The sequence below is a fragment of the Molothrus ater genome, chromosome 2 (genome assembly GCF_012460135.2).
Source record: "Molothrus ater isolate BHLD 08-10-18 breed brown headed cowbird chromosome 2, BPBGC_Mater_1.1, whole genome shotgun sequence".
NCBI lineage: Eukaryota > Metazoa > Chordata > Aves > Passeriformes > Icteridae > Molothrus > Molothrus ater.
Genome location: NC_050479.2, coordinates 115483154 through 115544101, shown reverse-complemented (window position 1 = coordinate 115544101; position 60948 = coordinate 115483154). Strand labels below are relative to the sequence as shown.

Below are 60948 nucleotides of genomic sequence, written 5' to 3'. Positions count from 1 at the left end.
TCCCGGCACAGGGATGCGCTGGGATGCCGGGGGAGCAGCGGGCTGTCCGGTTCATTCCCGGCACGGGGATGCGCTGGGATGTGGGGAAGCAGCGGGGCTGTGCAAATCCCGGCTCTGCACCGCGGCCGCTACCGCCGCCTGCGAGCGGATTGAATTACGGCAAATTCGAACTGAGCTGGCCCTGCCTCCCTCCCTGCCTCCATCCCTCCCTCCCTCCATCCCTCCGCCCCCTGGCCGCTGCCGGAGCGGGGAGGAGGCTCGGGAGGGGCGGCAGCGCGGCCACCCTCGGCTCGCCCCGCCGCAGGAACTTCGCTGAGCGCCCCGGGGACAGCGAGGCGGGCCGGGCCGAGCCGGGCCGGGCAGGGCAGGGCCGGGCATGCCGGCGGCGGCGGGCGATGGGCTCCTGGGCGAGGCGGCGGGCGCGGAGGCGCGGCGGGCGGCGGCGGACGGCGGGTCCTTGCTGGCAGCCTGGCTCGGAGCCGCCGCGCCCCGGGAGCGCCTCCGAGACTTCCAGCACACCAAGAGGGTCGGCAACTACCTGATCGGCAGGAAGCTGGGAGAGGGATCCTTCGCCAAGGTCCGCGAGGGGCTGCATGTGGTCACCGGAGAGAAGGTACCGCCGCACCGCGGGGTGAAACGGGGCAAAACGGGGGAGAACGGCGGGAGAACGGGGCTGGCCGGGGAGCGGGCTGTGCTCGGTCCCTGCCGGCCGGGAGGGTGAGTCCCCGGGAGAATGGAGAGGCTCCTCCGGCTGGATGAAGGAGCCCCTGGGGAGGATCGTGGAGCTCCTCCGGCAGGATGGAGGAGCCCCCCATGAGATGGAAAGAGTTCCCTCCGAGATGGAGGAGCCCCCCTGAGATGGGGGAGCCCCCGGGGAGGATGGAATAGCCCCCCGGAGGATGGAGGAGCCCCCGGCGAGGATCGTGGAGCTCCTCCGGCAGGATGGAGGAGCCCCCCGGCAGGATGGAAGAGTTCCCTGTGAGATGGAGGAGCCCCCGGGAGGATGGAGTAGCTCCCCGGGAGAAAGGAGTAGCTCCCCGGGAGGATGGAGGAGCTCCTCCGGCAGGATGGAGTAGCCCCCGGGAGGATAGAGTAGGCGCAGGGGAGGACGGAGTAGCCCCCGGAGAATGGAGGAGCCCCCGGGAAGGATCGTGGAGCTCCTCCGGCAGGAGGGAGTCGCCGCCCGGGAAGATGGAGCAGCCCCCGGGAGGACGGAGCAGCCCCCGGGAGGACGGAGGAGCCCCCTAGGAGGATAAAGGAGCCCCCGGGAGGACGGAGCAGCCCCCGGGAGGACGGAGCAGCCCCCGGGAGGACGGAGCAGCCCCCGGGAGGACGGAGGATCCCCCCCGGCTCCAGCCGTGCCCGCCTTCCCGCGGCTCCGCCGGGCTCCCGCGGGGCAGTCCTGCCTTCCTCCCGCACTACTTCGGCTGCCGTGACCTCTCTTTTGTCCCCCTTTCATTTTAACATCTTCCCCCGGGTTTGTTCGCTCGCTTTTCCTGGCGAGAAAAGCGGGGTGTTTGGTGACACTTTGTGTCGCTGCGGAGCCGTCCTGTCGCGACATGTGGCATGCGGGCACGCACAGGTGCTTGTCGCGCACCTGGCCCTGGGAGGGGGCACAGTCTCGAGTTGTTGGCGGAGCACACGGCGGATGCGATGTGTTCGATGGTGGAGATGCAGCCCGGATGGTTCTTCCCCAGGGTGCTGTTTTTTGGCAAAGTCCGTGCAGGGGCTCTGCTATTTTTGGTTTTTATCCGGAGCCCTTCGGCAGAGGCTCTTACCCATCAGTAGAACGGGTGACGGCGTTATCAGGGGCCGGGCAGGGCAGTGAGCGCAGCAAGGACGAGCCCCCGGAGCCCCCAGCAGAGAGTTGTGCTGCTCTTGTTGATCCACACAACTTCTGAGTGCTGGGAGGAGAGAGAGCCCGGGGGAGCTGGGAAGGGGCTGGAGCCCCAGGAGAGGCTGAGGGAGCTGGGCAGGGGCTCAGCCTGGAGAAAAGGAGGCTCAGGGGGGACCTTGTGGCTCTGCACAGCTCCTGACAGGAGGGGACAGCCGGGGAGGGAACGGGGACAGGAGGAGAGGGAACGGCCTCAGGTTGGACATCAGCAGGAATTTCCTCGTGGAAAAGGGTTTTAAACACTGTCAGGGGCTGCCCAGGGAGGTTTGGAGTCTCCATCCCTGGAGGTGTCCGAGGAAGGACTGGGGGTGACATTCAGCACTCTGGGCTGGGGACAAGGAATGGGAATGGGGCACAGCCTGGACTGGCTGATCTCAGACGGCTTTTCCAGCCTCAGTGACTCTGGGATTCTGCGAGCTCTGGGATTCTGCCTCTCGTGCGACCCTCACAGAGGGTTCCCTGCCAGAGCAGGGTGCTGGGGCTGTGTTGGTGTCATTCCCTCCTTTTGGTGTCATTCCCTCCTTTTGGTGTCATTCCCTCCTGCTCCAGCAGCCCCGGGAAGGTGCCGCTGGGGGTGATGGCATTCCTGCACTCCCGGGCAGTGATTTCCTCATTCCGGTAAATTTGTCACGGAGAGAAACTTAATACGGGGCTCTGAGAGTCTCATCGTGTGAAAAAATGATAAGGTTTGTGAATATTATCATGTAGGAATGCATAAAAAAATAAAATAAATAAATGTTGCTCTGCTCTGTTACCAAGCGTGTGCTTCTCCTTGGTAACAGAAACATCCAATGATCCTGCAGTCGATAAAAGGCACATGCACACACACGTCCTCCCCACCTCCACGTTTTGGGCTTGCTACATTTATCTCAGTCTGTTAAGAGGGGAAAAAAATAAAAAAGAGCCACCACACCCACCTCTGTCTCAGCTCCCAGGTCTGCTGCTTGATTCGGGGTTTTCTTCTCCCTCGGTGTCTCAAATAACACACACTGTGACAAAGTGACAAGCAGAAACTCCAGAGTCACCCTTCCTTCCTTCCTTCCTTCCTGTCCATCCCTGGGACAGGCAGGGTGACATCCCGGCTCCGTCTGTCCTGATCCTGCACTCTGGCACTGGCTCAGGACCAGTCACACGCTTCCAAACTGAGTGACTCAATGTTCACCTTCCCAAGTCCAGCTAACTGTGGATAAACTCAAGTGAATGGGTGGGAGAGAAGAGTTATTAATTGTTTGCTTCACCCTCTGAGCGAGGTTCCTCCCTCTCAGCCCAGGGGTGGGTGCTTCCCATCCCACTGAGGATTTCACCCTGGTGGAGCCTCAGCTCTCCTGGGCACATTGTCTGGTGTGGCCCCTGCTCAGAGGAGCTGAGATGTGCCCAAATTGGCTCTGCCCACCATCTGCTCACCTGAGCTCCTTCCTTGCCTGGCAGGGGTGTGCGTGGTGGGACCATGGGCACAGGGATGGCCTGTGGGCAGCTGCTCCTGGGAGGAGGCTCTGTGGGGACAGAGCTCTGCTCCTGGCTCTGCAGATCAGCCACTCCTCGAGCACCTCCACCAGAGCATCCTCCAGTGACCTGCAGCATCCCTGCCCTCCGCCAGGCTCTTCTGTTCCTGCTCCCATTCCCACCTTGCTCCTCCTCAGAGGGGAAGGTCACTCCTTAGGGGCTTGGTGCTGTCCCCACTTCCATGGCCTGGCGTAGATTTTTGTCTGTAAAACCACTGTTGAGCTGAGGGCATTGCCTAAATCCAGTAGGATTGCCCTAAAATGAGTGTAAAGCAGAGTCTGGCTTGTGCTGAGCTGAGGGCATTGCCTAAATTCTGTAGGATTGCCCTAAAGCAGAGTCTGGCTTGTGCTGAGCCTAAATTCTATAGGATTGCCCTAAAGCAGAGTCTTGCTCGTGCTGAGCCTAAATCCTGTAGGATTGCCCTAAAGCAGAGTCTTGGCCCTGCTGTCTGGAGCTGTTCTGGCAGAGCCTGAGCCCTTAGGGTCACTGAAATGTCACACTTCATTCGGGGGGGCCCCAACAGGTTTGGATTTGCAGCAGACTTTAGCAACTCTGGAGGAGTTAATGTCTCAGAAAATGGAGTGTTTGGGGATGAAATCCCTGGATTAATGAGCCCCCAGGCAGGCTGGGATCCCTGGCCCTGACTGAAGGCATTGTACAGGCTGGAGGCAGTGCCAGAAATCTGCCATTACCTCAGCCTGGCATTTCTGGGAGCTGCCAAGGTCCCCAGGAGGATGGGATGGCACATTCTGGGGGCCAGGCTCCTTCAGCAGGGCAGCTGGAGGTGGTGCCCTGGGGCTGACCTGTGTGGGATGGGGCTCAGCAGCTCCTGCCAGATGGGCAGGGTGAGCTGAGGTGAGGCTTTAAACCTTCCCTTGCCAGGTTTTTATTGCTGGGCTCCAACCCACTCCTCTCACCGTGCTGCCACAATGTTATTTTTATTTTTTTTTAATTTTAATTTTTTTTTTGCATGTTGTTGTTTTCTGGGCTTGGAAAAGCCCTTGGTGCAATTAGAGCAGGAGGATGTTGGGCAGGTTATTCCTGCCGTGGCTTTGGGATGAAGCATCGCAGCTGTACCCTGACATTTTGGGGTAAAGGGTTTGATTTGTCAGCTCAGCTCAGGCAGTCTGTAGTGCTAATCCTGAGCAAACACAGCTCCTCTGTCAAGAGCAAGCCAGTTTGGCTTTCAGCTGTGAGTGAGCTGTGTCTGGGTGACTTTGGGAGCCTGTGCACAGCACACCCTTGGATTGTTCCAAGTCGTTCTCTGGGTGATGGGGATCAGGCAAAGCAGAGATCTCTCCTTTATAAAGACAGATATCTTTATAAAAAGAGGTGTATTTAATAAAAATTCACTTATTTTTATGTATTTAATAAAAATTCACTTATTTTTTTGCATTCTTAGGGAGCTGAGAGTGCGTGGCCATCACTGTGGTGGGGTGATGTGAGGCTCTGTTATCACACTCTGTGTTATCTGTCCTGTTATCAGCTGCAGACCCCAATAACTCTGTACAGCACTGTGGAGTGACAGCACACTGACAATCCATTGTTCCTGCAAACAAACCTGATCCAAGATTTTATTTAACTGCTTCTCAGTGTAATCTTTGGCACTACCCAAAAAAAAAAAAAAGAAAAAAGAAAAAAAAAAGTCACAGAGGCAAATTGACTCATTTGCTTTCTCATCCAGGGAAAACTTTGTTTATAATTTCCCTCAGTGCTATTGTTGAGCTGGAACAAGGTACGTTTTTAGTTACACTTAGTCAAGAGCCTTTCAGCAACAGTGGGAAGCAGTGGCTAAAAATACAATTTACCAGTTTTGCTATGGAGGCAAAGCAATTAATATTAAAAGTGGCCTTTTCACAGAAGAGTTCACGTTCAGAATGCATTTCTTTATTAAAGAGGCAGAGAAAAAACACAAAAAAAAGGCATGTTTGAGCCTCCTCCCCATGAGGTGCAGGGGTGGGTCCCTGCAGAGACCTGGAAATGCCCCTTTGTGCCAGAGTTAATTTTGCCAGGAGTAAATTCACCCCTTTCCCTGCCTGTTTCACCACAGGTTGCAGGGAATGGAGGCTTGGTGGCTTTTGGGTACATCCCCATGCACAGCTCTAGGATCTTTACCCTTCCTGAGTTTTGGGGGCCTTGTGGTGTCACTTTCAAACCACCCTGCCAACCACATCAGGGCCAGCAGGCTGCCTCGCTGCAGACAAAAGTTGATTTTCTAGGCTGTTTGCAGGTCTTTCAGCCCAGCCTTTTCCTTGTTCCTCCCTCCCAGGCATTGTGAGCTTGCTGGTAGAGCTGTGAGACCTTCACTGCTGTCAGGGCATCAGAGGGTAAAGCTGCAGGATTGTGGTTTGAAATTTGATCTGCTATTTATTTTCTTCTTCCTCCTCCAGTGATACTTGCATATCAGTTTCCTGGATGGGTTTGCTCTCTCACATTTAGTTAGTCATTTTATCTTTACCTGTTCCTCAACATATTTTCAGATTTTATCTCCATCCAATTTTTTTTTTTTTTTAAAGCTTATTTTGAAAAGCCCTGACTGTGAATCTTTTTCCAGGATCTGCTCCCCTTCATTAACCAGCTGCCAACTGTTGCACCTGGCTGGATGTGCCACTCTTAATTACATGCACCGAGGAAACAAAACCAGGCTGTTTCTGCAGCCTGCATTTTTGACATTTTCTTCCTTCTAGGTGTTTGCTTTCACAGCTTTTCTTTTTTTGGTGTCACAATTTGTGCTGAAGCTGCTCCGTGCACACTTCTGTTAGCGTGCAGCCCTCCAGGAAACATTTTGGAGAGCAGAATTGTGCTTGCTGGGAGCAGGACCAGGCTGATGTGTCACTGTGCTGTTCCCTCCAAGGTGTTATGGAGCTTGCGGGAGCTGCAGCAGAAAGCAGAGTGAAGCCGATGTCTGAAATCTGGAAAACAACCAGGTGAAAACTGGGTGTAAAGCCACACTCCTCCCTCTGTCCCTGTCCTGTGTGAGCAGGAATGAGCTGGGTTCATTCCTGCAGTTCAGTCTGACTTGCAGGAAGATTCACTTCATGTTTCCCATTAGGCAGCTCGTGTTCTGCAGCCAGCTGAATGGGTGCACTGAATGTGGCAGTTCCTTATCCTCTTGAGATAATCTGCTCTCAGGTTTGCATTCAGCACTTCTGAGGATGCCTCCTGTCAGCAATGTGCTGCCTTTTTTTTGTTATCCTGGCAGGATGGGGCGGTTTGGGTTGAGCTGACCCCGGGTGATGCTCACATCTGGATCCCCGTGTTTGCTCCTGCAAGGTTTGTGGTTTTCTCCTCTGACCTGCTGCAGCTCCTTGCATCCAGGAGCTGGGAAAGGGGAGGTTATGGATGAGCAGCACAAGCATGCAACCCTTGTTTCTGGATATTTCAAATGCCACGAGGATCTGCAGGAGTTCCTTCACCAGTATAATGCACTACGAAAAGAGTGAACAGTAGAAGAAATAATGAAGGAGCTTGCATTCCTTTCAGTGCTGACAGTGATGAATTAAAAAAAGCAAACTGAAACCTAGAAAAGGTTTCAGGTGAATTGGGGCATGGCAGAGCTGCTGCTCACCTGGCGCTGTGGGGTACAGGTGCTGCTGCTTTGGACATGCAGAACCAAGGAGAAATGTGTTTTATGGAGGTTTCCTTTCAGAGTGGCTGGGCAGGGGCACTGACACACTGGGCATCTCCTGCTGGTCCCTGAGCTCTGATCTGGGCTCTGGCAGCGCTGGCAGAGAGCAAGATCAAGCCTCACCCTCATGGAAAGGAGCCACCACATTCCCCCAGGGAAACCACCTGGGAAAGATGAACAAAATCTGAGCAAAATCTCCTTTTCTGTCAGTGTTTGCTCTGGGCTCAGCACCTTTGGTGCTACACCCGTGGTGCTTCTCGTTTGCCATGTGAGATCAGAGGCACAGTGAGGAAAACCACTGCAACAAAGAGAACTAAAAAAAGCCAAGTTATATAAAATAAAGTTCCTTTGCTCTCTGTCTGTTGTGGAAGATTGTCATGGAAACATTTTCTTTCGGAGAATAAATTCGTTTTCTGTGAATAATGTCCACAGAGCTGAGGGAGAGAGTGTATTATTTATCTAGAACATCTTTACTGGAGACACTTTTTTCCTGGCTCCTGACAGTTGTAAATGTTTTATCTGCTGTGTTTTAAATCACTACAAAGGAGGGTTTTACCTGGGCCTCTAGAGCAGTGGCTCACAGGGATGGGCTGGTTGGGCTTTTCTCTTCCCTAAAGCCAAAGAGCTGAACTGGCACTAAATCAGGCCTTCTTTAACTCCAGTTCTAAAATGTGAAACAGGGGCTGTTTAATGGGAAACACATCTCACAAGAAGATGGGAGATGGGAAGATGCTGGCTGCTGGAGTCAGGAGGGTGATTTATGGCTCATTTTCCCTGAGGAAAGTTTTCCCTGATAGCTGCTCCCACTGGGGTTTAGAGCTTTCCTCCAGGGTTTTGCCATGTCAGGAGTGGGGGGTCAAAAAGTCCTTTTCTGAGAAACCAGGGAGATTTTGGACAGCAGTGCTCAATTTTAGCAAGGCAGAGCCATCTGTGGCAGGCACTCAGAGACAAGACTGCTCCTTGCAGGAAATGTCCCCGGCCCGGGGGCTGCTTTTGACAGGGATCTGCAAGGATTTCTCTGGGAACCTCTGAGTGCATCCTCGTGGATGCCTGTGCCTGGCTTTCTGCCACCAGCACTTCCATCAGCCTCTGCATAATCTCTCCTGACTTGTGCAGATATCCTGAGAGGCCAGGGAGGTAAAATTGTGCAGCTCTCCCTCACATTAAGTGGCTGCCCCATTGCTTAGCTGACCCAGGGAGCACTGAGAGGTTGCTGGGAGTGATTTCTTTCTGCCAAAGGCCAGACAGATCCCCTCTGTGACCCCCCTCAAGGTAAACCATAAATCAGGTTCCTTCCCATGGATGGGGGCTGTGCTGTGCTCCTGCTCCCCAGGCAGCGTCTGGCATCTGTGCCTGCTGCAAATGCTGCTGCTTTGGGCATGCAGAACCAAGGAGAAATGTGCTTTGGGCATGTAGAACCAGGAGAAATGTGCTTTGGACATGAAGAACCAAGGAGAAATGTGCTTTGGGCATGTAGAACCAAGGAGAAATGTGCTTTGGGCATGTAGAACCAAGGAGAAATGTGTTTTATGGAGGTTTCTTTTCAGAGTGGCTGGGTAGGGGCATGGTGTCAGCCCGCTTGCCTCCAAACCATCTCCTGCTGGTCCCTGAGGTGTGAAAGCCTGGCTGTTCCAGGTGCCAGGGATGCTGAGAGGTCAGGATGTGTCTGTCTGTCTGTCCCTGTTTGAACAATGAGATGGGAGGGAAAGGGCAGCTGGCTCTATGGAAACGGCAGAGCAGAGCTCCAGGGAAGGATAATCACAGTTGCCTGTGGAGCATGGCACAAAGCTCCCCATAAATATGATGTAACAGACATGTTGAAGAGGAGTAGCCTGAGTTTGCCCAATTTACCTCTTGGGGTGTTAATTTTCATTTTATTCCAGAGCTTTCTCTTATCAGAAATCTTTCCCCCATGCAGGTGCTTGCAGGAAACCATGGAGTCAGTGCTCAGCATTCTCTTAATGAAATGTTTTATCATGTCAGTTAATACAACAAACAGTTCTTGGACCTCACACTGCTCTGAAGCTCTTCTCAGAACTCTTTCCAAAACTTCAGCGTATTTTTTTAATTACTGGATAGAGCAATCTAAGAATAGTCCCCAGTGCCCTGGACAGGTGTAATTAATACCTTTTCTTACTCACCAAATACATCCTGCTTATGCTTTTGGGGATTATGTTTAAGTTGGCTGTGCCACCAAGAGGCTTTAGGTTCATTTGCTTATCTAAAGTCCTCCTGAGTCCCTCTCTAGCCCTTTCTGTCGTGTTTGGGCTGTAGGGAATTGGTGGGATGCTGTTTTTACCCCCTGGCAATCAGATCCTTTCCCTCCAGGCTAGCAGGAACCCCAAGTACATGAGCGAATGTGCTCCAAGTACATGAGTGAATGTACTCTGAGCTCCTCTCGTGTCTGGAGGAGTTTCTGTCTCTTCAGGGGCTGATTTCCAGCTTTCCTGGCTGCCTCTGGCCCGAGGCAGAGCCAGTGGCCTCCTGCCTGCTCAGACATTTATCCTGGGGTTGTGCATGGCTACACCCCAAACTCTTGGCTTTGTCGGGAAAAAAGGAAACATCCCAGTGACTCCTCCCCACCTTTTCTGATTGCTGATTTTACTACAATTAGAGCAAATGCTGGAAGACCCTTTTCTGTAGCGCTTTATTTCCCAAGATCCTGAAACTTGCTGTATAAAAACCCACATTCCTTTACTGAGCTGTAAAATTTGCCAATCGGTAACAGTTAGAGAGAAGAATAAACTCTACCCAGAGAATGAAATTGGCATTTTCTAGTCCTTGGAGTTGGTTGTGATGAACAACTTGTTCTGTGCCTGGCTGGGTGATTGCCCAAAATGAGATGTCCTTGCAGGGGTTGGTTTTGGGACTGTGCTGGCAATTGTGCAGGATTCAGAGTCGGGGCTGTTTAATGTGATTTGAATTGGCCACCCAAAACCACCAGCTGCTTTTGAAAAGGGAGCTCAGATTTTTGTGGTGAGAACAGTGGTAAGTACAAAGCAAGCTGCAAGTGAAGCCAGACAGCTATGGCTGGGAACAAGGGAGGAAAGAAACTGAATTTATTGCTGCCTTGGGCACAGCAAAAAGAAAGAAAAGCTGGAGATGGACTTGCAGTACTGATGGCTGCAGAATATCTCCGTGGTCTGGCTCTTTGTCTCATTCTCCTGGCTGAGGTCAAAGTGGACAGTAAAGGTTTGGGATTTGGGTGCAGGAGTCCAAGTTCTCAAAAAAAAAAAAAGGAAAAAAAAAAGAGGAAAAAGGCAAGGGGTTGTTCCTCCAACAGTGAAACAGTCCCTCTGATAGTTGAAGTTGCTTCTCCTGTGCTCTGTTGGTCTCCTGGCCAAATCCCACAGTTCTTGCTGGATTCTTTTTCCTCCCAATTCAGCTGAGCTCCCTTTGGCAGCAGCCAGCAGGAGCTGCCTCCTTCTTGGGCTGAGAACTCACAGAAGGCAACAACCCAAGAGGCTGGGGAAGTGGGGAAAGCTCTTCAAGAGCCCTCAAAATGTCACACCCTGATTTTGCAAGGCCATCCCCTGCTCTCTGCAGGGTTGAACATGTCAGAACATTATTTGCCAATAATGGTCAATGCAGTGGAGGTGCTGCTGCAGTTGTTTTTGCAGGCATTGCTCAGCAGCTGATGATTTTGGCTCCTTGAGGACTGAGGGGAGCAGCTCTGCTGCAGAGCATCCAGGCCATGAGCTGAACTGGCCCCGGGCAGGCAAATCCCTGCAGGAGCTCAGCTTCCTCAGCTGGGCTTTTCCCAAGGGTTGCCTGCAGGGGATGGGGATGGCTTGGACTCCTGAGCACCTGGAGGTTCCTCCTGCCCCAGCAGCAGCTCTGGGGAGCTTCCCAACAGGAGCTGCTGCCTCCTCTGGGTGGCCACAGGGATGGGGGGAGCCCCAGGGTGAGTGTGACCCCTTCCCTGCCTCGTGGCCATCCCATACCTGCTGACAAAGGGCGTGCAACAAGTGTCACCTCTGGCGGCAGCAGCTGGCTCCAGATTCCTCCAGGCAGCGTTTGGTCCCTGAAGCTGCTTCTTCTCAGGTTTATTTTCACCCTGGGGGCCTTGCTGTGAGTGTTCCTGTGCAGTTTGGTGGCAGCCCCCGCTGTCCCTGGCTGAGGCTGGGGAGCCCTCCCCGAGCAGGAGCTGGCAGTGTCCCCATCCCTGTCCCGTGCTGCTCTCTGCCTGGGGACACGTGTCCCCCTCCAGAGCCCTGCATCCTCTCCTCCTGGCCCTTCCTTCACCTGCTCTCCCGTGTGCTGCAGCCCGGCCTGGAGGGGTTTTGGAGAGCAGCAGCAGCAGTTGCTCATAGGATGTGTCACAGCAGAACCTTCAGGAAAAGTAATCCATTCCAACAGTGTGATTCTAGGACTCAGGAACCAAAAATATGGGCTATTACTCATCTTTGTATCTCATAACACAGAATAACCCAAAGCATTTATCTATTTACACAGCACAGCTTTAGCCAAAAAGCAGAATGTCAAGAGCCACTGTTGCTACATATTGAGAGTAATTACTTGTTTTATCATTTATTTTTTTATTTCTGTGCCAGTGTTGGCCAGGAACTCGAGTCAGGAGACTTGAGCTGGTCATGATGCAGGGACCAAGAGCCCCTCCTTGAAGCCTGGGAGAGCAGGGCCTGAGTAACTGGCATGTCTTGAGTGGGCTGTGAAAGCTCCAGTGTGTTTGTTTGATGATTACCCAACATCCACAGGATTTTCTCCACCAAATGCTTTCCCCCTTCTGCATGAATGAAATCTCCAGGTGCGTGCACACACATCCACCCTGCACAGGAGGCTCTGTGTGTTAGGTGTGTCTGGGCACATTTGACCCTTGCTCTGCCTCTGGATGAACTCAGAATCAGGGATATTTGGCTAAGTCAGCCCTGGGGTAACTCTGTGCAGAGTTTGATCCCTAGAACAGGGTATTTCTGGAGCACATCTGCTGCTCCCACCTTGGTCAGCTGTGCAGGGGGATCTTTTGGACCTGAGGGAAGGGGGAAAGGTGGCTCAGGGCTGGGGTGAATCCCAACACTGCCTTGCTCGTGTGCTGGCATTGCTGGGGTGCCTGCCAAGGTGCCTGTCAAAATTAGGGGAAGAGTTTGTCCTTAAGGCACAGAAAGCTCATTCTTGGTGGTGGTGGAGGAGCCCTCCAGGATTCCCATGGCTGGCTCTGTGTTGTGTGTTCAGGGGGTTGCTGCACCTCCACAGCTGAGCTCAGGTGGGCAGCACGTGTGGACATTCACGATGTGATTTTTGTATAAATGTGATTTTTGTATAAATGTGATTTTTGTATAATGTGATTTTTGTACAATGTGCTTTTTGTACAATGTGCTTTTTGTACAATGTGCTTTTTTGTCTCAGTGAATTAGAGGTGCCCTACCAACATCAATAATAGATGGCTGCTCCATACTGCTACCACTCCCATGCTTTGTACCTTGCAGCTGTGATAAAGGCCAGCTTTTAATTTATTTTTTATTTAACTTTTGCAGAGGCTGTGTTGTTCTGCCAGCGTACAGTGTGGTATCTCCTGTTTGTGTGACCTGTGAATCCGTTTGTCCTCACCAGAGTAGCTCCTGTGGTTTGCTGTCTAAACACTCCTCTGTGCTCAGTTCCATCTCATCAGCTGAAAGAATGCACTAATTTCAGTCTGTTTCCTTGGTGAATCACCTGGGTCTTTCAGAAGGGGTGGAACCCAGCTCTGATTTACCTGCTGTTTTATCTGATGGCTAAAGGATGTCTCTTTGGTGTCAGTAGTCAGGAATGCCAGGTGTTTGTGGTCCTGAGCTCACCCAGGCAGCTCTGGAGCGTGGTGCTCACCTCACCTCTTTGTCAGGAGGATTTTGCCATGGCAGGAACACACTCAGCCAACAGCACGCTCAGCACTGTTGGCTCCTGGCTCTCAGCCCACACTAGGAAACCCAAATTCCTGCAGTTTTACCCTTCCATCCCAAGGCATTCGTGTCACAGGGGAGGTGCAGATGACCCTGAACATTTCCAGGGATGGAGCAGCCACATCTCTGAGCATCCTGTGCCATGGCCTCAGCACCCTCACAGCCAGGAATTCCTTCCCAATATCCCACATAACCCTGCCCTCTGGCAGTTTGAAGCCATTTCCCTTGCCCTGTTCCTCCAAGCCCCTCTCCAGCCCCCAGGAGAGAGAAAAGGAAGAAAAAAAGAAATGTGCCAGGAGAGCGGTACCTCAATGGTTTTGCTTTCCATAGGATGTTTTGATGCAAATCACGCAAAGCCAACGCTTGACTGTAGTTTAAGGAAATTGTAATGAAAGCATATCGTCTCCAGTCGTGTACTGGAAGCCAGGAAAAGCCAAAACCAGTGCCTTAAAAGTTGTAAACACCAGCCTGGAGGCTTTCTGAGCGAGCAGCCACCATAAATGCCCAGCCTGAGGCGTGTCAAGCGTTTGTGGGTGGTTAGTGGGATTGTCCCTTCTCCTGTGTTCCTGATTTCCTTGCAGTGGTTTTGGAGAGTCATTGTACGAGGAAATAAAGGGTGGAAGAGCAGCTCTTCTTCCTCTGACCTGTGCAGCTGTGCCTGAGGTGCTGCAGAGCTGAGAGGGGACATCCTTGCGACCTCTGGTCGTTTGTGCAGCCTTGGAGCAGCAAACCACAGCTGTGCCAGCTAACAAGCCCCCGTCCTGCTCCCTCTTTAGGTGGCAGTGAAGGTGATTGACAAGAAGAGGGCCAAGAAGGACACGTATGTCACCAAGAACCTGCGGCGCGAGGGGCAGATCCAGCAGATGATCCGCCACCCCAACATTGCCCAGCTGCTGGACATCCTGGAGACTGAGAACAGCTACTACCTGGTCATGGAGCTGTGCCCTGGCGGCAACCTCATGCACAAGATCTACGAGAAGAAGAGGCTGGAGGAGCACGAGGCGCGCAAGTACATCCGGCAGCTGATCCTGGCCGTGGAGCACCTGCACAGGGCTGGCGTGGTGCACAGGTGAGCTGGGAGAGCCCCTCGAGGGGGGCTCAGCTCCCCTCAGGGTGTTTGTGTGTGCTGGGAGATCTGCTTGTGCTCCTGAGGGCTCTGTGGGTGCCTGCTGCTGGTGGTGTTTGGGCGCTCTTCCCTTGGGCTGCACCAGCAGCTCCTCAGCCAGGAGCTGGACTCCATGGCCCTCATGGATCCCTCCAGCCCAGCACTGTCACCCTGATTTTTAAAGATTTTCTAAGCCTTCTGATGTTGACATTCTTGTAGTGGACTTTCTCACACACTTTGTCTAAATAACTCACTGTGGTGCATTCTTTTATGGAGGAGGAGAAAGTTGATGGGCTGTGGGTCTGTCCAGTGTCATTGGAGAGGTGGCACTGTCACCCTCCAATCCACTGTCACTCTTGGAAATCTATAACTATTAGAGTTAAATATAAAATATATATAAATATATAAAAATAAAAAAATAAAAATAAAAACCTTTTACCTTAGAAAGAACAGCATTGTGTTGTTTCATGTCCCGTAGTGACACAAATATCCTATAGGATATTCTGTGGTTCTGTGCCACTAAAGAGAAGGTACAGTCCCAAAGCAGGGCCCTTTCACTCCCCAAAGCTCTGCCCCAAGAGGAGAGCAGGAGGAAATAATGAATTATTTCAGTATTTCTTGGAGAAGGTGGTTGTGCAAGCCCTTGTGCCACTGGTGGAAGTGCAGCAGGGTGGGGGCTGAGCTGGTTTGCCCAAAGCCTGGCAGTGCTTAAAGTTAAATAAAAAATCCCCAGCAGTCCCTGGCTCCTGCTTCCCTGCTCTTTGCACTTTTCCATCACCTCAGCAGGGCCTCACAGGATGGAGAGAGCCAGAGCATCCTGGTGCAGCATCACCTCCTTTCCCTAGCACCTTCATCCACAGAATCACAGGACGTGCTGGGTTGGAAGGACCCCCAGGGATCATCCTGGCCCTGCTCTGGACACCCCAAAAATCCCACCCCGTGCCTGGCAGAGTTTTCCAGTGTTCTGGGCTGAGCTGGGTGATGCCACACGATCCAGTTTGCCCAGAGTGCCACAGGATTCTCCATTTGGTGCCTGCTGTTTGGCATGTTGGCTTTGGTAACTTCCAGCCTATTAATTCTGAGCCTTTTCCAGCCTCTCCTTGAGCTCTGTGCATGAGCAGGACGTGCATCTCCTGGCAGGGGGATGCTGTGCAGTTCACCCGGGCCCCAGGGGGAACGGGAGAAGCTCAGCAGGGAGGAAGATGATGCATAAAGGGTGGCTGGGAGGGTGCAGGTGGAGATGTCACCTGTGGCTGCCTGTCCCTTTCTCCTCTCTGCTGCCATGGAGACAGCAGGGTGGTGGGCAGGCTGGACCTTTGGAGCCAGCACCTCTCCTCTCCCGTTCCTGGGTGTATTTATAGGGAGCTGTGCTAAGAAGGAGGCTCTGCTTGCTAAATTTGGCCCAGCTGGTGTTAAGTCTGGCCTCCCACACAGTTCCCATCTGATGCTGAGCAAGTTGTGTGGGCCCCCATCCATCCTCCTGGCTCCTGTGGGCAGGCTGCAGGAGCCAGACATCTGAAAATGCTGCTCAGGAGCTGCCTCTGGTAGCTGCCCACAGCCAGCCCCTCCAGCTGTGCCCAGCTGTGCGCTGAGCTGCCCACCCACCCCTGTGCAGTGTGGGTGCAGCTCCACATGCTCTGAAATCTGCTTTTTCCCTTGCCTTGGGGCTCCGTGTGCTCCCTGGGATCCATCAGGGATATCTGCCTCTGGTCCCACCTCCAGCTGCGTTCCAGGTGCCCCTGTCACAGGAATATTTGAGCAGGCACCAGGCTCTCTGTCAGCCTCAACACTGCTGATCTCTTTCAATTATTAAGGCCACAGCTTGAGGCAGGGACAAGGAAGAGGTTTTACAGCTTTCAGGGATCAGCTGATACCCAGTATTTAGACAGAAGGAGAGATAAAGGAAATAAATCTGTTAAAATCTGTAAATCAAGTTTCTGAGATGGGCAGAGGAAAAGCAGGCAGGAACAGACGAACATGTTCAGGTTTTAGGGGCGGGATTGGGTCAGCAGCAGCAATTCCTCTCCCTGCAAAATTCACCTTCTGCACAGGGGCCAAGGCACTCACAGGGGGCTGGCAGGCTTGGCTCTGGTCCTGTTCTCCTGCAGAGAGGACTCAAACCCACATTTTGTGCAAAAACAGCTTGTTCCCTCAGCACAGGCTGGAATCAACAGGCTGCTGTGGTGAGAGGGAGGCAAGGCTTTGGGGCCAGGGAGAGCCTGAGTTCCCCTGTGGATGCTGAGTTCCTGTGTAGATGCTGAGTTCCTGTGTAGATGTTGAGTTTCTGGGTGGATCCTGAGTTCCCCTGTGGATGCTGAGTTCCCTGAGTGGATGCTGAGTTCCCCTGTGCATGCTGAGTTCCCCTGTGCATGCTAATCCCTGCCCCACAGGCAGCCTCCTGCATCCACCCTGTTTCTCAGATCACTCCTTGGGAGGCCTCCATACAGTGAATGAGCAGGTCTAATTCTGCCCAAAGTGATAAAACCTGACAGAATCATGTCTGCCAGCATATCTGGCTTAACCCATTCAATGAGTTGTCTTATCCTGCAAGCAAAGAGTGGGGAGCCTGCAGGAAAAGCCCTGGTGGTGTGATCTGGGTTTATTCTCCCTGAGCAAGCGAGGGAGGAAAATTAACAATTACCTCAGGAGCTGTCCTTCAGCATCTCGGGCCTCTGACTGTGGCAGCTCTAAAAACAGGCTGCTCAATCAGCTACTGAGAGAGGGAGGGGAAAAAATAGTGCAGGAGTCTGATTCATTCCCTGCCTGGCTGCAGTGGCACTGTTCTCTCGTTGTTGTTGTTGTTGTTGTTGTTATTTTTACAGCAGGTAAAAATACCAGCCCTGCCATGTGAGTGGTGATGAGGGGGTGTTGGATTTGGCCACGTGTGGAGCAAACTGCAGCATCCCCAGCCAGGAAAGGGCTGCTGGTTGTCCCTCCAAAATGCTTCCCATGGAAAGGGGCAGGGCCCTGGGAAGATTTTTGGTGGCACTTTTTGCTCCATTGCAAACAAACAAAAAACCCAAAATCTCAGGTTTTGTCTGTGTTATTTGGGGAGTGGCGTGGATGGTCTAGCCTGTCCCACTTGGGGTGAAAAACTCCAGATGGAATGAAAGTGGCATGAAACTGGCCTGTGTTTCTCAGAGAGCTGCATGGATTCCAGTCAGAGAAGGGAAGCACTCAGATCACTGCTCCTTGGACAAGAGCAGGCACCCAGAATTCGGGGAAATGCTTTTGTTAGGAGGCACTGATGTGTGAGCAGCCTGAAATTAAAGAACTCCAAGAAGCCTCATTTTTATTTAGAGGTGTAAAAATACCCCCAAACTCATTTTTGGCTGTGTGGATGTATTTTGAAGTTCTAAATAAGTCATGTGCTGAGGTGGGTGAAGCCTGCAAGTTCCAGGGTGCAGGAGCTGCTGCATCTTTGCTGAGGGGTGCCCAGGGTTCAGAGCTCCTGGGCTGCTCACTGAAAGCAAAATGCCACTATTCTATTTATATTCCCATGCTATCATTTGGGTTGCTTTCCCTCTATCAGGAGAGCTGCTAAAAATACGCTTGCCACAAGCTCAGCTGTGAATCAGGTAGGAATATTTATCTTTTCCTCCCCCTGAGAGGGGAAAACAGAACCAAATGGCAGGCTCTGGTGGAGCTTTCTCCTGGCAGAGGGTGTTTACACAGGTCCTGGTGCTGTCAGCAAGCAGCATGAGCAATGAGCCCTCTGGGAGCACCAAGACAGCGGGGAAAATGAAGTGGAAGCCTTGGTGCCTGCCACTGCATCCCACAGGAAATTCTCAGCCACCCTTTTAAAGGCACTGTAGCAGAGCTCAGGCCCATGCAGGGCAGTTACTGTCAAAGGGAAGCGCTGAGTGCTGTGTTGGTAGCAAAGGTGTTTCCCTGCATTGCCCTTTTCCTGCCCCCCTGGCAGCAGATTCCTGCCTCCCACTGCCCTGTGCTGATGAGAAGCAGGTCAGGAGCTGAAGGAGATGAAAACCCTGGAGTTCTGGGCAGAGTTAGGGGGTGCCACACGCTGCAGTTTGCTCAGAGTGCCACAGGATCCCTCCTTTGGTACCTGCTGCTTGACATCTTGCCTTTGGTAACTCCCAGCCTGTGAATTTTAAGTGCCAGCAGTCTGGCTGCTGATGCAACATTCATGACAGACCCTGCTCTGCAGAACAAACTCTCCTTTTCGGAGCCTGGGGCTCTGCTTTATTTCAGATCTCAGAATCACCTTTGGCCATTCTCCCTTGGAGTGCTCTGGTACAAGCAAACTAAACATCATTTCAGTGAGGATAATGGGCCAGATTCCTCTTTTACAGAGGCAGCCACACAGAATCCAGTGGCAGAAGAGTTGGGCTCAATGATATTCTGATATCAAAGCCTTTGAAATGTGTGTTGGTACATAAATATGGTGATGAACCCGAATCTCTGCAACCTCCCCAGCTCTTGCACAAGGCTTGGCCTTGAGATTTGATGGTTAAGAAGTGATTTTCTGTGATTAAAACCAAGATTCAGGAGAGAGCAGCCAGCCACTGCTGCTGTGCAGCTGCTTGCTGGTGAAGCCTTCCCTCTCATCCTGCCTCCCCCAGACAAGAAACAAAGTGTGAAATGCAAAACTTCCCTTTTGCAGCCTGCCATGCCATGGGATAAAGTGCTCTGGGAGCAGCCCATGGGGTCACTTGCTCCAGGGATCCACTTGTGATCCTCTCTGGAGGCCCTTGGGGTCTCCAGGGTGGTACAAAGAGAGAAAGCAGCCCCAAGGACAGCAGGACAAACTCCCCAAGGAGCTCAGCCCGTGGAGATGGAGTATTTTAAATGCAGGGAATGCCAACTGTGTGCTGCCAGCTCCAGAGCTGAGGAGACAGAAATATCTGCTGTGGGAACGCAGCCTGGCCTTCCTTGCCTTCATTTTCCCTAGATTTAACTAATTTCTCCCAGAGTTAGACACTCCCAGCATCTGGGAACTGATCCCTTAGGCAGAGGTGGCACTTCTTGTTCCTTTTGCATTTAATGCCTGAGAGCATTTTTAAGTATTTCAGCAATGAATGATCAGAATTGGCTTATGGGGGGGAAACCCATAAATAATCCTTCAAAAATCCTTGTGGTTTTTTGGGGTTTTTGTTTTGTTTGGTTGGTTTTTTGGGGTTTTTTTGGGTTTGTTTTTTTTTGGTTGGTTGGTTGGTTGGTTGGTTTTTTGGTTTTGTTTGGTTTGGTTTGGTTTTTTTGTTTCTTTTGTTTGCTTTGATTTGGGTTATTTTTGTTTTGTTTGTTTGGTTAGGTTTTTTGTTTGGTTGGGGTTTTTTTTGTTTTGTTTTGTTTTGTTGTTTGTTTTTTGTTTTTTTTTTTTTTGAGGAGCTGTGTCAGTAAAGGAACCAGATCAAATTGACTTCAGGGAGGGAAACTGAAAGTGTCCAGAGTTCCTGCTTTGTTGCAATGGAAAAAGAAACACACAAAGGAGACCTGCATCTCATGCCCTGTGTGATAAAGGGTTTGGGACATTGAAAACAGAACCATTAAAACTCAGTGAAAGGTGGTTCAGGGTTTGGAGCACAAGTCTGAGGGGCAGCTCAGGGGAGCCTCCTTCGGTGAAAGACAATTTGAGTTTGTATTGGACAGAAGGGGCTCAACGAAGCATTTAGGGTGCTCAGGGAGATGGGTCCTGAAGCAGGGCTGCACCTGGCCTGTAGCAGCACACAGGGAAATGTGGCAAAGCTCCTGTTGTGCTGGTGCTGCTCTAAAAACCAGAGCTGTGCAGCTGGGGTGGACAGAAACCGGTGCAGATGGGCCATGGGATCAGTTACCACTCTCTGCAGATCTCCTGGGAGCAGACAGATGGGTAAACAGCTTTAACCAGCCCTGACTGCACCCTGTGCTGAGGCAATATTTACCTTTCTATCTTCTTCCTCTGATGGCTTTCAGATGCCCTCTAATATTTACCTTTTGTTCCTTTACCTTGGATCCTTTAACAGACCTTTTCTGGTGTTTGTGGTTATCCCCCCTGTCACTCCTTTGTTTTTCTGATTGCCTGGGTGGCTTTTCTCCTTCACTTACAGCTGCTTTTTTCCCCTTTCCTTGCCTTTAAAGGCTTGCTTCTTCTTAGCTAATATTTCATCTACTCAGAGCTTCCAAATGCTCTTTCTCTTTGCTTTGAGGTGCTGTCCTGAGCATTGCAGTGCTTCTGTTGGTTCCAGTTTCATGTGGGGTTTTAGAGGTGGTGGGGAGGGGTTGTTTTGTACTTTTGTGTCTTTCCCAGACCGGGTTTTTTTCGGAAGTCTCTGCTTTAAGTTCCCAGCCCTGATGTTTTCCTGGAGCCCAATCCCACAGTTTGTGAGAGCCTCCCCCTGCAAGCAGTGAAGATGGGACAGGGGAAGGCCTGAGCCCTTCTCTGGCAGCAGGAGGGGTTGATCCCAATCCTTCTGCCAGGGCAGGCTGTCCCTGCAGTGAGCCCTTTTCCAGCAGCCCTGCTTGCCCTGCCAGGGAAATGCCTTGGGGAGGATGTGCAGGAACCCCTGGGACATTGCCAGAGGAGGGGATGGAATCACAGAGGGGTTGGAATGGAATCTTGGAGGGGTTTGGCTTGGGAGGGACCTTAAATCCCATCCAGTGCCATGTCCAGGGACACCTCCCGCTGTCCCAGGGTGCTGCCAGCCCTGTCCAGCCTGGCCTTGGGCACTGCCAGGGATCCAGGGGCAGCCACAGCTGCTCTGGGCACCCTGTGCCAGGGCTTCATCACACTCCCAGGGAGGAATTCCTGCCCAGAATTCCTTCTGCTTTTAAGTTATTTTTGAATTAAATCCCTCCTGTGTAGGTAGGTCCTTGTGGTCCCTCTGATGAAGTGAGGGTCATCCTTCATCCTGCCCACTCCTCTGCCTCTGTTGGTTTGAAACTCAGCATGGGCATGAAATGAAACAAAGAGGAACATTTTGGAAAAGGCTCTGAGTCTTTCCTTCACAGTTCCCTCCTTGTGGAAGTGCTTGGCTTGCTCTGCTTGGGTTCCTTGTCTTGTTTTCTTAAGCCTGGGATCTCCATCTGTGAAGAAGGTGTCTTCCATCCCTTACAAAGGCAAAACAAACAGCATGGACGTCACTGACTCCCCATGATTACACTGATGACTTTATTATCCAGATTTTTCCCTTTTTTTTTTTCTGCTGGGAGAAGCATGACTGTGGATATCCCAGCGTGCTGATTATTCCAAATATTTCCTGTCTGGATGGGGGTAAAAAATCAGTGTGGTGAAGACTTAGCCAAGTGTTAGAAGTCATGGATGAGCTGTGGAGCAACCAAAATTATATTTTTCACATTGTGCTTCGTGCTCAGGCTGCACAGCTTGGGCTTTTGGGGTGATCTTCTGGGGTTTGGCATTGGACAAACCATTTCCACCCCTCAGCCTTGGATTTTAGCTGTGCAGTGTGGGAACAGCTGTGGTGAGTTCTGCAAGGAGTTTGGGTGCTCACAGCAGGCTGATTCTGCTCTCTCCCATTTGGCTCCTCCAAACTCAGGTTTATCCTTTGGCTGTGAGGAGAAAGGAGAAAATGACCTCCAGTTCCCAAAACATGCTTAAAATGTTTCCAGTTTGTAAGTTTTCTGTAAACTTCCAGTACTTAGGGAACTCTTAGAGCCTGGTTAATTACAGGATGTACTGACAAGTGCTTGTAATGTCATTTTGTGCCTGAAGAATAGGTGGGAAGCAGAGTGTGAAAGCACTGTTAATTTTGGGCAGGATGCATGGGGCTCTCTGCTTTCACTGTGGAACTGTGTGTGCTGCTTTCATTGTACATTTGATTATAGACAAGCCTTGCACATACACTGATAAGAGTCAGGCAAAGCTGCTTCATTATTTTGGAGACTGACTCAAAATATTTTCTTTCTTTCAGAGACTTGAAGATAGAAAATCTGTTGCTAGATGAAGACAACAATATCAAGCTTATTGGTATGGAACCAGTTTGGCAATTCCAGTAATTAAAATTGTTAGTTTTATAAAGAGAGGTTTTTGAGGCTTCATAATCCCCCATGTGACAACTGCTAATGTTGCTGCAGAGAGGAGCTGAGAGAGTATAGATAGCAATCAAGCTGTTCCTGACAGCATTTTGTGAAAAAAACCCATCCAAATAATTCAGATTTAACTGGGGATGGGAATAATCCTACATCTCAAACCCACATCTTTCATACTCAAATGGGGAGCTCGGTAAGGAATTTAAGAATTGACACCACAGGAGTGCTTTATTTTATTATCATGATCATTTCTTATTTGCCAGGGGCTGCATTCTGCCCCCGTGAACATATGCTTCCACTGAAGTCAGTGGGAGTTGCTCACATTTTTAGCAGCTGGCAAAATGTGGCCCTATATTTATATTTGTTACATTTGCTTCCAGCACCCAGGACAGAATTGGTTGAGAGGGCTGGTAAGGAATAAAAAAGATCAACGGTGGAGCCTCGATTGTGTTTAGGTCTCAGTTGTGTGTGGAGCTTGATTCATTCAAGCTGTGCAGGCATTTCAGATTAATCCTTGCTGGGGATCGTCTCTCACTGCCTTGCAGAGCTCCCATTAATGTTAATGTGGGCATTGAAAAGAAAATATTCCTCTCGTGAAAGAAGTGCCAAACATCTGTTTGTGTTTCTGCCCGTGCCTGCATTCAGTGTCTGTGGCTGCAGCCTTAAAAACTCAACTTCCAAAACTTCCATGGGCTGAGGAAACTACTTGGCATTGAAACAGCCAGGTCAAATGGACACTCACTGTCAGGTTTACAGTAGCAGCAAATGGGGAGGATGATGAGGGAAGTCTGAAACGCACAGCTTCTACCTTGGGAATTCGGGGTTGGGAATGCCACCCCGACTGCCAGGGACCCTGTGGGAGGTGGCAGCAGAGAGAACTGTGTGCTGCCTCAGCTGAGGGCCAGGAGGGCACTGAGAGGTGGCCGTGAGTCATTCCCCAGGGCTGATGGAGAGCCCCCATCGCCCTGATTCAGCAGGTGGTCTGCACCAACAGCCGGTGGATTTAAGGAACTCGCATCGCTGCCCTGTTCCTGGGGGTCTGATTGGAGCTTGGCAGCCAAACCAAGCCCTTCCCAGATGAAGCACGTGCAGGTAAAGCTCACGAGCCAAAATGAGGACTCCAGCCCTGTGTCTGCAGTTTGCTTTGGCTGCGTGGAGGGGTCTCCTCACAGTGGGTGGTGGGGGAAGGATAAAGAGAAGAGAAGTTTGGTCTTCCACAGCCTCAATGAATTGTCCTCAGCTCTGCAGCCTGATGTTCAGGCAGGGCAGGCAGTGTGTGTGCTAAAACAAAGCAATCAAATCTCACCACCCAAGTGATTCCCGTGATTAGAGCTGATGGCTTTGTTAGGGTGTTGCAGCAAAAGAAAGGCTGCAATATTTTGTGCAGCCTGCCTTACTAGAAGTGATCACATCACACAGTCCTCCCAGGAAGGTTCCTCAGGAGGGAAGAACATGTTTGGAGGGATTAAAGTGCTGCTTCTCATGCCTGGGAGAAGAGACTGAGCTACAAAGCCATCTCACGTTACCTGCTGTGGTGTCCATCATTTGTACAGCAGCAGACACAGGAGCAGCTCTTGAAAATAAAAACGTTGCTCTTGTAAGAGCTGTGCAAGGAAGAACAGAAGGTGAAATGAAGATTGAAGGTGGGATATTGAAGTCCCTGCTTGTTCATGCATTTCAGGGAGACCTGGATGCCTTCACCCCTCAGCTGCTCCGAGGACACCTTGGGTTTGTTCCTCCTTTTGCCTTCGTGACAAGGTGGTTTAGAACCTGCTCTCAGATATTCTTCCTGGAAGAATTCCCTCTGAGAGGACTCTTGGCAGTCTGTAAATCAGCTTGAAGCACACCAGGACTGGAGCTGTCGGAGGGAACCATTCCCTGTTATCTCCCAGCCCGCGTGGTCGGTGCCAGAGCACGCAGGGTTCCTGGAGTCCTGCTGGCACACCCAGCCCTGCTGAGCCCTGTGGAGCTCTGCTGGTCCAGGAGCTGCTGTTTCCCAGCTCCTGCCCTGCGCTGGCTGGCAGAGCTGCAGGGCTGGCCCTGCACCCCCAGCCTGGTGTGGATTCCCTGGGGTGCCGAGGAGGAGCAGAGCGATGCCACGATGATTCCCTGGCACGGCAGTGGGGCTGCTGCAGCTCCCGTGGGAAAATAGTTGCTTTGGGAAAGCCAAGTGTGGCCTTTGATCTGAATTCTGGCCTTTGCTGGACTCCTAGAAAGGGAGAGGCAGGCAAGGTTATCAGTGCTGGTGGTCTCACTGCTCTCATGGAGATCAGCAGTGCATCCTTAATAAGAACAATAAAAACCACACTGTGACCACCATGTGCTGACACAGTGCTGATAGCAATATCCTCATTTCCATGGCCTTGGAACCCCTGTCCCCAGCATGCTTCCATTTGCACACATTCTGCATTTCAGCAGGGGGAAAAAAAAAAGGCATAGGAGCTGAAATGAATGAGCTGAACGAGTGAATAAGGGGTTGACAATTGAAGCAAATAAGAGAATGAAAAGCTCTGGTAGAGCACCCCTCCTCTGATACTGGTGAAGGGCTGCTGATTGACATCAGCACAGAGCACAGCCCTTGTACCCTGGGATTGTCAAACATCGCACTTGGAGCTGGCCTGACACAGCAGGCTAAGGACCAGCAACAGTGCTGTGTGCAGATGTTATTTCCAGGAGTTTCTAAAAGTATTTCGCAGCTGACAGAACTCAGCTCAGGCCACAGCTAATGAGCACCTTAATTAAGGTAATGGATCCTCTGCAGTATTTGTGGAAGCCCCAGGGATGATTAAGCAGTGCCCAGAGATAATTGTTTTTCCATCAGAGGCAAATTCTCCCTTCAGCTGTGACAGTGTTCTCCAGGAAAACCCCTCTTCAGCTGTGAAAGATGGGATTCCTGTCCCCCTGTGCCTGCCTGGCCCTCGGGGATGCAGGGATCCAGATGCAGGGATGCAGTTGCCACCATTTAGCCACTTCCAGTCCCTGTGATAATTGCATTTTTTTGGTAGCAATTTTTGTATCTTTGCCTGGTTTAGTGGGGGAATGAGGCTTATGTGTCTACCCTGCTTCTAACCCCTTGAGGAACTCCTCAAATTTCACCCAAATTTGATTTTCAGCAGGGTGGAAGCTAAAGGACAGGCCAGCACTGCAAGTCCAGTGCAAATAAGTGTGCAGGTAAGGACAAAAAGCCACAAATTAATGCCTGAGAGAGGATATTGAGGAGCTAATCAGAGGTCAGTGGTGGTTTTCAGACATTCACAGAATATTCTGAGTTGGAGAGGACCGCAAGGACCCACGAATCCAACTCTTAATAAATGGGATTTGTTGTTCCCTGAGCCCACCTGAGCCTGCAGCCACAGCAGGGCTGCAGCAGAAAATTTGGGAGCACCCTTGGGAAGCTGCAGCCCCTGCTGCTGAGAGGCTCCCTCTGCTCTCCAGTGCCAGCCTTAGCCAGCCCCTCCTTTTTACTGCCACAAAAGAGTGTCAGGTACACCCAGGCACCAGAAATTCAAGGCAGAATTCAGGGAGAGAGCAGCTAAATCGAGAAACTTCCCCCTCCTGCTCCGAGACCTCCGTGTGCTATTCCAGAGCTGGACCCTGTGTTTGTGCATCACCACAGCAGCCCCAGAGTTTCCCACCTGAGGGCTCATTTATACTCAGATTTTGAAGAAATTCCCCTTGACCTTGTCCCTGCCCAGCATCCTGCAGCAGTGGGGCAGCCTGAGGTGGCTCAGGGGCTGGGACAAGCTCAGCTCTGGTTGTTGCCATCCAGCTGCCAGGGAAATGGAGCTGCTCCGTGTGTGAAATGGAAAATTTGGCACGTTCTAAGGCTCCTCTTATTGTTTGTTGGTTATTTAGCACCTCGTGGAAGCAAATTGCATCAAATTTTTGCGTGCGGATGAGTTGGGTTTTTTTTTTTTCTCCTCAGGGAGTTCATTGCTTTTGGAAAAAAAGGAAAAAAAAAAGTTCTTTCTTTTTAACTTGTGCTCTAGCCCAGTTTGACTGTGTCTCTCTTTCATAACTGTGTCTCTGTGCCTTTCACAGACTTTGGATTGAGCAACTGTGCAGGAATTTTGGGTTATTCTGATCCCTTCAGCACCCAGTGTGGGAGCCCAGCATATGCAGCCCCTGAACTTCTGGCAAGGAAGAAATACGGGCCCAAAATAGACGTTTGGTCCATGTGAGTTCCTCCTTGAGTTTATAATTGTTACTGCAAAGAGTGGGGGCATCTCCAGCTGGATCAGGGGGCTCAGGGCCCCATCCAGCCTGACCTGAGATGCTCTCAGAGATGGGGCATCAACCCTGTAATGGCTGTCAGGCATTAAAGATGAAGTGCAGTCTCCAAAACATCAATTTTCCCTGGTTTCTTTTCCTGCCTGTTTTCTTTCAGTGGGGTGAACATGTATGCCATGCTGACTGGAACACTGCCCTTTACTGTGGAGCCATTCAGCCTGAGAGCCTTATACCAAAAAATGGTGGACAAAGAGATGAACCCCTTTCCCACCCAGCTCTCCTCAGGTAAGGCTCTTCCACGGCATTGTGGCTCCTCAGTCATGCTGCTCACCTGTTGTGCTAATTGGGAAAAGCTCCTTGGTTTTTTTTTTTTTTTCCATTTTGGCCTCTGCAAGACCTGCAGGAGTTGATGTAGCAGAATTCCTTTTGCTTTGGCTCCTGGGGAAGCACCAAGTTGTGCTGAATATGAGAGGAGGAGCAAATCTGAAATTCTGTGGGGCTGCCTTTGCAGAGGAGTTGGTCACTTTTGCACATCCAGAATATTCTAGCATGGGGTAAGGGTGGATGAAGAGATTATTTTGGAATCCCAGATTCCTGGGCATTGTCATGACTGGGGTTGGGTGACAAATAACCTCAAATAACCTGCCTCAAATAACCTCACATTTATTACGTGAGGAATAATGACATGCACTCAGAAAGTTATTTTGGGACAGCCACCTGGGATAACCTCTGTGTGTTCACAAAATGCAAAACAGTTGATGTATTAGTATCAGAAATATTAATTCCTGCTTCAGAGCCACGTCACTAGGCAACAGAATCACTTTCCAGCTTGCAGCAAGGCCACTGTCAGCATTTGGAACAAGCTGGGGTTTATTTTTTCATGCCAAATCTGTTGTCCGTGAAGAGCTTCTGCCTCCTTCCCTGGCAGCCTGCTTGCAAAGGGCTTTTGATGAAATTAAAAGATCCCAAATACAAAAAAAGGGAATGGAAAGCCTTGGGAGTTGAGTCACAAGGTGAATTCTCCAAGCAGAGATTCAGGGTTCCACCTCCCACCCTGTAGAAGGCCAGCCAAGAAGATACTATTGCTTTTTAGCAGGCTTGGTTTTGCTGTTTCACCCATCCCACCACATAAGTGGAGATCAGATTTTCTCCATTTTCAGCTCACTGTGGTCCCCAGGGAAGGCAGGATTTTGTTTATCCTGTGGGAGCTCCAGCAGCCTGGACCTGCAGAGGTGATGGCAAATTAATGGAGTAGATTTAAAGATGTTAACCTTTGCCCAAAAGGAGCCCATCAGGCCCTGACCCCAGCCCAGGGACATGGCACAGTGTGATTTAAGGTGACAATTGTTCCTGCCACCTTAGCCTTTGGGTCACTGGGCAGGAGCTCTGCTCTGGGAATTGTAGTGCTGGTTACATTCTTGGGTTTATGGACCTTTTATTTTAGCCAGGTCTTAATTTCCATAAATCCATCTATAAAGCAGAGAATTTTCACAGTAAAAATTTGCACTTTTACATGCCCAGTAGGTTGTCTTTCAATATTTCATTTCCTGGTCACTGAACACACAGCCCCAGCATGCAGTCTTATCCCTGAGCAGGGAAACACTTTTATTTCTGTGACCCACAATGCTGGCTGACCGTGAGCACCCAGAACAACAACCTGTGCAGCAAAACAGGGGAATTTTGGAGCTGCTGTTTGATTTTCCCACTTGGGAACCTGTTTGTCATGACGCCTCTTGAACAACAGCTCTCTGGTTATTGATTTTAGCTGAGCAGAGGTCAGGGGCTCAGGCAGTGGGTGTTCACCGTGCATATATTCATTTTCCTTCTTTTTTTTTTTTTTTTTTTCCCCTGGGGAAATAATTTTGCTGTCCCCAGCTGTGTGGCTTAGCTCTGGGAGCTTCCAGGAGGGAATTTTCACCCCAAAATTAGTTTCTCCCAGCCTGAATTTGTTGATCTGTGGCACTTCACAAGCTTCATTGAATTAGCTTGCCTTTTGGCAAGGCTGGGGGTGGAGAAGTAGGATTTTTAAAGGAGATTTTGGGTGATTTGGAGACCAGGCATGGTGGTGATGAAGGAGGGAGTGTGGGTTTGGGGAGAGGGATTTTTGTGGCTCACAGCCAATGGGATGTGTGAGGTTTTTAACACAGACACTGGAGCAAGAGGGGGTTCAATGGGAGAACAAGGATTTCTTGTTTGCTGGGATGGGGTGAAGAAAGGGCACACCAGGCACACAGACAGCAGCTTCCAGCAAGTTTGGGAATTTGGATGTAGGCTCTTCCTGCTGCTCTTCCTCATGGCTGCTGCAGGATAAGAACAAAAATGCTGGAGAGTATTTAAGTAAAGCATCTCCCTTAAAGCAGTGGTTTGTGAAGAGAGGAAGTAGAAAAAAACCCAGCTGAACTGGTAAATACAGAGGAGGAAGCCTCTCTTGCAGATCTAAGCTTCTTGACACAGAGTTTCTCCAGCTGAAACCTGATTTTTGCAGCATATTGTACACTGAGGTTGCTCAGGTTGGTGGGTGTTGTCCCTTGTTGGGTCTAAGCCTGATTTCTTTAGGGAGAAACTCTCCCTTCCTCATCCTCCACCCTCCCCATCCTGTCCCATCCCACTGTGGTGTCACCAACAGGAGTTTTATTCTCTTTAAATTGCACCTAGGAGCAGTGAAATAATTGATAATTTGATAATTGAGGATTAATAATCCTTGGTAATTTGAGGAATAAAGACCAGATCCGGTTGAAACAGAGTTTATTTTCAGCTCAGAGGGGCTCTTCTTGTGAGGTTTCAGGCAGATCACTTGATTTCATTGCTCCTAGTCATGTAAGAAGCACGTGGCTTAAAAACTGAGTGTTTTTGCAGGAAACTCAGGAGGAGCGGTTGAATGTCATTGGAAGTTGAAGGTTCAGGAGAACAAAGCAGAGCCTGTTAATTTTGCTGCACTCTTTTTAATTTGGCTAAAACCTTCTGCAGCTGATTGTAGGTTGGTTGGGAGCCAGAGAATTTATCCTTGTCATGTCAAGGGGAGCCAAATTTGCTGTGTCTTCCTTCCCAGGTCTGCATCCCCTCCCTCCACTCTGCCCTGGTCCATCTCCTTCTGCTTTGATCCAGGGATTTGCCTCTGACCTGGCTCCAGCCTCTTGCCCTCGTTTGGGAATTAAATGAATTAAATGAATTAAATGTTGGTTCACCTGCTCTGAAACTTCAAATGAGCTCTGAGCCAAAAGTGCCTTTTCTGCTCTCCTTCGGATATAAAATACACGCATTAAATAATGTATATAAATCATTGTGGCTGTAAATCATTGTTTGTTTCAGTTACTAATCCCTTATCAGTGCTTCCATTTCCTCAAGGACATGGGAGCTTGCAGTAAGGGAATTGTTAATTTTTAGTGTGCTTTTGCTCAGGGCACACACCTGTGTTAACTCATCTCCTGTGCCAGTCCTAGAGCAGATGACAGAGCTGATTTTTGGGGTTTTCCCTCCGTCTCTTCACAGCTGCCATAAACTTCCTGCGCTCTCTGCTGGAGCCAGACCCTGCCAAGAGACCAAACATCCAGCAGGCCCTGGCAAACAGATGGCTCAATGAGAACTACCCTGGAAGGGCACCACCCAATGTCACCTATCCAAACAGGTACAGCCGGCAGGGGACGAGAGGAGAGGAGAGGGGAAAACCTGCCAGCACGGCCCTGGTGTTCTGGTTCCACTCGTGTCACACATCCCAGGAACTGTGAATCCATCCTAAAGGTCACAGAAATTGGCCCTGGGTTGCTTGAAATGGCCAGGAGCAATACCTTGAAGTGGAAGCTGCAGTGTTTGCAGGGTGGGCTGGGTGCAGATGTTCTGATTAATTTGCTGCAGGCCTGGGAATAGGGAGGTGTGACAGGCAGTTCTGATTGATGCCTTGTGGAGGCTGACCTGGAACAGAGGCTGGACAGAGCTACACAATAAAGCAGGGATTTATTAAAAGCATCTCCTCCATGGGTCCACCTTGGGCAGCACAAGAGCCCAGCCAGGGCTGCACCCAAGATGGAGGATGGATGGATGGATGGATGGATGGATGGATGGATGGATGGATGGATGGATGGATGGATGGATGGATGGATGGATGGATGGATGGATGATGGATGGATGGATGGATGGATGATGGATGGATGATGGATGGATGGATGGATGGATGGATGGATGGATGGATGGATGGATGGATGGATGGATGGATGGATGGATGGATGGATGGATGTGAAGGAGTTAGGATGCCTAGGGATATCACTGGATCCATCCCCTGAAAGGTGGCCCAGCTGCCTGCGATCCCCAGGGTATGAAGGTGGCCCCTGTGATGAATTGTTTCCCAGGGGATGAGAAAAGGCAGAGCCATTCTCTCAATATTATTCCTCCAAATTTAGGGGACATGTGAAGCTGTAAGGGATAAAAGCCTTTAAAGAGATTCTTTCTTGCATTTTTCAGAAATAATACTACTTTTGTTTCATTAGTTGATGTCCCGTGCTTGACCTACCTAGACTTTGTCATACTGGAGCTTTACAGGGAGAATAATCTGCAAAGTTTTAAATATTTAAAGGTGTGGCTTGGCTCCTTTTGAGCTTGTCTCAGAAAGTACCCCTGGAGTCAGCTTCTATGGAATTTCTCCAATTTTTCCTTAGTGTGCAGATATGGATAAGGTGTGATGAAATGGTGTGTGAAAAACCCACTGCTGAATTTGCAAAGGATTAATTCCTCTCTTAATCAGCACACAAGATGTTCTTGCAGTGCCCTTCCACTCCTATGGGGGTAACTCCCATTGTCCCCAAGACAGGAGCATGGCAGGAAGGGAAAAATGTGGAGATAAGGTGGGAGAACAGCAGAAGCTGCATTTTCAGGAGAATATTTTCCCAGGCTTTCTATAGGCTTGCTTTTGTTGAAAAAATTCCCTGAAGGCAAGCAACAATTTCCCATTTTGCTGAGCACTTCAAGTCGAAATTGCTTGAATTTCTTTTGCTGCCCAGATGTCTCAACGTGCAGTGGCCAAGATAAGTTTTGCTTTTGAACTTGTGAAAAAAAGACCCAACCCCAGGCATTCCTCAGGGGCAGAAGGAGTGTTCATAGGCACAGGAAACAAAGGGAATGAGTTATTTGAGGTTTCCCAGGCTGTGTTTGACATCTTGTCTGAGTCCTGTCCATCAGAGCCCGGGCAGGAGTGGGAAAAGTAGGGAGGAATCTTGCAAAATAAGCTCCCTCTGATATTAGGCTTGGTATTAGGAGTGAGGAATATCCTCTAGAAACAACTGGAACTCAGCATTTCTCTGGAGATGGCTGGGAGCTGGTGGGTACCTCTGGGAAGCTGGCCAGCCCATTTAGAAGTCTAAATAGGAGCAGAGCTCTTTGGAAAAATCTGGTTTTAACTCAGGCTGAGCCAAAGCTCTGGCATTTCCACAAGACCTCTGTTCTGCTTTTCTCGCCTTGGCTGAGGCTGTTCCAGACTTTAGAGAGGAGATAGACATAAACATGGCTGTGACAGCAGGGAAACAGCAGTGTTGCCATTCTGAGCTGCAGGAATAATCCTGTGCATCCCCTTTCTCCAGCAGGAAATTCCCTGCTAATTAGGGCAGGGACACTGTGCAGCAGGTAAGGAAGGGGGTGAAGTTCAGAGCAGTGCTGTTTGATTAGGAGAAAAGGCCTTTTCAGAGAGCCAGATTTTACCTCTTTTCCTTCAAAACCAGCTCATCTTCATGATTTTCAGTGGGCAGGTGTAGGGAAACAAATGGCCTGAGCATCACAGTGCCATTTCCCATCAGGGGTGGACAGTGGTGAGAATTCTGTTATTTCCTGCAGTTCCCGTGCTCCCAGATGTCTGTCCTTTCCCTGCCTGGCTTTCCTGGGTCAAAACATTTGCCATCAGGTCAAATGCAGTGTTCTCTTGGGGGTCAGAGCCTGTCAGCACAGAAAGTCTCAGTAACCAGGGTTATTCTCAGTAACCAGTGTTCTATAGGGTTCAAAGTCTCAATAACCAGGGTTATTCTCAGTAACCAGGGTTCCATAGGGGTTCAAAGTCTCAGTAACCAGGGTTATTCTCAGTAACCAGGGTTCCATAGGGTTCAAAGTCTCAATAACCAGGAAATTCTCAGTAGCCAAGGTTCCAACACCTGCCTGCTCCTGGGAGAAGAGAACTAATCACCCCCAGTTCCTGAGCCCCTGGGGTGTTCTGCCAGGAAGGGGACACCCCAAAAACCCTGCTCTGCCTCTTCCCTGTGCAGGATTCACCTGGAGGACCTGAGCCAGAGCGTGCTGCTGCACATGACTGAGAAGCTGGGCTACAAGAACAGCGATGTGATCAACACCGTGCTGTCCAACAGGGCCAGCCACACCCTGGCCATCTATTTCCTGCTCAACAAGAAGCTGGAGCGCTACCTGGCCAGCCTCAGGGTGAGCCAGCTGCCTCCTGCCCCTGCTGGGGGAGGAGGGGACACAAAGGCTGCAGGTGGCCTGGCTTGGTGGCATTTGGTCTGCCAGGATGACAGAATATCCCAAGGACCGTCCGTTGGGAAGTGCCCCTGTGCTGGGTTAGTTGTGCTGCTTGGAATGCCACTATCACAGCTTATGGAGTCAGGACATCAGGAGGAAGCTTAAGAGCTCTTAAAGTTATTTAGGTTTGAAGTGAAAAGTCAGCTGAAAGTTTTACCTGATGGAATGTCCCTGAGCACGGCTCGGGCCTTCCAATCTGACAACAGCATCTCAGTTTTTCTCTTCCCTCAGTCCTTTTCACGTTGCCACAATGATATTTAAAATGCAATGGACCAAATCCATCATCTCTGTGAGCTGATGCCCCTCCACTGAATGCCAGGAGTGGTGCAGTCCATTAAGCAGTAATTAAACCTCAGTGTTCTCTAATTATCTTCCATATTTGACTTTTCTGTGCTTTTCTCTCTGCAGAAGGCTGAAGGCCAGGACAGTGTTTGCCACAAGAACCAGCTGTACCAGATAGAAAAGTACAAGGCCAATAAAGACTCATATGAGGTAAAGCTCAGCAAAGCTTGTTGCAGTGCTTTGAGAGCAGGTTGAATTTGAGCATCCTTGCTGATGGTGGTTAAAGTGATGGGATTGTGGAGAAAAGAAACGCCTGTGGTCCTGCCTGTGCAGCACAAATAACTCCCTTTCAAAGAAAGAAATAGTAACTCCCAAGAGAGGAACTAGGAAGGTGACTTTCAGGGTTTTTAAAGAAATTAAATGTTTTAAAATCTCTGTTTAGCAATCTGATGCAAACACGGGGGGGGTCCATAGTTTCATTCTGGGGTGCAAGGTGCTGGTGTTACAAAGAGATGAAAACTGGGTGTTCTAGAGGCTCTGAGCCCTTGGTGCTGCAGGACAGAGATCTGGGTGACAGCCAGGGTGACCCTCCTGGTGTCCTGGGCCAACCCTGCCTTGGCTGCCAGCAGCAGTGAGGCTGGATTAGCACAGCACTCTTCAAAGTCAATTTTCCCTTCTCCTTAGCAGAGGGGATGTGGGCAGCCCTCTGCATCATGAAGGAATTCCCCTGGGCAGCCAAAAGATTTAACCTTTTGCTCTGCTGCTCTCCAGTCTTCTTGCCTGCAAGCAGAGAAGGTATTTTGTATTAAATCCTGGCTGGATTTTTCTTCCCTGGCTGATTCTTTGCCAAGCACTAAAATTACAGGAGTAATGTGAGCTGTGCAAGTCTTCCCTGCCAGCACAAAGAGCAGCATTCTTGGGGAGGCTGCCTGTTCCAAAAGCTGCTCCTCAGCCCTGGATTGATTATCTAATTGCAGGGGCAGATCTGTGCCGTGGCTGGTTTTGTTTATTATAAAGGCAAGCTGAACTGCAAGCCAGATGGAAATATCAGGGCAAAGCACTCACTCTTTTCTTGAATAAATCAAAACCTTCTTGCTGGGAATGGACCAGCAGTGGGTAGACTCAATGAATGTGACAGTTCACAAAGCTCTCACAACTTCCTCAAGCTGTTCCCTGGAAACAGGGGCAGCCACTGGGAGCTGAAGGCTCCAGATCCTGCCTGGAGCATCCTGGCAGGGGGTAGAGGTGGGCTCTGGGGTCCCTCTCACCCCATCCTCTGGTTCCACAGGGTTTTCTGTCACTGTAGCTGTGCTCACAAGGAGGAATTGGGAGCACTGGTCCACAGGGAGCAGAGCTGCAGGTTGCCATGGGAATAGGAGGGGGAGGGATGGTCAGCTCCAGCTCCAGCAGAATTTCTCCCACCTCTCTCCAGCCATGGGAAATAAGGATTTGGCTTCAGGAGGGGCTGCCAGCAGCTGGGCAGGCAGGGGGAAAAGGGCAGTGGCTGTGTCCTGCCCCTCTTCTCCAGCTGCACGGTGGGCAGGGGCAGGCAGGCAGGAGTCTGTGCTCCCTCCATCTCTTTATTTGTGGAAGGGGTCTCAGGAGGAATGGCTGTCCCTGCAGGGGAGCTCAGAGGTGGAATTTGCAATTTTGAACAGCTGCTGTCCTGGTCCTATCCCCGTGTCAGACGTGGCCAAGGCAAACACCCTTTATCTGCCTTTCAGATCCATTGCTGGGGCTCAGAGTAGGTTTGAGGGTCAAGATCAGGACAGGAAATAGCAGAGGATGATGTAATTCCCAACCTATTCAAGCTCAGCATACCGGTACAGCTCCTGCATCATGGGACACAGCCCCGCACTCTGCAGTGCAGGGGGAAACTTCTGGAACCCCCCTGAATGAAATCTTCCTTCCCTTTTCAAATACAAGTGAGTGGCACCTTGGGATTCGGGTCCTGAGCCACGTTAGCACTTTCAGAAACACCCCTAAGACCATTTGCAGTGCTCATCCAGCGTGAAGTAATTAATTAATTGGCAGCCCCGGATATGTGAGTTTCCTTTGCCAGGGGTGCTTTCATTGTGTGGAGTGGCTGGCTCAGGGAATGTGCCAGCAGGGTGAGGGCAAAGGCAGCAGCACTTGGCAGGTGAGGAGCTGCAGCTTGGCTCCTGCACCATCAGGCTAAAAATACTGCAGCCCTGGAACATCCAGAGGCCCAGGATCAGCTCACACCTTTCCCTGGCTGCTGAGGCAGGTAATGTAGGGGTTACCAATAATAATAATAATAATGATCCCACAGCATTATAGCAGTGTTCTTGCTGCTGCTGCTGGTTTTGGTGTTGTTGCCACCTCACCCTCCCCAGGAGTGAAGTACCTGGCCCATACCATGGCTCCAAGCATGGCTCCAATGGATGGGCACCTGCAGAGGTGGGCAGGGGTGGACAGCTCCACCAGGGGCTCCTTGGTGGCTGTGGAAGGGTCAGGCAGCTGCAGCCAGCCAGAGGAGGAGGAATTGCAGGGGATAAGGGATGGAGGGGGGCAAAACCACACAAGCACAAAGGGAGGCTCCTCCAGTGAGGAGGATCTCAGGTTCTTCTTCTCCCAAGTCAACCATTTCAATATTAAAACAAAAAGCTTTGGTTTGTGAGTCACTGAAGCTCTTCTTTCCAACTCTGCAACTCCTGAAAGGTTGATGAGCCCAGCAGTGCCCAGAAGTGTCTGTGCAGGGAGCCAGGCTCCATCTGAGCTGGGAATGTTCATAATAAGTCCAGATTTCTGCCTCTTCATGTCTGTCTTGCTTCCAGATCTGTTTAGTGGTCCAGGAGAAGCTTCTGCATCTTTCTTTTCTTCTCTCATGTTTTTATGCACTTCACTTTGAGGGTTTTCATAGACTCCATATCAGTGAGCTTGCAAAAGAAAATCAAGAGTGGCAGTGCATAATTACCAGACAAAACAGGCACATAACTGGGGGAAGGAACTTTCCTTCACTTTTTAAAAAGACTTGTACTTGCAGTGACCTTCTAATCAGATGAGCAAAACATGTTGCTTAAATGAGAACTGTGACCAGAGAAACAACCCCAAAGCAACCAAAATATTTTTTTTTTTAATGTGAAATAAGGCTTTGGGCTCCCCTAGAAATCAGTGGCAGGTAAAGGCTGTTAAGCAGTTTGCTGAATCCAGTGACTGAAAGAAGATGCAATGAATTTTCCCTGTAAAACAGTGCTTTGAAAATTGGCTTCCCCTTCAGCGTTCTGCTCCCAGGCTCTGTTTTTCCTCTGTCATCACTGGAGATCAAACCTATCTTCTTCTTGCAATTCCTCCTTCAGCTGCCTTCCCCATCACAGCCAGGAGTTATGGCTCAGGGAAGGGATGGCTCAATAATTTTCTCCCCCTCCATGTCTTGTGCAGTTGCAGAGATGCTGTAAAAGCAAGGGCTGTGTGTTCCTCCAGAGCTTGTCTGGACAGAAGAGAAATGATTCAAAGGCTTTAAACTGCTTTAAAACTTTGCAGCTCACCTTTTTAAATCTCAGAGGGAGTGGAGTAAAGAGAAATCAAAGGGGGTATTTTGGTGCTTAAGTAGGGTGTTTCAGGTATGGAGGAGCACAAACCTTCATCTGCTTTCTCCAAGAGAAAAGTTTTCCTTGTCCTTTAATTTTCCAAAACCTGCCTGAATGTCAGAGCAGATGGGAGCCATGAAATCATGGCAAACTGATCAGAGGCAAATGAGACATGGAGGATTTAGTTACTCTGAGATAAATTCCTTGTAAATACACGGTGATTAATCCACCTTGTAGGTCTGGGGGTCACTGCAACTTCCCTTGAGTAAACCAAATTGTTCTTGTTTGTTTTACAACCTAAAGGACAAAAAACTCAAAGAGCAAGAAAAGAAAGGGGAGATCCTTCACCGTCAGCTCCCAAAGAAAACTGAGAAAAGTCCAGTTTCATATAGACAGCCTTCTTCCTGTCTTATCTCACAGATCCAGAACACCAAGGCTCTGCTGAAGGACCGGAAAGTCGCCAAGGCCGGGGGCCCGGACAAAGGTCAGTGGGAGCAAGGCCATGGTGGGTCTGTGTCTGCATGTGAGGTGTGGTGCTTTTGAGCCTGTCCTGTGTGCTGTGGTGTGTGTTTGTGAGTAAAAATTCTGGGTTTGCTTTCCTTGTCGCTTCGGGGGTGGTGTGGGAAAGGAGCCTGGATAATGTCAGCACGCGTGGAAATGCCCTGAGGAATCCATAGTGGTGCTCAGCAGTCAGGAGCCCTCCCTCTCTGTGTTTGACAGAATTCCTGCAGTGCTTTCAAAAGGCAGCTTCTTCCCCTGTTTACACGTCCTCACACAAAATCCTCCAGCTCACGCTGCTGTTTTGAAAGCATCACCACCCACCCTGGATCACTGAGGAACCAGAGCTGGTAACCAAGCTCCTTCCTACCAGCCCCTGTGTTTTCCTCAGAGAGGGCTAAGGAGAATCCCTGACCTCCCTGAGGAGCCTCTGGGAGGAATGGGAAAGGGGCAGCCTCAAGGAAAGGCAGGTGGGACTGCCAAACTCAGCATCAGGAAAAGGCAGGGGGAAGTGGTGAGCAGGGAAAGGGAAAGATGTGACAGCCAGAGGAGAGCAGAGCATTAATCACAAAGGGCAGCCTGAGAGGGCTGGGTGAAAACTGCTGGCAGAGAAAGGAGTGGAGGAAAAGGGGAGTGAGCAGGAAAAATGGGCAATGCACACCTGGATGGGACACACTGAGGAGCAGCAAGGCAATGTAGCCTGTGTTAGATAGGGAACTAAATGAGGGGAGATACAGTGATGGAAAACATTCACTGAGGGGTCAGGGGGCTATTCAGAGTGGTGGCTTGTGATGCTTTCATGCTCATTGTCATGACTTGATCATTTATCATTTGTTGTGCTCAAAGTGAGAAAAAATTGTCCAAGTCCTGTTTTTCTGGCAGCTCAGGAACCTCTGCTGCAGGGTGACAGGACTCCAGAGAGCTGGGCAGGAATGGGACATAGCTCCTTTAAAAAAAATGTAAAAAAAAATTTTAAATGCCCATTTTGCTCAGATTTACTGTTCCTTTTGGGAGGAAGGAACAAGGGGAAGAAAATCTAGATGATTTTTTCCCCTCTTTATTGTTGCTGTTCTATTTCTGGAGTCCCCCATATTGTTGTTATCCGATTTCTAAAGTCCCATACCTTCTCAGTGCATTCTTATGGCTGCAGATCTTCACAGCACAGACTCCTTCTTCTGCATGCTGTTCTCTCTCAGTCCAGGGCTCCTCCAAGGCTCTCCCTGACTGGCTAACCTGCCCCCTTTTATCCCAGTTATCTCCATTGGTCACAGCTGCAACCCATCAAGGACAACCGGGACCTCTGGGGCAAAGCCTCTATACAGATATTCAAATACAATATTCAAGTCCTATTTTGCTAGGACTCAAAGGCCACCTCTACTATACTTTATGTTTCTCCCTGCTCTTTTTGTTCTGAAAATCATGCAGATCTCAGCTAAAGCATTTCTCTGCTTATGGAGACTATATTTTGGCACATCTTAAATAATTTTTGCCAGTTTTAGAAAGAAATGGTCAGAATGAATTTCTTTCTACTTTTCCCAGACAAGTGTGAGATTTCATCCTGTTCACCCATTCAGGTCTCAACCCCTGACAAGACCATCCCTCCACAAGAAATACACCTGAGATTTGTGGCTGGGACCTGAGTGGTGGCAGAGCTAAATTATTTCAGATCCTTTTTAGATGATTTGAGACGCAGGGAACGGATGGAATAGCTACCAGTTAATTCAATTAGGAGGGCCTGGCAGTCAGGTTCCTTGGACAGCTTTCCATCAAGGCAGCAGAACGTGCTTGCTTGTGATTAGCTTGGCACGAGGCAGTGCAAGCGTTCTGTAGGAGCTGGGCAGATCTTCTCCACAAGCTGTTTTGTTTGACTGGGCCAAATCCTGCAAAGATTTTGTTCCATTTCTTTTCAGCCCATGCTGGAGGAAGGTTCTTGCTGAAGTTGGTGCAGCAAATCTGTTCCAACTGTAACAGCCTGTGCTGGCCAGTGCTGCTACTCCATATTTACATGTGTGAAACCAGGACCAGACTTTGTTCCAAAATGCAAAGAGAGACATCAGGGATTAACTCACTGTGCTCCCCTGTGTCTCTAAGTGTGTCAGGGAATACAGGCCCGGCAAGAGCCACACAAAGTGGCACTGAGAAAAGAGAAATGTGAGATTCCTCAGTGTGTGTGTGTGTGGTGGTGTGGATATAATTAATACAAACAGCTGGAGACATCTGTGCTTTTCCTTCTCAAGTGCCTGTTTGAGTTTAAGCCTTAAGTTTTTCCTGCCTGTGAGGAAGAAGGCAGATAAATTACCTGGAAGCAATGGTGTTAGTACAGAGGGTGAGGGAGTTGGGTTGTGAGTGCATCCCAGATTGTTTGCTGCATCCCCAGGTTCCTGTGGCTGTGGGCAGTGCTGGTAACTGCAGTGTGCTCTCCTGCTTCCTTCTCCCATTGCCTTGCAGACTCCAGCGGTGGTGTGAGCCCTTTCCACGAGCCCCTGGCAGCCAGGACAGGCTGTGTGACCTCCAGCTCTCTGGAATACCTGGAGGTGCAGCAGGCTCCCCCCAGGACCCCCCGGCTCCTCAAGAGGCAGGAGTCCCCGCAGCCGGAGCCGTCCCGCATCGGGGGCCGCCCCAAGGACTCCCCTCTCATCCTCAACATCGTGCACTCCTTCGAGTCAGTGGACAGGGAGGACCAAATAGACCAGGTTTCCCCCTCTCACCAGTACAGAATTTTGGGCTCTCCAATGAATTTCCCTTACAAAAGCTCCAGTGAAAGGACACTGTCGCCGCTCTTTCCCCCGGGGAGCACGTCCCCCGTCCACCCCACCCAGGTGTCTTTCACCTATGAAGAGAAAGCGTACCAGGCAAAGGAAGAGGCAGTGTCCCCTACCCAGCTGGTCCCCAGCAACCCCCTGGGCAGCCCAAACTGTGTGAAAAGCAGGGGCAGGTTCCCCATGATGGGGATCGGACAGATGCTGAGGAAGAGGAACCAGAGCATGCAGTCAGCGAGCGAGAAGCCCCTGGAAGCCAGGATGCCTCAGCTGCAGCAGATGAGCCCCACACAGATTTCCTTCAACACAGAGGCTGTCAGTGGCCAGTGTTAGCCTGACATCCTGGGATTTGCACTGCTCTTCTCTGGGATCTAACCTTTTTCCCCTTTGAGCAAGAAGGGAAAGCCACAGGCACGATGCTGTCACCCCGCGGTGGTGCGGCGCAGGAAATCGGAGGTTTGCTTGCAAGGAAGGCGCTGTCCTGCATATTACAGTTGAAAGGAAAGGGCTCTGCTTGTGCTGTTAAGAAATATTCACATTTGGCATCTGACTGTACAGTAAAACACCCTGCAGGAGCTGCGTGGATCTGCATTTTCACTGCTCTCACCTGGGTGGAAGAACCACGAGCACCGAGGGTTTGGTTCCTCCAGGGAATCAGTGCCTGGCCAGGATCTGTGCTGAGACTGTCCCTGCTCCATCTGCCTGGGGCACACAGCCCGTGCTGCTGCTGCAGGCATTGCTCCTGGGCCAGGAGAGGGGGAAATGCCAGTACTCTGTCCAAAGTGAGCTTGCTGACAAGCCCTGCCGAGAAGATGGAGGTGGTAGAAAGCTTGAGTAAAGACACGAGTGGTCTAGCTCAGAAAAAGTGGGAATATTGGAATTCAAAGCAGATTTTGCTGTTAATTACATAAAGTAGGTAATAACACAATCATTTTTTTCATGAAGAAAACTGTGATTATTTAAAAACAAGTGTCATCATGTGGAAATTCACTGCATTGGTCCCTGTTACACCAAGGCAGCTGCTTTGGACACACCTGAAGGCTTCTCTGAGGCTGCAGTGAATTAAAAAGACTAATAAAGGACACATGAGCCTGTACCAAGTCCATTTTATACTCCAAGATTGGTAATGTAGTGGTTACCAAAAATTGGGTATTGTTATGAGCAGTGGAGATTGACTTTCTTAAAAGACACCATGTTCTGTATACCAGTCTTGTTTTTCTAAGTAAATGATACATCTGAGAGGTTGGCAACATCTTTTTGGTTCTGTTTCTGTCCTCCAACCATTTCCTATAAATTAGAAGGTTTAGCCAAAGATAAAGATTGCTCTTTTCTCTCATCTGTACCACCCCTGCGCACGTGTTTGTGTGTTCAGAGCATCTCAGCGAGGCTTGTTCCAGCCTGGTTCTGCTGACACCACTGAGTGGCATTTCAAAACCCAGGAAGCAGAGGTGGTTAATTCTTGTCCTTGGAAGATGGAATTTTACCACTGGTGGGAATCCAGGCCCTGTTTTCATCCATACTTTTACAAACAGTTTCATTGCCCTGTTGGTGTCCGTGCAGGTGCTGAGGGTTACCCCTGTTTGGGAAGTTTTCCTTCCAGTTCCATGAGCAGGATATTCAGAGCCTGGGTCAGGAGGGGCATAGCTCAGCCTTTGTACAGGCCTGACACCAAAATCTGCAGGAAAAAATGGACATTAACCCAAATACTGACAGATAACTGGGCTGCTCAGTGCTGGCAAAAGCAGCAGAGTGATGCCCAGAGCACCCATCTCATCCCTGCAGGTGGGACCTTCCCTCAGCACTGGGGTTTGGCCCTGAGAGTCCAGGAGCATCTTGGACCCTTCAGTGCAGTGAGGACTCCCACCTCTGAGGGAGTTGTGTAAAATAATACACATGAAAACCCCAATATGATGAGAAAAGACAGTCCTGGAATAGTTTTATCCATTTTCAGATCTGCTTGTGGAGAGCACCTGTTCATCCCAAGGGGGCCGTTTCAACTCCTTCATTTATAAATGTCAGAGCATTTTCATTCTCTTCATGCTAAGAACATATTTGTGCTGCCAAGCCAGTGGGCAGGGACCACTGAAATCAGGGATCACTGAAATTAGGGACCACTGAAATTAGGGACCACTGAAATCAGGAATCACTGAAATCAGGGACCACTGAAATCAGGGACCACTGAAATCAGGGACCACTGAAATCCCCTCTTTGTGTTCATCAGACTCCCATACCCGAGCAGATGGCAGATGCCAACTTGAATTGCAAACTCAGGTTTATTTGGAACCCAATAAAAGGTTGGGGGAGGCAGGAAAGAGACATGTTTTGTTTTGGGTTGTTTTTTTTTTCACTCGTGGAAACACAGGAAATATGTGTAAGGATCAGAATGAAAACAAATCTGAAGTATTTTATTATATTTATAGAGAATATATGAGTACTACACTGCTAAAACATAACCATGTATTCAGCATAGTCAGTAGCTATGTACAGTCCAACTGCAGTGACCACAGAAGGGACCTACTGAAAATCACGGTGGAAATTCCAGGGGGCAAAAGCTGTATTTGGTATCATTATTAAATATATGTACTTTTGGAACAAGATTGCCACAGACTGCTGACTTTGTTTGCCAGGTCACTGCAGAGCAAAGTTAAAAACTCAGGACAAAAAATACAAGGATGGGGCTTGGAGCAGCCTGGTCTAGTGGAAGTTTGAGATCTTTTTTTGGTGTTTGCCTCAGTCTTGGCACCAAACCTGTCTTGAATGTGTTTGACAGCTGAAAATGCACCTTACACTTCAGGCTGGGTGTTGGGAAAAGAGCAGTTCTGAGCTTTGGAATGGAAACACCTCTGTGGGGCCTTTCTGAGCTGCTGTGAAGCATTTACAGGAGGGTTTTGCAAACTGGCTGATCACTGGGCAGCAGTTCAGGAGCCAGAGTGGTAAAAGTGGTTTTGTTCAGGCTCTTCTGCCTGGAAAAACAGGTGTTGGATTTGTTCAGTGAGAAGGAGCAGGAATCAGCAGCTGTTGCTGAAGGTGTTGGTCTTTGTGCTTCTCCTGTAAATGGGCTGCTAAATACTGAAAAAATTCACTGCTTATAGCACCAAGCTCACATTGGCCATGCTTATCCAGAAGTGAGCAGAAAATCCAGGGGCACTGGTGCTGTGTGCAGGAGTTGGGGTTTTGCCTGTCTCTTCCCTGATTTTTCCATCCTCTGTGGCCACAAATGGACAATTTTCTCTTCCACATGGCTTCCTTGGAGAGCTCCTAAATATTTGATCCCAAAGGAAGCCTCTCATAGGATGACTGAGAGAAATCAGAAGAACAAAGGGCTTCTGGAGAGAGCCTAGAGTGGTTTGGAGTTTGCAAGAGCATCTCTGCTTCTCCCTGCCAGCTGAGAAGAAAATAAGATGTTTATTGAGTAAGTGTGAGGTGCTAAGCTTGTTTTAAAATGGAAAGAAATATGATATTTATTAATATTTGTATGAAGAGCACTCTTCTACCTACACAAGGGAAAAAAAAACCCCAATTCCTTGTATCTCTTACAAGCAGAAAGGACAGAATCCAGAAAAAGAAAGGTCACCAGAGGCTTTATTTCCAATGGCTGTTAGATAAAATGAGGTTTTTCTCTCCCATCTCTGCTGCTCCCAGGCAATTTGCCATGTGTGGAACCAGGTTTCCTGTGCATCCCAATGAGCTGATTGGAGTTTCCTCTACCTGGTCACCACTCCTCATAAAACCTGGAAACTGTCTGATTTCACTCTCCCTTTGGTCAAAAGCAGCCAGGAGGGCTCAGACATTTTTTCAGGGTGCTGGGATGGGATCTGTGACAGATGCTCCCAGCCATGACCTTTCCTGACAGCTCATGAGCAGAAACCCAAGGCTTTTTATTTTGTTTAAGCACAAAGGGAGATTTCAGTTGTGACAGAACTGATCTGCAGTGGGTCTGCCTCAGGATTCCTGGCCCCAGAGACAGGAGATTCAGTTTTTGCAGCCCGGGAGAAGGAGGACACAGCAGGCTTGTGCAAAGCTGTCACTGCAGTTGCCAGGGACAGGGCCTGGCTCTGTCAGCACACGGTGACAAAACTGTCACAGGCCACCAGCTCTCCTGGCCTGGGAGGCTCCCAAGCAAATCTGAGAGGTTTCAGTCTGCTGTTGACATTTCTGGAGCCTCAGGGCTCTGTTGGAAGTGGCAGTGCAGCTGGCCTGGATGGCTGGGGGCAGAGGCCTGCATGAAAAGAGCTGGATGCTCATGCAGGGAAACAGCTTCAGGATGTGAGGCTGGGGAAAAGCAAGTGTCTGAGAGCCCAGATTTGGGTAAAATGGCATGCCCAGACTGAAAGCAGTCCTGTGCTAACCTTTCCCCTTCCTAAATGAGTGGAATGGTGCTGTGGAGAGCACGGCTCCCCCTTCAGCAGCTGTGTTTGGGGTTTCTCTGCTGAGCCAGCACTCCAAGCTGTGCAATGTTCACTTTCAGGCTGCTGCAACATCTGAGGGATGGAAAGGAGCTGCCAGGAGAGAGGCTCAGGCCTGGCCCAGGCAGAGCTGCTCAAATCCCAGGTGCACAGGTCCCTGAGGGCTTGGAGGCCTGTGTGAGCAGGAGAGGGCCCCCCAAAATTCCTTTGGGAGCTGCTCAGTGCTGCTCACAGCCCAAACTGCACTGTGGGCAGGTGTTTCAGGAATTCCTGTTCTCCAGGCAATTCCTGGGAATTGGGGGTGGGCAGTGGCTGCTGCCCTGAGTGAACATCTGCAGAAATGTCAGGGGAGCAGAGCAGAATGTCTGGTGCCTTCCCAGGACAGTGTATCACCAGACCCCTCTTCCAGCACTCCATTCCAGTGTTTCACTGCAGGGAAGGGAGGATGTGCTGGGTTCATGGGCTGCTGGGACTGTCTGGCCTCTGGTCCAGGCTGGGAGCCCTGCCATGGGGACCTGAGGTGACAATGGCCCTGCATGGACACACTCACAGACCTGCAGACCTGTGGTTTCCAGTGATTTCCCTGCCTTTGATGGACCCCCTGAGCCAAGAATTTGCACACACTGCAGGATTTTCCATGAGGTTAAAACCCTTCATTAGCATGAGGGATGGGAGACCCTTCAAAAATCCAAATGCAGCCATTCCTCTGACAAGCAGCCCTTGATTCCCACCATGGCAGGGACCTGCTCAGTGTCAGAGGGACTTTCCTGCCTCAGGAAGCTCCACCTGCACCCCCAGTGTTAGCAGGGAGGGAAGAGCCTCCCTTTGCCTTCAGGCACTGCACACCAGTGGGAAAATCTCCTTCCACAAAGGCCCCCAGCACTGTTGCCCAGTGCTGGGCCGAGCCCCTGAGCCCAGCTGGGGCTTGCAGCAGCCTCCACAGTGATGAATTGCATCTCTGCAGGCAGGGCAGGGTGGCCTGGGCTGCAGGAGCAGGAATGAGCCAGGCAGAGACAGAAGCTGAACTGGGCACAGCTGCCCTGTGCTCCCACAGCCCCTCCTGCTCTGTGCAAGGTGTTCAGGGCCAGCACGGGGCTGGGGCAGGGATGGAGAATTCCCCTGCCACCCAAACTGGTGACTCCATGGAAAATGGGACTTCCCTGCCCACCAGAGCTGATCCAAATGCAGGAGTGATGGGGCTGAGGATGAAAATCCTGCTGGTGTTTGCTGTGTGCTGAGCAATGCTGGCAGGAACCAGGGATGTGGCACCCACTGAGCCCTCGCAGGGCCTGTGCTCTGGGATGCCTGGGGCCCTGGATCCTGTAGCACTGATTTAGGGCTGCTCAGACCTTCCAGGGAAGGCAGGATGTCAGGAAACAAACACCCTCCTCATTTCTGTCCTTGCTGGGAGAGCCTAATGCTATGTGCTCACCAATTCCTTCTCTTCCCAGCACATCCTTTGCTCAGAATATTTCCCAGTGCTTGAATTGTGGTTGCCAAGAGAGCAGCTTGTGTGGACAGGATCATCTTTATTGAGTTACCTGCAACCCCCTTTGAATGAAGACACAAACCCCAAACCACTGCCAGGCTGAGAACCTGATTGCTTATTTATTTATTTATTTGGTTATTTATGTACCTGTGCCTCCCAGGCTGAGGATGGGATTACACAGCAATTAGGGAAGGTCACACTCAGCTCTTCAAAGGGCTGCTGACACCTCAGAAACAATTCTTTACAGGGGTTTCACACTGCCCATCCTCAAATCCTTTCAGGCACGGTAAATAAAACCTTAAAAGGCAACTTCTTCAAGCCATTGTGGTTTGTACTTTGTGCTGGGGTGATGAAGGGCAAGAAAGGCAAACTGCTGGCATTTACCTGTGTCACAGTGTCACACTCTGTCAGCACCATGGTGACAGCCCTGCTCAGGCCCAGGTACTGACCTGGAAACATGAGATGGCTCTGGGGGGGTTTTCATCTTTGAAAGAAAAAGTAATTGATGCCTTGGAGTGGCTGCTGTGCCTTCAGAAACTGAAAGAGCTACTGACTGTGCAGTATTTTTTAATAACCAGTCATGTAACCCGAGGGTTGCAGTCATGAATTCATGTATTTTAATAGACATGTATCTTATTGCTCCTTAATACCTAAAAATCCTGGTGCACAACTTCCCCCTCTTTCTTCCAGCAAGGGGCCTTCCCAAAACAGCTGTGCTTGAGCAGAGGGCTTAGACAAAAAATAAGTATTAGGGAGGGCTTGTCTTGGATAAGGCAGGACAATGCTTTTGCTATCCTTATCTTTCCCTTTGATCCTCTCTCCAAGCAGTGGCTGATGCTGGTTTTAGTGGTTTAGGTTGGTCTGTGCATCACTCGAGGGTGGAAGGAGTGCTCCTGTCACATGTCTAAAGGCACCACAGGACTTGGCAGGACTCCTGATCTCCAGTGGTTGGTGACATTCATGTACGTGCAACTTTGTCCTCAAAAACTGTGCCTTCTGCAAAATTTTACAAAGCTTCCTGATTGCTGCTTTCCCCCCTGTAATTTGTGCACATCTGAAAGATAGTTGTACTCCTGAGGTTGCATGAAGTTTATATTTTAATTCAGAACTTCTGCTGGGATGCTTTAGCTAAGAGAAGCAAATTTTGTTGGCTGTGATGGTAAGAGGTACAAGGGGGCAGTGAAAGGGGGCAGGAGGGCTTGGGGTGTGGCAGATGTGCTTGTCTGGAGCAGGGGAACGAAGGGAAAAGCAGCCACAGGTTGTAAAACCTCTTGCAATGAAAAGCAGGTTGCTAGAGAGCCAAAATCCAGGAGAAATCCGTGGACAGGCTGCTCTGTTGCTAGGTGATGGATCTGTTATCATGCTAATGACAGTGAAGGATGATACTGCCACCAATAAAACATCTTTCATCTGAGAATCACCAAGGGTTTTCCAGACAGCAAGGCTGTATTATTCCCATTTACTAGAGGCACAGACAGAGATGAATTGATTCGCCAAAGGTCACTGACGGATTTCGGAATAAGAAATTGCCCTATTTGAGTTTTATTAGGCTGGGGATTGCCATCAACCCTTTCTTTGCCATCAATCCTCTCCCCTCCCCTCATCCATCAGCCCCACATCCCTCTCTCTTGAGGGGACATGCTCCTGCCTTGTTTGTCACTCTTGTCCTGTTTAGATTACAGGATCCCCTGGCCCTCGAGCCTGGCTGAGCAGGGGGTGTGGAGGGCAGAGCAATTGCATGGACCAAGCTCAGATGTTTTGGGGCTGCATGAACAAGAAGAAAACAACCATTTCTCCTTGGGAAAATCCAAGGGGCTCCTCAGGGACAGTATTGTGACTGTCACAGTGCTGTGACTCTGGGGTGCAGGGCTTTGAGGTTTGCCCCCTTAGACACTCACCCCCAGCCCAAGAGACAGTGTGAGAAGAAATGCCAACTCTCCTAAACCCCCCAAAACCATCTCTCCCTGAGTGTCTGCAGGGCTCTTCCCAGTACTGGGAGTTCTCAGGTGTGAATCAGTGCAGCCATGAGTCAGGCATCACTTTTTGTTAGAGATCGTGAGGGAAACACAGGCAAGCCTGAATTCTGGCACTTGGAGCAAAATAACCATTTGATTTCAGCTGGAAGAACAGCATTTCCATGCTGATGAGGAGCAGCTGCATTCCTCCATGAGCTGCTGTGGTCTGGGAGGGGAGCAGGGTGGGAACACGGGGAATGCCTGCAGGAGAGGTTTCATGGAGTCATCCTTGCCTGGGGTCAGAGCTGGGTGTGTGTCCCACCAGGTGTTGGGTATGTGTCCCACCAAATCCTGGCTGTGTGTCCCACCAAATCCTGGCTGTGTGTCCCACCATGTCCTGGGTGTGTGTCCCACCAAATCCTGGCTGTGTGTCCCACCAGGTGCCTCCTAAGAGGCTTCCAAAGCCACAAACCCCGCAGCTCCCCCCATCTCTGAGAGGAACTAGGCAGGAAAACAGAGCTTTTACAACCTTGATTTCCTTTTCTTTGATGTGTAAAATGGGGAAGCATCTGCTCTCTATCTGACTGGCACGGTGAGAAATTACCTGGTCTTCCTACAATGCAAATTGCATTCAGGGGAGGTGTTAAGCATTTGAATGACTCTGCTCCTGCTTTTCCTGCTTCCCAGGGTACTGGCAGGTTCCCTCAGCTCACTTCAGGGCAGGAGGACACAGCCCCAGAAGGACTGGAGCACTGGAGCCACACAGCAGCTTTGTGGGATTTGTTCAATTTGTGTAAAAGACCAAGACAATTTAAAACCTCGGGGCATGTCTGTCAAGTGGATCCTACTGGGCTGCCACATCCTCCCAATTGATGTAGGGCTGCCCCTGACTGGCTAAGAAAGAAATCTGTGTCAGCTCCAACCCTGAAAAACATGAATTTAATGTTAGCAGGCACTCTGCTGGATTTGGGTTGCTTTCCTTCGCCATGGGAGAAACAAAATCAAGCAAAAAAGTCCCCAGATCCAAGCCCAAAACTCCAAAATGTGAACTGACACTTTCTGAGGTAAACACACACTCAGGGCAAGCAGGGATATCGGGAGCAGGGTAAAGTGAAGCAAGGAAAACCCCTCGTGGCCCTCACAGTCTCAGGCTTTGGGTTGTGCTTGAGCCTGGCTTGCAGGAGAGCCTGGAAGCCCTGCACTTGATTAACTCCTTCCAAAAAGTCACTTCAAAGCAGGGACAGGGAGCAGCAGGAGGGAGGCAGAACGAGCTGATCTCAGAATTGTTTAAAACTTGGCAGCTGGGCCAGCCTTTGATAATGAAACTCCCACCACTTCACTCTCAAATCGTGACTGAGAGAAACAATGCTTATCTTCAAACCTGCCCTGCAGCCCTGATAAGGGCTTTGTGCAGCACACTTGGGTTACCAGGAGGAGGTTAAACAGAAAAAATAACCTTAAACTGCCATTTTCCGTTATTCTCATATGGATAGGAAAAAAAAATAGACACAAACTGAGACCTAAACCTAACCCTAACCTCAGCAGCAATGGATGGCTGAGCTTTGGATGGGTTTGGGAATCCTGGCACTGCTCTTTGGGAAGGTCCCACAAGGTGTGGGAAAGAGAGACATTAAAATATTGCTGACTTCAGTATTTGGAAGGAAAGAAAGAGAAGAGGATTTCAGAGGAGTGGACAATGCACCCCTGTCCCAGCTAAGCCCTGTGAGGGAGCCACTTGTTGATTTTATGGTGGCTGGAATGCCTGGAAGACTTCCCCAGGGATCAGCAAGGAATTTATGGCAGGCACTGCTGTGATCAAGATGGATCCTGCACCCTGCACCAGTGGAGAGGAGCAGGATAACAGGGGGTTAAAATGTTGGTTAGTGTGATAATCCTTCAGAAGTGATGTCTGTTGTCTGCAGGCCCTGCAAAAAGGAGCATTTGTGGGGGGTTAGGAGGAAAAGCCTAAATGAGTTTTGCAGATGCTTAGAGGGAGCTCTCCCCTCAAATCAACCAATATTCATTTATTAAGCAGGAACTCCTATATGAAAAACACCCCTGGTAGGGTCAAGATCCACCCAAGTAGAAAAGAGCTCACAGCAATAACACAGCCACAAACAAGAAACTAGATAAATACCATTAATTATATTAATATAGAATTTCAGCTATCATATGGATTACAAGCCACATTTGTCTCAGTAACCTGAGGCCTTGCAGAGCCAGGCTGCCTTGAAAGGGAATGGTTTCAGCCTCAGTCTCCCCAGCAAGTGATGGCCCCTGGCAAATGCTCCTGAATCCAAATATCTGCTGTCATCAAAGCCTGAAAAATCCCTGTGTGGTACATTGTGTCTCTGTGTGCCTGGCTGGCTTCTCCAAGCTGTCTGTGATTTCTGCTTCACATCCTCATCCTTTCCTGGATTTGACAGGTGTGATACAGGCACAATGACACCTTTGGCTGATTCTGCACTTGACAGGAGCATGAAGGATTGCTCTCTGTGGGCTGGGGGTTTTTGTTATTTATTATATTTTTGTTATCCTTTTGCCTTGGAGGAGGAAGGGTGACAATTCCAACAGCTTGTTGCAGTTCACTGTTTGGGTTCTTTTAATCAGATGAAGGTGGGGGGCTCTGATATTTTCAGATGGGCCCAGAGCAGGGCCTGGCTGGAGGCAGCTCAACCATTAATGCTGGCAAAGGTTTCATTCCCAAAACCTCCCTGGGGGAGGGGTTTCTGTGTGGTCCCCTTCAAGACAAGGAGCTGCTAAACTGCTGCATGTGAAAGGTTATTTTGGACAGCACAGTGTGGCAGGAGAAAGGTCAGAAGCCACTTTCAGAGCTGATTTTATGGTGTTCCCCCTCTAAGCATCAAGTGTGGAAAAGTCATTTTCTTCATGCTCAGCACAGGATTTTCATACTAAATGGATGCTCCACTAAATATAGGTATGTCATGATGCTTGTAGGACATGTTGGCATTACACATCCCACTTGACATGCCCTATCAACGTGGGCTGAGCAATTTCAGGTTGTGTTTAAATAAAAGTGACTATATTTCTCCTGCAAGCACAAATCAGTTAAAAATATCCCGTGGTTCCTGCTTTGAAAATGCCTTCAAACCAACTTGCTCCTGTCAGGGCGATGTGACAGCCACACTCCAACACTCAGCTGCAGAGCCAGCCTGTCAATGGCAGCAGCCTTTGCCATCAGGAGGGGTGGGGGGCCTTTCCCTGGCCACCACTGCCACCAGGAGCTGCCCCTGCTTCTTGCTGGGCTGCTGGCAGGACATGGCCAGTGACAGCAGAGACTACACACAGGGCAGATCCTGCCCTTGTATATTTATATATTTTTGTATTCATATATTTACATACATATTCATATATTCATATATAAATATATCAATATTTTAGTAATCTCTATATTTTAACATATTTATAAAATATATTTATATAATTTTATATTTATATTTATATTTTATATATTTGTAGTATGTGTTTGTATTCTATATTTATATTTACACATTTATATTTTAAAATTTAATATTTTGTATATTAAATATAAATAAAGATATTTGTATATAAAATATATTTATATTTATATATATTTATATTTTATATAAAATAATTTTATATTTTTTATTTTAATATATTTATATTTTTATATAAAATAATTTTATATTTTTGTATTTTATATATTTATGCATTTATATTTCATCTATATTTCTATTTTTATATTTATATGTTAATATTTTAATATTATATATTTTTATACTTGTATTTTATATATTTTTTCTGCAATTTTATATTTATATTTTAATATATTTACTTTTTATATTTTTATGTTTCTATTTGTATATTTCTTTTTTATATATCATATCTTAAATATTTTTATATATTTGTATTTATATATATATATTATATATTTATATTTTTATAAAGTCTTCCTCTGGCTGACAATGAATGTACAGCCCATACATAGTATTTCCTGCCCTGGCACAGCTCCACCACACACAGAGCCACGACAACCCAACCAAAGTGGAACTTGTTCCTGTAACACTCGTGGTCACAGTCCCTCAATGGGGTTTTGTCACTCCTGAGTGTGTTCTAAGCACAGTCAGCTGCAGCCCCAGCCCCAGCCCTGCTCTGGGGGCTCTGTGGATCCTCCTGAGCCCAGAGCAGGAAAGAGGGGCCAGTAGAACCCTGCTTTTCCTGGGGGCTGAGTGCCTTTGTGTCCACAGAGCCAACCCTGTTCCCAGCTGCAAGGAAACAAGAGCCTGACTGACGCCCCTGGCTGTGTCCTGGAGCTCTCCTCGGGCCCCTCTGCTCAGGCTGAGGGTGTGAGCCCAGCTCCACAGAAAGAAACCTCAAACTTCCAAAGCAAGGCCCAGGGGCTGCAAGGTGTTTTTGGGGAGGCTCTGGGTGAAGTGCCGAGGTCACTGAGCAGTCACTGATGTCTGGCTGCACCCCCTGGAGGGCTGTGTCCCTTGCAGAGATCAAGGAGAGGGATAAAGGTCCATCCAGGGATGGGATGTGAGGGTAGAGGAGGGAGAGAGGATTCCTGTGCCCTGAGGAACAGAGGTGAAAACAGCACAGAGCAGAGCATCAGCTCCATGAAAACCAGGTCTGAGCTTTCCCATCCAGCAGGGAGCTCAGGTGAGGTGGGGCCTGGGCTGGAACAGAAGTTTCTTTGAGCTGATGCCATCAGGAACCACGGATGGTTCATTCTGTCCTTCTGGATGGTTCAGTCTGTCCCTCTGGAGCGGGGCAAGGAGCACAGAGCTCAGGGCATTCCCTGCCAGCTGAGCTGGAGGTCACATCCACATCCTGGCAGGCTCTGGAAGCCTGTCCCAGCTCTGTGCCAGCAGGCATGTGACAGTGCAGCTCACTCTGACACAGATAAATTTGTGTGGTACACATATCTTCTATGTACACACAGGCATATTGAGGAGAAATGAAAATCTGCCCTGTCAGCTTCTCACACAAAGATGTGTTAATTCACACTCCTGGCTCTTCAAGCACAGCCAGGGTGATAACTGAACAGCCCACCCCAAACAAAGGATGTCTAGCAGCTCTTAAAAAAAATCACAGGAGTGGTCAAAGCCCCTCATGTCTTTTTATTTCCACACACACATTGGCAATTTGCACCAGACCGATTGCTTTTGACTGATTGATTTCACTGCTTTGAGACGGCACACATATGGAATTATTCAGGAGGCTGCTGTGTGTAACACTATGCTGGAATAATTGTTCCATTTAGCTTTATTCCCTATGCTTACAAAATCCTTGAGGAACTTAAAATGCTCCTAACATTTGTATGGGCACGTTGGCATGCTTGGGTTGTGCATCTGAATGACAGAGAAAAAAAATGAATGTAATGCTATACCAAAGGCAGATTCTATACACAGAAGTCAGGAGAGTCCAGATTTAATACTCTTGCAGCTTTGTTCATATTCTAAAGGTATAGGTCTCCTTAGGATCCACATTTGATATCCTCCTTTGGATTCAGCACCACTTTGCTTGCAGAGTTAAGGACTTGCTGTAAATACCAAGGGCTACATCCTGCCCACTTTGTCTGCCAAAGACTTAAGGAAAAAAAAACAGTGATGGTTTAATAGACAATGATGCAAAACTCAGCTTATTTATAGAAGAACAGGAAGAGGAAAATACACACAGACCATCTCTCCTGTGGCAAGTTGGGATTAGGTTCTGCACAGTTAAAGAGGAAGGAAAAGGGTGTTTTCCCTTGCTATAGATTTTGTGTGCTGAATGAAGATGATGTCAGGCTGTTTGTTTGGTGTGTGTGGGGAGGGAAGACAGATCTGAGAAAATAAAAGAAGACAGATCATACCCTGCTTGGAATTGTCGGAGTTCCCCAATTTGTTTGCTCTTTCTTTGGGGCCCAGAGAAATGTGTCTGACCCCCAGCCTCCATTGTGGAGGGAGAAAAACTGTAACTAGCTGGACACCTCAAAAAATAGTGTCCTGAATTTGTCAGAAAGGCCAGCAGATGAGAGAAAAGGCTGTCCATGACAAATCCACTGGCATTTTCAGCACCCAGCACTCATCACTGTCAGTGCAGCATTTGGCTGGGAAAGGCCTGCCCACCATCCCACCTCTAAAAACAGCCCAAGCCAAAAGGCTGGGGTATTTTTAGTTGGACAATAAAGAAAGAATGTCTGTGAAGTCTCTTAGGAGATGTAAATTGTTCCAGCTCCTTCAGCAGCCATGCCAAGGGAGGATGTGCCAAAATGTTGAAGTTTTAACAGTCCATCACCACTGGTGTTCTGTATTCTTTCGCTCATCCAGAGCTACCCAGCTCTTCTGAGGGGTGACATGTGTCTGTGGTGGAAAGAAATTAATGAAGAGCCAAGGAAGGTCCCTTGTGCCACCAGTCCATCAGCCCCTCGTGCCAGTTCAGCTGCATCCGGGTTGGGAACCAGAGGAAAGCCATTACTTGGTGCAAAGTGCATTCCTCATCAAAACCTCATCACCAGAACAGGAGCCAAGCACTCCACAGCCTCCTCACAGCTGGTGGGCTCTCCCACTGCCATCTGATGAAGTACAGGAAAAGGAATTATCCCTTTTTTTTCCCTGCTTCTATTTCCAAAGGATTTGATTAACATTTAAATAGCAAGTTTAGCAATTGCCCCGTGTTGTGTATCATGCACATCTGCAACCACCTCCTGTGCAAGGCTGTGGACTGTTCAACCTTTTGCCTTTCTTTTTATGGATCTCTTGGTAGCTTCCTTACCTCATTAGGCTTTTGAATCCTGAAATAAAAACTTGATGCCTGACTTCTCTGTCCCACGTTTGTTTTTAAAGCCCCTTTCGAGGACATTAAATCAAGATCAGGGCCAATAACATTCTGGTTTAGGAGCACACAGTGACTATTTAAGGTGTTTGGGACCTCCATGTGATCATTTATCACAACATTATCCCAGTTCAGATGTTTAATTATGGCATATTTTCAAATCCCTTTTCAGGAGCTCTATAAATACCTCAGCAACATCTAAAGACCAATTTAGCTGCCAACACCTAAAACTATCTTTTTTTTCACCCAGCCTGGCCTGTGCTTTCTCTGCTGCTGAAGGAGATTCTGTTTACATCTGTGTTCTGGGAGCCCATAAATGTTGTGTCCTTTCTCTGGCTGCTGTTTGCTGCCTGCCAGGGGCTGAATATTTTGTTTTGCAGACGTGGCTCTGTGGTTTTGCTCCTCCAAGGGGGAAAACAAAGGTCCTCCAAGGCAGATGAAGGTGTCAATTGAAGGCTTCCCACATCCAAGCTATGATCTCCACATATGCTTGGTCTTACTTGTTTTCACTGCTCAGAGCGTGGGAAAACAACTTAAAAATAGACATTTAACACATTGGCTAAGTGATATTCAGAAGATTCTGTGCTAGACGGGGGCAGAGCCATGTATATGTATTATAAAATAGTAAATTCATTGAAAAATGTGCCCTTAGTCTCTCTGGAATCATCAGTGTCTTGAGAACTGTCTGTGCTGGTACATTTATTTGGGGAAAATCCATTTATTTCAGCAAAAGATTCCTAAAATTGCCTGAAGGTTGGGAGATTGGAGGAAATTCTGCTCAAGCAAAATAAAAAAGAACTAAATTTACCCACATCCCAAAGAGTCCTTGCAACCCTGAAATGGGGAACATTTCTTATTGCAGATTTTAATGCCCCAGTTTTCCTTTTTGTTTGTTTTTCCTTTCACAAGGCCAGAAATAAGCATTTTGCTCAAGCTGAAGGCCTTATTTTGTGCAGAAAATAATGCCTTTTGAGGGCGTTGAGGTTTTTTTTCACCCTCATGTAAGAAATGAATTTGATAACTTCAGTCACTTCAGAGGGATTTTGAGCTGATTTGCTTTGTTTGGCTGATGTACTGAAAGATCCCTTTGATTTTCTCAGCCCTAAGCAGCATCCAGCCAGCTCTTCTGAAATGCTCTGTATCTAATCTTGTTATTTGTGATAAAATCCCAGAATGGTTTGGGTTGGAAGGGACCTTAAAGTTCATCTCATCCCACCCCTGCCATGGCAGGGACACCTTCCTCTATCCCAGGCTGCTCCAAGCCCTGTCCAACCTGGCTTTGGACATTCCAGGGATCCAGGGCAGCCACAGCTGCTCTGGGCACCCTGTGCCAAGGTCTGCCCACCCTCACAGGGAACAATTCCTTCCCAAAATCCCATCTGTCCCTGCCCCCCTGGCAGTGGGAAGCCATTCCCTGTGTCCTGTCCCTATAATTTAAACTCTTTCTGTTTAAATTTTTCCCAACCTGGAAATGAAACTGGAGATAATTTTAGTAAGGAGGTAACATAAAAGGGGATCTTTAATGAAGGCCTTCAGAGAAAGGTTTGGAAAGGTAAGCCCAGGGGTGAGTACATTTTATGGGTTTTAGGAAATTAGCATAATTGATAAATAGCACCAATTAGGAGGACAGGTGGTGATGCAATTCCCTCCCAAGTCAAGCCCCTTCTCTGGAGCCCCAATTCAGCACTGGCTGTGCTTTGTCCATGAAATATATCTCAAAGGGTTGCTTTCATCCTTGGTTCCCAGGAAGAACCAAGATAGCACAAGGGCCATGTATCCCCCAGGTCCTGGAGCTTTGGAATTTGTTTTGTCTTTCTGCCTAGGGAAAAGCCATGGAAAAGCAGTGGGAAAAAGTAGTCACTAATACAGCAGGCTACAAATATATGTGTGAGGAATACAGAGAAAATGTAAAAGGAAAAAAGGTAAAACATAAACAGCATCATTTAAAATGGTTTTTTCAACCCCAAGGTAAAATTGAGTAGTGAGAGGCCCAGCTGGAAATCCATGGACTGGGAAGAGCCCTGCAGTGATACAGGGCACAGCTCAGCTCAGCTGGAATCAGGTTTTGGCAGGAGTTCCAAAGTGCTGCAAAACCCATAGGCACATGCCCAATCCCTACTGAAAAAAAAAAAAAGCATCCCTCCTACTTCTAGGAAAATGTCATGCTGCTCTGCTTAGAACTTCAGTCTTCTGCTGAAGACTAAAGGGATGATACCAAAGCCTTACACCCACCTTACACCAAAATACTTCAAGGTAAGTGTCAAAGCTCAGTGTGTGGGCAGGTCCCACAGACATCACGTTGCTTTGTTTTGTGATTCTCAAGACTCTTTCACACACCTTTGTGAGAGTCCAAAGCCAAGTTTCCTCCTGGCTGGGTGGCTTGGCAGGTGTGACACCTCCTCTTGGGCCTGCTCCTGCTCTGTTCCTTCTTTCTAGGAACTCGCTGTGATTTTTCTGGTCTGCGTTTCCACCTCGCAGGTGGAACACCTCAGCCCACGGCTTTCAGAAAACGAAGGAGATGTTTGTGTTGAACTGCAGAATAAAGAGAAAAAATAACCCTTGATGGAGAGCCAAAACATGAATGTGTTGGAGTCAAGGATGACACCATCTCCTGGCCCTATTTCCACTGGCTCTGCTCCAAGACCACCCACTTGCAGTTCTTGGTCTACATGATTGGCCAGCACCCAGCAAAATTGCTTGAAACCTCTAGCCCCCTTTTTTGCCCCCCTAACCTCCACCTGACAAATAGTATTAAAATTCCCATCAGTAACTCTGCAGTTAACCATAACAGTGAAGGCAGGTTCCCTTTTCCCCATGCATTTGGGGACCTGGAAAGAGCCCAGGTCATAATTCAAGCATTGTCCATTCTGTGGTCTAGGGCAACCTGGAAATGAGGGCCCCAGTTTTGCTGCTTCCCTGAAATTCCACCTAATAAGCAGCAATTTTCCAAAAGTCTCCACCTTGATATGTGTGTTGCAAAACCTGTTTGGGGGATAAAATCCTAAAAGAGACTGCAGCAAAGGCAAAGGGATAGATTAGCATCTCATTAGCACATTGCGGTGACTTTGGTATGTACAGCTGCCTGATTGCAATTAAAAGTCATTTCTATTTCTGCTTAAGCACATTCAGTGTATGATCAGATAGATACAATCAAGATTCCAAACCCTGTGGTGACTTTGAAACAACTCTGAGTTATTTGGCTGCTCCAGTGCTCACAAAACTTGAGACCTGTAAAGACACCTGATCACTGGAACTGCAAACACACACCTAAAATACCACCAGAATTTATTTTCTATTTTTGCTAATTTCTATTATTGCTGATTTGGTATTATTTAATTTAACTCTGCATTCAGAACCTGTATGACTTTGGAGGATTAAACCTCCTGAAGCTGCTGACTTATGAGGGCATTTCTCTTCCTCCTCCTGTTGGCTATTTGATGAAGGCTTTCCTTCAGCTTTGCAATATTTTAACCAAAACTGACCACTTTCTTGGAGTGTTCCTTGTGGGAAGGCAGAGCCCACCACAAAAAAGGGTGTTTCTAAAGCAATGATGAGCAATATTAACTCTTTTGGCATTTAGAGGTCTTTTTAGTCTTAAAAAAACCAAAACCAAATGTTTTTTCTTTTGGAAAAACAGTGCCCTTCTATACACTTGTCTAGAATTGGAACAGAAAAAATGTCCTTGTATTTTACCTGAAGTCAAGTTTCTGCAGAGAGAACAATGTGAATTAGAGATAGAGATAGATAGATAGATAGATAGATAGATAGATAGATAGATAGATAGATAGATAGATAGATAGATAGATAGATAGATAGATGATAAACAGCTGCCATATGGACCTTCAAGTGCAGGAAATGAATGCCAACTCAGAACCCTTTTCCTCTCCAATTTCCTCTCTTAATGCACATGAACTGCTTGGAGTGCACAATTAGGAGGAGGCTGCCTGTTTTCAATTAGGTCAGAGGAGAGGACCTGCCTCTTTCCTAAATGAATTGCAGATAAAGCTTCCCAGGAGTGGGCCTCCTTCTCCCAGGGCTGGCATCAATCAGGGAATGCAGCAGCAGCCTCCAGCTTTACCCCAGGGAAAGCAGCAGAGATCAGCCTGCCCACGGGTCTCATCCTGACCTGTAAAGGCATCGTGGTGTGGCCAGGAGAGCTCTATCCTCCTTTTCCTCACCATTTTCCAGCATTTTGTGTTTGTGATGATGAACACACATCTGGGTTTCATTCCCTGCCTTGGGTCTGATAGGGGCTGGGGGAGGTGGTCTCTCTCCCAAAGTCCTTGTCAAGAAGATGGAGGTGCTGGAGCCATGTGAAGGGGAAGCTGAGTTATTTTTGTTGACAGGATTTCAACAAGTAACAGTTCTGGCTAATTACACTGTAATTGATTTGGCATGTTAATAGAGACTTCCAGGGAATCTCGGTACTTTCTTGTCCCTTACAAAGGGATTTCAAACTCTGGGCTGGTCTGCTTTAAAAGCAGAAACACAGCAAACGAAATAGAGCAATTGATGTAATTTGCTGAAGTCCCTCAGGCACAGGGAACAACAGTTACTGCTGGAAAACCAGATACTTCCATAGCAGGAGCACTCAGGAGCTTTAGGAAAGCAGACGACCAAGGGCAACTGGGCACTCAGCATTAGCAGAGCCCTAGCAGTCACCAGAGAGATTTTTCTGTCCTTTTAGTGCTCTAAAACCTTTGGTTCACAATGATTTTTTTTTTCCTTGATGATGTTTAATAGGAGAGAAAAAACCTCTGCATTCATATGGGAAACAAAACCCACCATTTCAAATATGCATTAAGGGGAATTAAAGTGCAGCCTCACCCCTTCTCTTCCCCCACATGCTTCAGAACTGGGGCCAACTGGTGCTTCAAACTAATGCTGGGAAAAACCATTTCCTTCTATCCAAAATACTCTAAAATTGTCCAGCCCTTGTTCTGCAGCATCTGGCATCGGTCACTCCTTGGAGTCAGGCTACAAAGGATAATCTAAAGGAATGGATCAAAAGCTCTGCCTGTATGAGGATGTATTAACATTTTTTCCTGTAAACCATGATCTTTCCAGTGCAGTAAAAGTCCCATCTGAGGGCCTCGAGGTATCCCTGAGCTGCAGGGACAGGAGCACCATGAGTGCACCGTGATTCACTCAGACACAAAACAGCCAAGTCACCTCACATACCTAAGGCCAGGATTATGCTTTCCTCTGATAATGAATGCATTTAAAAATAGGACATCCAAAAGCTGATTTGCAGCATCCCTCACAGAGAACTGTGATTTTAGTGTGACACCATTACAAGTGATACAATGTGCTGATTTACCTTTTCCCTTAACTGGCACCATCTCCCAAACACTGCCATTTCTTCTGTGGGAAATCTGTGCCCTGAAATTTGTGGGAAGTGCAGAAGAAGCTGCAGCTCAGAGCCCTTTGGAGACCATCTAGTACTGCAAGGTCACCACTTTTTGAGCTGAGCTGACCCAACACTGTGATAAAAGGGTGAATCACACTCCATGGGCTCAGTACTGAGTTAAATCTCACACAGAGTCTCTGGAAATGATGGATGTAAGGGACAGAAGAGATGATTGGGAGGTTTATGTGACTTTATGGCTGAGCACCACTGCTAGGCCCCTCTGAAAAAGCATCCAAAGCGTGTTTGAAGGGCCTCAAAGGCCTCGAGGATCCTCTGCACGGGGCTGGATTCCTGACCTCTGATTTTTCCCTGGCAGAAACAATAACTGGGCATGTGCCTCCAAACCCCATGGCAGTGTTGTTGCAGTGGGGTGCAGTTTGATAAATCCATGCACGATAGTGATGGAAAACCCTCCATGGAAGGAAGTGGGCTGGGAGCCAGGCCCACAGCGAGGCCTTGTCTGGAGCTGTTAGTGTGAGGGTGGATTCTGTAACAACTGTATCATAAAACACTTTACAAAAGAGTCATGAACTCTGGGAAGGAGGGAGGCTTATATATTCTGTTTAAACAGAGTGAGGCTTATATATTCTGTTTAAACAGAGGAAGTTGCTCAGTGACTTGGCAGCCGAGCACGACCCCCAGTTACGGGCAACCCAAGCCAAGATCAGAGAAACCATAAAAGCAGAGAGTTAACATCAAGGGTCATATCTTTGCAGCCTGTTACTGATTTTTGGGAGTATCTCTGAGCTGGATCTAGTGCTAGAGGAGAGGAAAATGAAAGGGCTGTGTGATGAGGGTGACAGCCTGGACACAGGTTTGTGCAGGCTGCCAGCTCACTGCATGAAATTGCTTTTTCAGGGAAATCGATACTCAAATTCCCCTTGACGTCAGTGGGGCCAGAGTTTCCCATTTTTTTGTCTAATAAAATGTCAGGGGGGTGAAGTGAAGTAGCTATCACAGACAGAAAGAATGCAAATATACATAGAGTGGGGAAAAATTAGTAGCTGACAAATATTCCTTCTTTGTTGCGTGGAAGATCTGGAAATTGAA

General features: G+C 48.9%; 1 protein-coding gene across 2 annotated transcripts; it reads left to right on the top strand.

Moving 5' to 3' along the window:
• Nucleotides 1-260: 260 nt before the first annotated feature.
• Nucleotides 261-41179, top strand: HUNK (hormonally up-regulated Neu-associated kinase). 2 transcript variants are annotated; one of them, XM_036404255.2, is made up of 10 exons: nucleotides 261-613; nucleotides 13696-13988; nucleotides 21893-21948; nucleotides 26052-26187; nucleotides 26398-26525; nucleotides 29730-29865; nucleotides 32480-32648; nucleotides 33156-33239; nucleotides 36884-37064; nucleotides 39527-41179. In XM_036404255.2, exons 1-10 carry the CDS (start codon nucleotides 377-379, stop codon nucleotides 40168-40170), a joined length of 2064 nt encoding a protein of 687 aa, XP_036260148.1. In that variant the 5' UTR covers nucleotides 261-376; the 3' UTR covers nucleotides 40171-41179. The 2 variants fall into 2 exon arrangements, with proteins under 2 accessions (XP_036260148.1, XP_036260149.1); XM_036404256.2 differs by having other exon boundaries at nucleotides 262-613; nucleotides 37001-37064.
• The last annotated feature ends 19769 nt before the right edge of the window (nucleotides 41180-60948 follow it).

What these genes read in the sequence shown, in the direction of transcription:
- HUNK (XM_036404255.2), top strand. Translation starts at nt 377, where the DNA reads ATGCCGGCGGCGGCGGGCGATGGGCTCCTGGGCGAGGCGGCGGGCGCG. An exon ending in ATGTGGTCACCGGAGAGAAG is followed by an intron (nt 614 to 13,695) that starts GTACCGCCGCAC and finishes CTCCCTCTTTAG; the next exon opens with GTGGCAGTGAAGGTGATTGA. An exon ending in CAACAATATCAAGCTTATTG is followed by an intron (nt 21,949 to 26,051) that starts GTATGGAACCAG and finishes TGCCTTTCACAG; the next exon opens with ACTTTGGATTGAGCAACTGT.